The sequence below is a fragment of the Impatiens glandulifera genome, chromosome 6, assembly GCF_907164915.1.
Source record: "Impatiens glandulifera chromosome 6, dImpGla2.1, whole genome shotgun sequence".
In the NCBI taxonomy this organism is placed as follows: Eukaryota; Viridiplantae; Streptophyta; class Magnoliopsida; order Ericales; family Balsaminaceae; genus Impatiens; species Impatiens glandulifera.
In genome coordinates this window covers 54,822,980-54,895,068 of record NC_061867.1, presented here as the reverse complement: position 1 = coordinate 54,895,068, position 72,089 = coordinate 54,822,980, and the positions used below count along the sequence as shown (strand labels likewise).

Genomic DNA, 72,089 nt, shown 5'->3' with positions numbered 1-72,089 from the left:
TTGATTACAGTTGTATGGAAATGATTCAAACATGTATACAAACATGTAAAACATGTATAGCAACTATCTGAACCAAAAAATCCAGATTTAAACCAAGAACACAACATTTCAAAAAATCCAATTTTCAAACTAATTTTTGCAAAATTATGTTCTAGGTTGATTTGATCGGTTTTCTTTCAACAAAAATCTTACACATGATATATATAATGATTCTCTACAAAGAAATCACACAATCAAGCATAAGAACACGACCAAAGTGATCAAACAATAAAATTTGAAGAAATTCAAAATTTTGAATTACAAATCGAAAATCAAGGATTCTGGAATAATACCAGCAGCTGGAAAACTTTTCTGGACAGTATTGGAAGTGATCCAGAAGCCTGGATCGAAGCTTGGCTCACCGAAAAAAGTTTTGCAGAAAACTGTTTTTGGCCGAAAATTGCAGGTCTTCGATTGAGGCAATTTGATGTGTAATTTGCAGTTATTGTTTGATGGATTGGTATTAGGATGGTAGGGGAGTATTTATAGGGTGGATAGGTCGGCTGTAGAAGGCCAATTCGACTTTATTTTGATCGTCGACGTTCTTATCCCTAAAATCTTATCTGACAGCTGGAAACATTATCTACAGCGGGATAAGGCTGGAGGATAAGGGGGAAACGTAGGCGCTGATGATAGAAGCGTGTATGCGAAGAAATCAGCGAATTTGATCACCTGTGGCCGAAGCTAGAGCTTCTAGAAGGTTGGACGCCAGTGATGATCGCGAATCCGGCAACCCCTGCATCCCAACGAAGAAGATGAACAAAATGGCGTCGTTTTGAGTAATTGAATGCCGAGTTCTGTCTGGTTCCGTTAGTGGTCAGCCTGGTTGACTAACGGGGTTAGTCTGTCCCGTTAGTTGATCCGGTGCGGGCGCGCGCGTGGCTCCGCTACAACTTGATTTCTGGTGCGCTCTGGGCTGTCGGATGAGATCTGGGCACTCATCTGATGGTCCAGAATCTTGCTGCAAAGTTTAAACATAAAATCAGCCACACATAATTATGCAATTTTAATTTTATTTAAAAAGTTATTAAAAATCAGATTTAATTCCTTTTAAATCCATTTTTTCACCAAAAATTTCAAAAAAAAAATATTTCTAGATTCATAATAACAATTATGATCATGTTTTATCTTTTGGGGAATTTTGGGGTATTTTATTTAATTGGTTTAAGTCATGAATTAAACATAGATCAGTAATAAATCCTAATTAAATATTTTTAATCCCTTTCTTGGTCTAATTTGGGTAAAATATATACAAATATTTTATCTTCAAATTATTTTTGGAATTTTGGAAAGATTCCTTAATTAAGGTTTAATTATCACAATAATTAATCCTTAATCATGTTTTAATTCATTCTTTCAAGTTATTTTGAATATAAAATCCAAAATATTATTTTAATATTATTAAACCTAATAATATTATTTTGCAAATAAGGTAAGTCAAAATTTTATGCTTATACTTCTCTCCACTGAATAAAAAATTTGTATTTGTTTATGAAATATATCAATGTAAAAAATTTATATTTGTTTATGAAATTTATCAATGTAAGTGAGTTCGATATAATTCTAAAATTTTCAAATGTAAATGTGGGTCAATCTCATAATATTTGTTCATATTCTCAAATTATTTTTTTAAAATATTTTATATGAAATTTAAAAAAAGAAATTAGTATATAATGTTTATATCTATCTTAGTAATTCTTATTTTCAAACTTTTTTTATAATATATATATATATATATAAATTAATTAATTAGCTTTAATAATAAAGAGTCATTTTAAAGAAAATTTATGTACTGTGTTGACAAATTCAAATTATTCTAATGAAGCAGTCATTTAAAGATTTCATTTGTATATTATATATTTGAGGTCTATATTAACTCATTAACAAATTGTGAATATATTTGTAAAATTTAAAGTTATTTAGGGCCTAAAAGCCTAAAATGGGACAGTCCTAAAAGAAAGAAACCCTGGCGGCGGCCGTCTAAAGGAAACCCTAAATTTATAGTTTCTTATAAATTCATTCTTCTTCTTTCATTGTTCATACCTACATGTTCTCTATGGCGGCGCCCTAAATAAATCATAACCCTAATTTTATACTTCCATCACTTCGAATTTATGAGAGTATTTTATTTCAAATGGGAGAAATGAGTATTAGAATAATGGGTGGATTTATATGCAATATAAATATAAGTGATAAAGTTGATGTATATGATGTTTTATATAGGAATGTTAATGACGTTACAACATTTGCATCCCGTAGATTCAGGTATATTATTTATCTTTATTATTTGTTTAAGATGATCTCTAAATATAGTTTTTAAAATAATTTTGGTTGTAAATTAGCCAATTTCAAATTTAATATAAATTTATTTTTGAAACAGTTTGAAGATCAAGCTGAATTTGAAGAGAAACAAATGCTAATGAATGGAAGAAATTGACAATGACTAGAAACTTAGAAAGTAGTATCTGTTATAAGCTTAGAAACTAGTCTTTATATAGAATTTTTGTATGTAATTGTTTTGAAATGATTGAGAATGTGTAATATGTAATTTTATTGAAGAAATAAAATTAGTTGGTGATGTTTATATTAATGTGTTCATGTTTAATGTATTGTGCGACTTAATTAATTTGGTTGAATGTTTTTTTGAATTGATTCAAATTTAATTATGATTGAGAATGTGTAATATGTAACATATGAAAAAAATAAAATTAGTTGATGTTTACATTAAATGCTTTCATAGATGTTTAGTGGTAAATAACCGGAGGTCGAGGATATGATATTTGTGTCCCCGTTCCAATTTTACCCTGACAATCAAATATATAAAATCATTAATATATTTTACCCTGAAACACAATCAAATATATAAAATCATATTAATATGTTTATTTATTCATTATATTTTATAAAAAATTTAAGTTTATTCTTTTATAATATATAAAAAATTTAATATATCTCCTAAATCAGGCCGAGGCCGCACCACGCGCATAATTGTTATTCCTTTGGTTGAATGTTTTTTTTAATTGGTTCAAATTTAATTGAGTTTTAAAAATTATTCATAATTGTTAGATAATGATGGAATTCTATTATAAAAAGTCAAAAGGTATGGGTATAAGGTCATTTTTATTTTTTATTTTTTATTTTTTAAGTTAATGAAGGATTATTAATTATGAATTTAGAGTTTCATTCTTTATTATACTTTATATTTTTATTTAAAAGATAATTATATATATATATATATATATATATATTTTTAAGTTAATAACATGAATATAAGTTATACAAAGATTATTTAATAAAATATATATATATATACAAAATTAATTAATGTATAATAATTATGGAGGTGGTTTCATTTTTATTTTTATTCATATTTTTTTAAATAAATGATTATATATAATTAATATATAATTAATTATTAATTATTTTATAATTTATATAATTATATATTAATTATATATAATAACGTACTTAAAATTAATTCATGATATATTTAAATAAAAATAATTATTTTTAATTTATATAATTATATATTAAATATATATATAAACCTATTTAAAAATTAATTCATGATATATTTTAATAAAAATAAATTAATTTATTTGATAATTTTCAACCCTCCTATTTTTTTTTTTTTTAGTATAAATATTCATTTACTTCTTTTCATATTTATTCAATTCATTCATATTTTAACTCTTTTTCTTCATTTTTTTTTACACTTACATTTATTTTTACTTTAATTTTTTTAATAAGTAATTATATATATATATATATATATATATATATATATATATATATATATATATATATATATATATATATATATATATATATATATATATATCAATAATTTTATTTGTATTAAATTATTTTATAATATATAAAAGGGAGTGATAGAAGAGGGAATGATGTGTCACTCCATCACTGGTTAAAAAAATGATAAAATGTGAGGAGAGAGAAAAGAGAGAAATTTTGTTATTTTTTTGGGTAATCAAATTGCGCCACATCATTCTCTCCCTATCCCCTCCCTCAAATTTTTTCTCCCAATTATTTCTCACAAGGAGAAATGAAATAGAAAAAGGGAAGAGATATAATTATTTTTTGGGATAAAGAACAAATTTAAGACTATAGTAGAGCGATTTTATCAAATTTAGGACTCACCTCTTTTTTATTTATTTAAAGAACTCAACTTACAATTTTATCTTATATTTAAGTTTAACCGCTAACTCCGTTACTTTATATAAGAAACCTGTTAAAATATTTAAATATCATTTTGATTTTTTATTTATTTAATATAATAACTTTACATCACTATAATATAATCACTTACTTCCGGTCATTCACTCCAAGTCCGACCCCACTTCCACCCTCTTCACTCTCCTTTTCAATTAATCAATCTCATCTTATAAATAAAAGGACCTTGATAAAAAAATATATATATATAAATAAGGTGGAGATACAATCAAATATGAGGTGTTAGGATAGGATAGTGATGAGTTGGAGAGAGAATCGGAGATGGCGAATGCTAATGCTAAAATACTTGAATACATGTAAATATATTATATAAAATAAATAAAATTTATATTAACGGAGTTAATGGAGAGTATGAAATATAATAAAATGATGGAATTATAGTTCTTCAAATGACAATAAATTAGAAGAGGCTTAAATTTGACAATTCTTTTTAATAAAAGTTTTAAATTTGTCATTTATCTCATTATTTTTTTTTTTCAGGAGTACATAGAAATTGGATTGCCCAAGAGGTGGATCTTTCCTAGCTCATTAGTTTTAAAATGTCGATAATGATGATTAAAAGATGAGATGCTTTGTTGATTGAAATGAGAAAGGTCAAAATATTGATGAGATGTTTTTTTATAATTTGAGTTGAATTTTAATTTTAATTATTAATCATATTAATTATATATTTATGCTTAAAATTATAAAAACAACTGAACAGGGTTAAGTGTTTATAATTCATAATAATCGAATCTCGTAAAGTACAAATTTATAATGTTTAGAGAAAATATCTTTAATATTTGATAGTTATGTGTAAAATGCTCGAAATAAATTTAATTGAAAAACAAAAGATATGTTGATCGATCGAAATAAGATGGTAAGAGATTAATAAGAAAGAATAAATATGTAAATATCAATTAGTAACTTAAAAGACAAAAGTGAGTAAAAAATGCATGGAAATCTGATTAAATAAGTGTATTTGATAAAATTTCAATACGTCACTTAATTTGATGTATTTAATGAGATTACCATTATTTTTTCTTGTAAATCTTTATTACCTTAGTTGGTGAAGAACTATGTAAATATTTACACATTTTATGTTGTTTTAATATTACTCACGATTCTCATATATCTTTTAGGTGTTTTGATTTAGAATTTCGAAGATTTATTTAAGGAGATTAAAATCTTAAATATTTGTGACAATTTTTCATGTTATATTGTAAAAGTTTTATGTTGTTTATTTTTCTTAATTACAATTTTCTTGAAGATATGAATGTATTAAAAAAACATATATATTAAAAATTTATTAATATAATTATAGACGTTTTCTTAGACTTATTTATGATTTACTATGACTTCTCCTAACAAAGAGACTTTTGTGAAGACATTACAAGAAGAATACAACATTATTCTAACATTATGTATCTAATAGAATGTTGATAATGATTTATATATTTTTTTTCTCACCGAAAAAATCAAAGATTTTCATTACTACTATTACAAAAGTCTAACTATTACGTGTCGAGTCCGAAAAATTAAATTATGGTTATAAATATATTTTTTTACACACTCTTTCCATCTTTATACATCTATTAGTGAAAAAACTATACAAATATTTATACATTTTATTACTTCACCACGAATTACCCTCACCTCAAAATGAGTGCTCTCCTATTCCGACTTCCCCACACCTCAAAATGAGTGCTCTCCTATTCCGACTTCCCCAGAGCCTTTGGTAGTATAGCCGAGTACAAATCAACTTACTAATGAGATTGATTATATAGAGTATGATTGATCTTAATATAGAACCCAAAATAGAATTTAGTCAATCTAATAAAATGTTTTCATTTTAACTTTTATATTAATTTAATTTCAGATTTTTTTTAAATTCTTTTATTTGTTTATTGTATATATAATTTGCAATATCTATTATACTTTTATTTGATTTAAAAAATTAATTATTTCGTATAATTTAATTGGTACGAGAATATATGTCATCGTTTCAAAAGAATTTAGATGGTGTATAATTTGGATAATAAATTTAATAAATATTTTTTTTATCTCATTCCTTAATATGTTTATTTTACTTTTTTAATTAATGTTTAATAAATTTACTTCATTTCTTTTTATAATTCACTTAATTTAGAAAAGAAAAAATCATTGTTAAATTAACCTTTTATTTATTTATATATATATATATATATATATATATATATATATATATATTATTATATATATATATATATTATTATTGGACAGTAGTCAATACATCTATTTTTTATTTGTTCATTAGTAACTTTAAATTTATTTTATTTACTTTTACTAAAAACTTCTTTAATTTGTTAATGCTTAGTTTAAATTATTTAATTGACTAAATAAAATATGATAGTTACTAATATGAAAATATTTGGTTGTGAATAACTGATACGAAAATAAGTAGAGAAACAATATATTTTTGTTTGGATAATTTAGATAATTCTAGTTCAAACCGAAATAGTTAATTCAAATTAGTATTTTGGAATGAGATTCAAATTGGTTCATTTATTACTAGAAAAAAAAATCCATCATATTAGCACACTATTAAATCTATTGTTCTGATATAATTTAAAAATAACCAATCCATTAATCTACATGTAACCATTTGCTTATTGACAAAGATTTAGGGTCTTTCATATACTATTTTCCTTAAAAGGGTGTACAAATGATATGACTATCTTCATAAACAATTATAGAACACACAAAACCTAAATATGATACTTATTTTGCTCTAATAAATAGGATTAAGCCGAAAAACATACTCGGTTTAAGATCATTTTTCCATAAGCTGTCTCTTAAGATTCTGTAGATCACTTAGCTGTGTTTTCAACAATGCATGTTCTTGTTGGATCTTGTCTAGAAGTTTTTCAGTTATGCCTATATCTTCATTAACATGGTCGATTCGTTTGTCTAGCCATGTTGTCATTTGCTGTTCTCTTGTTTCGGAATCAGTCGACAATAGTTTGTTGATAGAGTAATCAGATTGGTGATGATGATGATGAATTACTTGGACTTGTTGAGGTCGAGATAGTAGCACGACTATGCTTAGCTGCAAGACAAAAGAAATCACAACCCATCATTCAAATTTCTATTTACATCATTTTTGTAAAGAAAATTGGAAACAAAATTCGTCTCCAAACAGTCAACAATTCATAAATACAAAATTTTGATCGATTTGAGAAACAAACAATAACTAAGATCTAAGGCTTCATTCCTCAAAAGATCAAGCCTTACAATCAATAAGCAAATGAACTTCTATTCTCTGGTCATTTGAACTATAACTAAGGTTACGAATGTTTACGAAAGGAACGACACTCTCAAAATAAAAAGTGGAACAAAATAAGTGACAAAGATAGATTCTAAGCAAGGCTAAAGGGATGTAAGTTATTTATTTGGGTCAAATGTCATAAACAAAAGTGTTTTTAAATAGATTGGCGCTCCATTTTCAACCTGAAGTTATGGTAATGGCTAATCAAAGTCATTTCTCCACATGCACTTAAAGACATATACTGAACATTCTTCCTATGTTCCTATAAATGTGTCCATTTTTCTAATACGTAAGAAAACAGCATAAGACAACATCGTGGACGACAAAAACCAATTTCCCTTATAATGTGGTGGACGATCTGGAAAGAAAGAAACAAAAGAGTTTTCGAAGAGAAAAGTTATGGGTAGGATCACCTCAAAGGATTCATGTTACATGCGTTCACTTCATTCCGAAAAATAAGGACTTGTACGGGATGAGAATTTTTCGATCTTACTGCCATTTAAAATTCTTGCGTTGTTTTCTTATTTATTGTTTTGTATTTTCTCTTCCCCTTTATAACGTTTGAACGCATCTTGTGCTTTTTTTAATAAAAGTTAATTTTTTTCAAAAAAGCATATGCATTCAAAGGCATATACTGAACTTTTTTCCTATGTTCCTATAAATGTGACTATTTTCTTAAACAGAAAAATGCATCTTTAACAAAATAAAGCTTAAGTAAGAGCATACCTGCATGAGAACTAGAATCATAGCGAAGGTAATCATCACCATTATGGGAACCTTGTTTCTAAAGTTCAAAAAGAGGAGGGATTTCAAGATGGGTTCTCTAACCGTGGGCCCTATTGAATGGTCATCACTCTCTCGTAGAGGTGACGTATCGCCGATGTCAGGTGTTGTTGTCTGTTGTTTGCATGTTCCTTCTGTACTTTCGGAAGGTTCCAATGAGTTTCCCACCTTCCCTTGATGGCTTTGGCCATCATCATTAAGTGTTGTATCAGCTGATGAATCTCCAGCTGAAATGTGGAAACAGGTTCTTCAGCTTCATGAAAAATATTTGTATTCAAATTGTTCTAGGGTAGTTATTTCCAAATAACCTTGTTTAATATAGGTTATGTATGTAAAAGACGTTGGCCCATTTAGAAACATTTTCTGAAGTCGGGTCAGAGTTTGGACGAGAAAATGTCTATAAATTTCCTTGGGAACACTTTTTTATGTATCTTATCCTGATGTTGATTTAGATGAGATAATGTTTTGGATATATTCATAAATTTGTTGATATTTTCTCGTACAAACCCAAATTCAGCTCCACAAATGTTTCTAATAGAAGTATAAATATATAATACAATTTTTATTTTTTAAATAGTGTATTTTGGTTGATGATGGAAAGATGTGACGGTAAATTTATTTTATTTTTGGTAATGAGTAGATTGTTAATTGAATAATAGCTTATTTGAAATTAATCTCAAATAACCCACATAAAACAAGACCTTAGAAGTACCTTCTTTATTCTCAAGGTGTTTCTTCATCAGCAATTCATGTGCCTGAAAGAGAGTTTTGTGAATTATTTCAATTAGGACCAATTTCTGGCATGGCAATTTTGACTAAAAGTGGGAATTTGGATGCATTCTTACACTTTTTATCCAAAGAGCGTAAACATCTCGACATTCATCCAATGTAGATTGTACAATCTTCACTGCGAAAAGGTCAGGCACCAACATTATAATCCATACATTAAAAATGAATTTCTAGCAGGTTATGAAATAAAAACAATTTAGGCATTATGAATGATTTGCTCCTTCTAGTAGAAGAGTCATATTTTACTCCCTGGGTAAAATATTGAACTTGACACCGTCAACACAGTGCCACGTGGCTGCTTACTTGTACTAGTTATTTTGGTAAAAAATTTAAAGGAAAAGAAAAAGTCCAGGTAAGTTTTTAAATGCATCTTTTTAATACTTTTAAGCCATTGTGAAAAAAAAGGGTCCAAAATCAGCAGCCACTTGGTAATGACTTAGACAATTTTGCAAGTTTAAGGAGCATTATGAAATAGAAAGTTCATTGAGCAAATTAGTCATGTATCTCAACATTTTATGCTCCTACAGCCATGTGGAAAATCAAGGAAGCAATTTTTCTATATTCTTATTTTACTGACAAGAACCTTAGTTAATTAGTTATAGTAAAATTGAAGTACAAAATTGACAAACACCTTTCCACACAGTCCTCTTGGAAAAAGATACTCTCATATAGACGGTCAAAAAGCAACTGTCGATTGATTTTGAATCTTGTTTAACATCCCAACGCCCCTGAAATGAACAAGGCAAATGACACAAGTTAAGTAAAATATGAATCTCGTGATACTCCATGAACATTAAGGAAAAAGTTAAACAAGTTAAAAGCATGATGTAGCTATAGAAAAGATAATCCTTTGTGGTTTTCCATCCAAATGAGAGGTCAACATGTTTGTTGCTTCAGACTATTTGTTTCAGACTATTTATGACTCACATGCTCACTGATTTCATTTCCAACTGCCTTTTTTCAGTTTTTGTCATGAAAAACACTTTTGTAATGAATCTGGAATCAAGGTTCACATGTTCAGTACAGTTTATGAATTTACAACATAAAAGTTTGGGATGTTTAGATGTAAAGAAAATCATGGGAAAATTTACATTTGTTATGTTTGCCAAAAATTATATCTAAAAAATAACCATGATCCAAAAAAGAATCTAATCATGATAGGAAAAAAATCTCTATAACAAATGAAGAAAAAATACATTATGAATTGGATGATCTAGAAAATAATCTGTATACCAAATGAAACAATAAAAATCACATTATAATTTGGATCATGATCCAAAAAGTAATTTGATAATCAAGATATAGAGAAAAAAAATCTTATACCAAACGGAAAAAAACCAATTTCAGTTTTAACTTGTGTTATTTTCCAATGAGATCGTGATTGTAACAAAATACAAGTTTCCAAATAGTCAACAGATGTCTAGAGAAAAATAATATGTGAGATTAGTAGGGACGAATGCAATAAGTCTAAGTATAAAAATCTGCACTAATGTAACTCATACCTCAACTGTAAAGTAATCTGCATAGGGTACATCTTTAACCACTTGGGAGGTCTCAATAACCAAATGACTGCAATAAATAAGTACAAATTTTTTGAATTAATTATTCCAATCTAAGAAAAGGGCAAATTTAGAATCTTAAACTCCAACATACAAGAACAAGATGGTAATGTTATTACCTCCACAGAATTCTAGTAGTGCATCTAAAATATGGTTTTTAAGCATTCATGAAGTGTAAATTAAATAAATATGCATATCTGAAATGTTATTAGCTATGCTAGTGCTCAATTCCTCTCATTTCATGTTTTGTGAGATTTGTATTTTTTAAGGATAAGAAGTATATTTCTTAGTCTAAAGAAAAGCATGGTAGTATCAGTAACTTGTCTTTGAAGACTCTAAATGTCTGAAACTCCTGGCAGAAGCTAGATTTTGCACCTGTAAGGAACAAGAAGTCAAGATTAAGAAACAATATTTAAATATATACAGATAACAGAACATCCTTTGTAATATTATTTTTTTGAAGAGAATATTACCAAAGTATATTTTAATTGGATGTAGGAACGACTTATCACGAGCATGATAAAACTCATCTCGTTGATACCATGAGCTGCATTTAAAATCTGTGAAGGTTGAACATGGTTATAGAAAAGTATAGCATTAGAAAATTAATCATTCGTGCTAAAAATAAGGTATAAAATATGAGTACCTTTATCTCCACATTTTCTATGAAATGACTCCAGGAAACCAACAGCTTCATCCGAACAAAAGAGATTGAAGAACTCTTTCACACTTATCTACATACAGTTGCTATATATTGTTAAATTCAACGTAGAGTTCTAGCAGAATTCAGTTACAAATATTTTACTACGCACAACATATAAAGGAACCAATTTTATCAGTCACAAGAAAAGACAACATATGGGGTGAAAAAAGCCTTATTTGATCTGGGGTTATTACTTTTTTTCATGCAGGTTATGAAAAACCAGGTTATTTGAATAAAAAGACAATAAGGGTACTGATGATGGGATATTGGGTTTATTGGGTTATTTTGAAATAATTCCAAATAACCCATCAAACAAGGCCCAAATGTCATACACAAGCAAGTACTTGTTCTTGAGATATATAGAAAATATATGCTGCGTGAGGTATAAGAGTCCTGTTAAACATCCAGGAAGGGAAACAATGTTGAACGAAGAATACCTGAAACTTTTCTTCGGCAACCTTCGTAAAGTCTTCGGAAACTGCATACCGGATATAAGTGATGAACATTGAAACCATCAAATAATATGAAGCACCGTCATGAATACAATGCATACGCAAACATCAAATATATCCATGACATAACAAGTAAAAACCTTTGTAGACTAATACAGTTACTAGGGAATCTGGATCACAAGTCAAACCAACAGACATGATCTCATTTGAAGACTTGGGCATAAGAATTATGTAGAAAGGAAGAAACCGATGGTTAAGCTCAAAGCCAAATTCTATAAAAGAAAAACCAACTCCCAAGTATAACCTCTTTTGAGCTATCAAGTCCTCTCTTAAAATACTAAAAGACTAGCTCTGAGCTGAGCCAGACCATGGGGAGGTTAAGTGACAGAACTGCACAAAACCTATATTCTAAGAGCTTTATTGGGAGATGATAAAAAGTGGTCAATCATGTGGAATAGCTTATGCAACAAGAAAGCATCAAAGACACCCAATGAAAAGCACATACTGTGATTTTAATGGTAGTGAATGCTTTCCCAAGTCTTTGGGCTAAGGCAAGCTCCCAAAAAAAGTATTTGTAGACTCATCCTAACCTTTAAATGGGCAAGCACACATCAACATACAACCATCTAGATTATAGAGCTTTAGGATGCACAAATTGACATTAATTATCAAAACATAAGACAACCTCACAAACATATAAAATAAAAAAGAGACTTAGGCCTTGCTTGATGTGGGTTAATTGGAATTACTTCCAAATAACCCACTATCTAATCTATCATCACACCATTCCCATCATCAACCAAAATACCCTCCTTTTAAAAAAAAAAAAAAATTCATTATAATACCCTTCTTTTTACTCAAAGAACACAAAATAACCTCGTTTTTTATAATCTACATCAAACAGGATTATTTGAAAATAACCAAGATCAAACAAGACCTTAGATTATAATTAACTAAAGCAACTAAGGCACACCAATCAATTACCATATCTACAGCCACATCCCCTCATGATGTTGCTATGGCACATTTAGGAGTGAGGATTGATCCTTAATTTTAAATTAAAACTATTACCTATGTTATCATCTATACTATTGATTCTCAAATTGAAGTAAATATGTCCTATATGTTAACGTCAAGTACTTGTCCTTTAACTATAGGTAATTCTAAGTTATAACTATCACATATATCAATATTATCTATGTATATTATGGTACCTCTTGTCCTTTAGGAGTAACTAAGTCTCATTTACACTAAGTAGCCCAACCTAAGAATGTGCATGCATATCTTAATTTACCAGACCAAAAGAAGGACAGTGAAGATAGCACATTTCAGCCATTGAGATCTGAATAAATACATGGTGCACCTAATGTAATAACTCTAACAAAGGCCAGGAAAGACAGCACTAGCTTTTTCCTAGATACTAAATCAGATGGATGGATCAAAATGCAGTGAAAATTTAGATAAACCTTTAGGTGCCTCAGAATTTGCATTTGTCCATCCAAGAGTCATCACGGAAGATGGTGAGGATCCACTATTTTCAATTGCTTCTGATGTATCTCCTCCAGTGTTCTCCACTTCTGGAGACATTGGTATACACTCAGGCTCACCATCTTGAGGAGGACTAGAATCATCTAAGGAAGATACATCCTTATGCCTGAGTCAAACAAAATTAAGTAAGATCAAGATCCAGTAGTTCTATAAATGATAAAGTTGGTACAAGTAAAGTTGTTGTGAAGACAACTTCTAATAATACAAATAATATATATAAATCAAGTCTTAAATGTGTGAACACATGACCAGAACTTTGTTCATTAAACAACACATCCATCAAGGTTGAATTGTTTATTTATTTATTTAATTTTATTTTCTTTTGTATTGCTTAAAATATACCTTTTAGAACCTTCCATCTCATCCTCTAGGCATTCAGATTTCTCAAAATTTTCAATCACATCAGCTCCATTCTTTTGATTGCATAAATTTGATTGCTTGTCCTGATTAAAAGAATAAGGAAAGACAAAGAAATGTTTAGCAGCAGGACAAAATTATCAAGTAAAATTTCTATATAGTTTTCTATAGTTATGAGGACTTCTACCTTAAAGCTAATATTTGATATTAGCATATCAAGTTACACTTAAAGATACGTTGCAGTAATGACTTCAATATTGACCTTCTTACAATTACAAGTGGTAAGAAGTGAACACATTTTGGGATTCATCAACATGAAACTAAAAGAGAGAAAAAACAGGTGTTTTGTGTATGAATATACATAATTTCAGGAAAGAGATCTGATCAATATTCAATTCCATTTGCTTAGCTTTCTATAATTCTTTTGTAAATTATAGATTCACTACCAGAGAGAAACTTCTCATCATGCTGATAGTGATATTGGAATACATATCTAAATACTCCTATACAAGGCCTGTCTCTCCCAACAATGAATAATAAACTAATAACCAAGGCAATTAACTTTTGTCAGGTGAGCACTCTGTTAATAGTATATTTTCTAGTTTAATTATAGGGTAGAAGGGGATGGGATAAACAAGAAGGAGATGAGACCTGAGAGAATGGGGGGGATAAGAAACCAGAATAATCCTTGATAATTGGACAATATCTCCTAAAGATCATCTAGGTACATAGTAGTAGTTATTGCAATTCTAGTCAAACTCGTTCTATTCCAACAATGAGGAAAATTAGAATTGACATTGAATAAAATAGAATTGCCTGAACATTTAACCACTGATATTTAAACTTCTAATAAAACACTTAAAAATAACATAGAACATGGGACTATCTGAAAACTGACTATCATGCTCTAGTAAATTATAAGTGGCTGAATTACCAGGATATCTGTTGTCATATTTTCCGGCTTTCCATGTTGTGACCAACCCTCAGTAATTAACTTGAAAGCATCATCACGGGATAGGAAAGATGTGAAGAATAACTGCCCAATAAATATTCCATTTCATTGTGTAGATGTAAACTGATTAACATGGCCTCAACTTCTTTACATTGATTTGAAGACAAAATTTAATGCAATCATAACACATCATTGAATTAGTGCAAGATACCTTCTTTTCTCCAACCATAATTTCAATAGCAGTAGGAAATAATCCAGCTGCCTTAGCTCTTTGCACGGATGTGATTTTATTGAATGGAATTACTCTCTGTATGAAACCCAGATAAGATTCTGTTTAGATTCTAATTCTATTGAACAAATTTCTACAGTACATTGTATAACACATACCACACTTTATCCATAATGTTAATCTTCTAAGGATAATTCATGTTAGTACATTGTTAACCAATAGCTTTACTTTTATAGGTGAACTTAGAATTCTTTTAATGTGATTAAAAGCGGTCAATGCAAAATTTCCAGCAACGTGATGAACATTTTCTAATCAGAATCTAGCTACAATGATGGATAAACACCAGAGCCCAAGTCCAGTCTAATTTTGATGATAAATCTTGCAAACAAAATTTCATCTTTTATTTTTTTTATAAAATATTAACGTTATTTTAATAAAGTTGTCGCAAATTGAAACATATCACCAATTACTTTATAAAACAAAATGGCATCTTATGTTGCATCTTAACATGTTCTCCATAATAGTTTCAATAATTACTATAGGCTTGTTTGATTTGGAGTTATTTTGAAATAATCTTTGAAAAAATAAATTCTTGTTTAATTAAAATGTGGTTACTTGGATTATTTGGGTAAAATTACCAAAATATTCTTATTATTTAATATTTTAAAAAGGTATCAAGAATAAAGTGAGAATATTTTGGTATTTTAATTGATGATTCGACTGATAGGTTGAAGACGTGATTGTTGATGGGATAGTGGTTAAACCACATCAAACAAGCCCTGCCACTCTTCTACATGCTAGTAAGAGTAATTTTTGTCTTTTTAAAATTTGGGTAAACAATTGATCTGGACAAAGCCAAGACAGCAACTAATGGGGAATATATATCATACAAATATATAAAAGGCAAATGTTATCCTTAAATATGGATACTAAGTTTTAATGAATATTAACCAATTTATAAAAAACAAAATGACCAACAAACCTTTGTCTCATATCCAAATATATTGGAATAAAAGCACACATTGTGGTTAAATAGGTATAGATGACCCTGCAACAAGTAAATACAAATAGAAGTCAGAACTCAAATTCATTTGCAAAGGCATAACATAATACATGTTTCCAGAAGTTGTGATATATTGAGCAATGTAAAAGTACAATTACATTGCATTCTTCTTATTTCCCCTTATCAAATACAAGAGTTCTAGAGTTCTAAAGTGAAGAGGAGACTATGAAAGTAGATCGAAACAACTCAGGAATTGAAGCCAAGGAATACACAGGTAAATGTGAAGTTTCTGAAATATTGAAACAAAATTCTTTTTATCAGATGAGTGCTGGCTCAACTAAAACAAAGCTAACTCAAGGGAAGGGGATGTAAACACAACTCACAAACAAACATCATCATATGCAACAGTTCAATCACCAATAGTAAAGCCTAGAGCCAAACAGGTGAGGATGCGACGTTAATATAATCGCTGGGATTCGTGGAATGCAGATTGGGATTTGAGGAATGCAAATTGGGTTTATAAAGCAGAGTAAGAGTAGCCAAAGAGAAATCTCACAATAGAATCAGAATTCTAAAACTGCAGGTCCTGTATGTTCTTGTTGTTTGTCATCTTTTAATCAAAGTCAGGGACTGTCTAGCTTTGATTTTGACAATTTCTCCCACTTTTGGGCTTTTTAATAAATTGATCCCAAAAAATAAATACAAGAGTTATATATATACTAGTTGCAGCAAATATAACCAAGTAAGACATTACCTGAAGAAAAAAATTCTCTTGCAATGCACAATTAAAATCCTGAATAAGAACCTGCAAGTAATAAAATCAAAGAAAGTAGTTGAAAATCAAAACAATTCTTGCTTAATTCTCACAATACAAGGTGCAGTTCCATATATATGAATCTGAAACCAGACATTACAAAGCAGGATGTTATAAATGAAAAGATTCAGTAAAAACAAATATGTACTGATTTTCCAAGGATTACTTCAGTAGCGTATAAATATATTTTCAGACAGATAACTCCGGTGACTCAGAAAGCCAGTGATCACTTACTTCCTCATCTGGAAGACGGAACAGATGTCGATATTCCTCACTTCTCGCCTGCGGATAAGGCTGAAACGGCAAGAGAAAACAGTGTTCTCAATTTTCCAGATGCAAGTAAAGATTGAACAAATACTTAATGCAATTTGTTCATAACATAACATAACATAACAGTAGCACACAACAAGTTAAGAAGGTCGGTGCTTAAACTGAGAGAAACAAATGCAAGACGAATTTCTCACATGAATTGTGTGTCTGAAGTTGATTTCATTATTTCACCTGAATTTCAGAGTCATGCAAGAGGTCATTTGAAGTGGTGGATTCATTCGTTGAAGAAGAAGAAGAAGTGTTATTCTGATCGGCTACAGTTGAAACTGATGGAGAAGATGATCTGGTTGCTTCTTTTGAGAGGAATTTCGAAGGCGATGACTCGATTTTCGCCGATATTACAGCCATGGAGGAAGAAGATGGAGTGAAATCTTTTCGATTTGAATTGGAGAGAGAAACTTGATTCAGAAGAGAGACGGTTGTTAGATGAACAAGTGCTCACTATGCAGATCGGTAGATGATGTAAAAGGCGATATGACTATTGGTTGACTGTTTTTTACCCTTCTTTCTTACTTTTTTTTTTTTTTTTTTCAAATCATTTATTATTTAAAAAAAGTGTTCAAGCAAAAAAATAAAAAAGGGAAGGAATGATGTGTCATTATTAAAGAATGGGGAGGGAAAGAAAAAGAAAATTAGTTAATTTTGTAGCGAATGAGAATATTTAATTTGTGCTTGCCATGTAATTTTCTCTCAAATTTCCTCTTTCATGTAAAAAAAAATATAGATTTAAATTTTTAGACAAGTTATTTTTCTTTCTATTTATTAGGAAAATGACAATGAAAAATTTGGAAGAGGTAAGAGATTGACCAGGTTAATTGATTGAAATGATATCATTATTTTCTCTTATTTTTGTTTTAAATTCTCTTCCCCATCACGGTTTATTTTTAGACTCGGTTTATTGATGAATTTTTACTGTTTTTTTATATCATATCCATTAAAAAATATTAATATAATAAAAATAAATAAACATATTTTTCCATCATAATTAAAATTTTATATATATTTTTTAAAAAAAAAAACTTAACTTTTATAAAATATAAAAAATAAATAAATATATTTATGATTTTATATATTTAATTGTGTTTATAATGTTCGGGATAGAATGAGATCGAAGCGGAATTAAAAATATCATCCCGACTCATCCCTAGTCGACTACCGATCAAATCGGAGAAAAAACTTCTTTAACGAGACAATTAGAATCGAAAACCGCGAGTGAATTATATTTGACATCCCTAATGTTTCTTATTACTTACTTGAATGCTTACTTATTATTTTTTTTAAATCAAACTAAATGAATTATCTTGGGTTTAAAAATATGGAAATAATTTTTTTTTTACTATTATGTATGAGTAAAAAAAAGTGTTGTAAATAGTTGATTGTTAGTAAAACATATTTCACTTCTTCATCTTCTAAGATTCCACTTATTTGTTTTCTGTTGGCACTATTTTATATTTATACAATTAGAAATTGTTACCTGTCACAACTTGCATGAATAGGAGTGTAAAAGTAAAGCATCATGCTATCTCCTCGTTGACTTGAGATAGGACGGAGTCTTTCTGGGCTAATATCTTTTTATTCCGACTTTCATCGGTTAGCTTTTAAAGTTTTTTAACAATATCAAGTTACATGTCCCTAATTCAATTTAAAATGAAATCTAAATATTTGATTCATAAGATAAAATTTATGACACTTAAATTACTCTAATGAATTATTAATGTAATAATATTTGTAACTTTTAATATTGTTTTTGTTACTTTTAATATTTGTGGTTGAATTGAAACATTAGTCACATGTTTGTTTGGTTTGATTATTTGTTTTTATTACTTATGTTTTTTATAAGTTTAGTGGTTATAGGTGAAAGGGTTCAAATCTTGTAAAAAATATATTTTAATTTATTTTTACAAACACTATTAAAAGAGTGACAAATGTGTACATCACCTAACTAATCCTATTGAGTGGAATTCATTTCTCTTAGTTTTCTCCACTTAGTTAGTGGAGTTCAATTGGTAGGACTTTTCAAAAATGACAACAATATGATGTGTTCTCCTTTTTATTCATTTTTGGTGTTTGGCTTTTTTTTTTCATTTTTCTATTTTGTTATTAATTAACAAAGAAAATAATCAAATAAATTGAAATTTATTCTTATCTTAAATAAATATATATATTATGTCAAAAGAGATATATTTAAAGAATAAATAGCACTTCTATTATTATTTTCATTCTACAAATTTACAGAGAAAATGAAAATATTCAAGTAATTTTGGTTTGTTCATTTTGATTTTTTATTTTTTTAGTATTGGAAGGTATTTCATTCTTTTTTCACCAATCAAATTTAAGTTGATGTTGTGTTATTTTCTGTTTATACCTATCAATTTATCAATTGTCTTTGTAATATTTTCTCACTTCAGATTTAAAAGTCTCCTCTTATATTCATTCTTTTTTAATTTGTACTAATTTCTTATTTTAACAATAAATATATAGTAAATGATTAATTATTACTAGTTTTTAATTATTTTAACAATATACATAAATGATTAATTATCATTTGATAAAATCTTTTTCAATATTTTTATCAACCCACTTTTAATTTATCAACCCACTTTTAATGACAAATTTCATTGTGGCTAAAAATATTTGATAAAAATTCTATCACACTACATAATTGATTTATTCAACTAGCTATATTCTCACTCAAATGAGTTATTATGAATTTATGAGTCACTTAAATTAAATCTTCTCTATAATTTTTAAATTTTATCATATTGTCTTAATTTTTTAGATGATATTTTGTATTATTTATATGGACCTTATTCTAATAAAAAAATATTATATTATTTATAAATATTAGAATTTTTTATTTGAATTAATGAGAAATAATTACTCAAAAATAAAATGTTAAGATATTTTGATATTTTTTTAATATTTTTATAATATAAGTGAATGATGAATTTTAACAAGTCACCTTTTTACTTGCCTCAAATAACATTATTAAAGTTACTCCAATGGAAATGTAAACTGATACCCATAATGGGATTATCAGTTCCAATTGTATGCCAAACATGGATATCCAATATCCCAATTTCTCTCCAAACCACGCAAATATGTGTTGCTACAGTACACATAGCCATATTTTTTTTTACATTTTAGCCTTTCAACTTTTATTTGATCAATTTTATATATTAAACTTATTTATATAATTAATTTATATAAGTTATTTATATTTTGATTTATTTATATTTTGATTTATTTAAATTTTAATTTGTTTATATATTTTATTTATTTATATGTTTTATTTGTTTATATTTCTATTTTTATCCTATATTTTATATTAAGCTTATTTATACAATTATTAATTTAATTCACTTATATAATATTTTTTATATAACATAAATTTATAATAATATTTAAAAAATTATAATAATATTAAAAAATAGGTATATTTTTGTGTTCGTGTATTGTAATTTTTGAATTTTTAATAAAAAAATTTAATTAATTTATAATTAAGTTTAAAATATTTGGATGAAATTATAATATTGTGGTGTAATTTATAAGTTTGTAAAATATATGGGTGATATTAAAAAGTTATAAAAGTTGATGTAAGAAAGAATATTATAAAATTATTTGAGAATGAGTTTTTCAAGAAGAATTACTGTTTGTCACGTTTTTATTTTAATCTTTACCAAATCAATTTTCCAATCAACTGCTTCTCATCATCAATCACATCACTCACTTCATTAATCAAAATATTAAAATACTTTAAATTATTATTTTATATTTTATTTATGAGTAATGATAGAGGAGCTAAAGATTCATAGCAAATGTGCCAGCAAACTAAGTGGAGTGCTCATTAGACTTGTTGACTAAGTATATGTTTATTTTTTTCGTTAATAATTTTCTCTCTTTTCTCATCATTTACATTTTCTCTCTCTATTTTAAATAAAACACATTCAATAAAAAAAATTCAATTATTATTATTAAAAAACACTTAATAATTTATTTCTTTAATTTTTATTATTATAAATATTATTTTTTTTAAAATATGTCATTATAAGTAGTATTTTAATTATTTTCTTTTATTTATTAAAAAAATTGAAATTTATTTTCAATCATAAATTATTGAAAATAATTATATTATTTTTATTCTAAATTATATATTATTTAGATATAAAGTTTTCGTTTTCAATATGATGACGATAGAATACTTTGAAAACTAAACTACTATATTGCTTGATGATTAATAATGTTATGATACAATTTGAACCATGTTTTTTGGTAAGTTTATTTTCTTAATACTTTTTTATTTTTTTAATTTAATTAAATTGTGCAATTTATTAATATAAAATAGTAAATTAGTCAAATATTTGTTTTTAATTAAATATAACAAAATTAATTATTATTGAAGATAAATAATTAAAATACGTGTTTATAGTGACATATTTAAAAAAAAAAGAATATTTATAATAATAAAAATTAAAAAGATAAATTATTAAGTGTTTTTAATAATAAAAATTGAATTTTTTTTTATTGACTAATTTGAATGTGTCTTATTTAAAATAGAGAGAAAAAAATGTAAGTATTGAAAAAAAGAGAGAAAATTATTAATACTGAACCAGCTGATTAGCCAGTCTAATCAGCGCTACGAGCGCTCCATGTAGTTCTAATTCACTACCCCATAATCTTTCGCTCACTTTTTATTTATATATATCAATATTTGTCTTTTTATCAAAAAAAAATAGTCATTACTTCCTCAAAATCATCGCCATCATTCAATTTCTCTCTCTTGATTTAAAAAAAAAAACCATAACCGAACAAGGAACAGTTTCCCAAAGTAACCTTGTTTGCCGTTCACTTTCCCAAAGTAACTAGTTTGTTCATTTATTCCCAAACTAACCTAGTTTACTATTCAAACTCAGTTTTATTAATTTATTTATTCTTTTTACATTTAAAATTTATTATATAAAACTAAATTATTTATATTTTGATATATAATTTAAATTATTATTTTTATAAATTAAATTATTTATATTTTGATATATATTTTAAATTATTATTTTTATAAATTTAATTATTTATATTTTGATATATATTTTAAATTTGATTATTTTTATAAATTTAATTATTTATATTTTAATATATATATATATATATTTACATTTTAACTATTATTTATATATATAATAAATATTTCCTTTAACATTCTAATAAATAATTGATAAATACTAAGAAATTTAAAATATTTTAACTATAATAATATATTCATAAAAAAGTTTTTAAATTTATCAATTATTTATTAAATATAATAACATTTTTAATTAATATTTTAACCCTATAAATATGATAATCTTTTTATTATATTTAAAAAATAATTGATAAAATTAAAAAAGCGAATATTTAATTATTATATTATTATGGTTAAAATATTTTAAATTTATTAGTATCCATCAATTATTTATTAAAATTATTTAATATTTATTACACTATATAAATAATAATTGAAATGTAAATATATATATATATATTAAAATACAAATAATCAAATTTATAAAAAATAATTATATTTAAATTATATATCAAAATATAAATAATCTAATTTATAAAAATAATAATTTAAAATATATATCAAAATATAAATAATTTAGTTTATATAAATAATAATTTAAAATATATATCAAAATATAAAATTTATATAATAAATTTTAAATATAAAATAAATAAATAAATAAAATTGAGTTTGAATAGTAAACTAGGTTAGTTTGGGAATGAATGAACAAACTAGGTTACTTTGGGAAAGTGAACGACAAACAAGGTAACCTTGTTTGGCGTTCACTTTCCCAAATTAACCTAGTTTGTTCATTCTTTCTTAAACTAACCTAGTTTACTATTCAAACTCATTTTTTTATATTTAAAATTCATTATATATAAATTAAATTATTTATAATTTGATATATATTTTAAATTACTATTTATATAAAGTAAATTATTTATATTTTCATATATATTTTTATAAATTTGATTATTTATATTTTGATATATAATTTAAATTTAATTATTTTTTATAAATTTAATTATTTATATTTTATTATATATATATATATTTACATTTTAATTATTATTTATATATAGTGTAATAATAATTAAATAATTCTAATAAATAATTGATAAATACTAATAAATTTAAAATATTTTAATCTTAATAATATAATAATTAAATATTTATAAAAATATTTTTAAATTTATTAATTATTTATTAAATATAATAACAAAATTACCATATTTCTATAGTTAAAATATGGTAATATTGTTATTATATTTAATTAAAAATGTTATTATATTTAATAAATAATTGATAATTAAAAATGTTTTTATGAATATTTAATTATTATATTATTATGGTTAAAATATTTTAAATTTATTAGTATTTATCAATTATTTATTAGAATACTAATGAAAATATTTATTACACTATATAAATAATAAATAAAATGTAAATATATATATATATATTAAAATATAAATAATCAAATTTAAATTATATATCAAAATATAAATAATCAAATTTGTAAAAATAATAATTTAAAATATATATTAAAATATAAATTATTTAATTTATATAAATAATCATTTAAATTATATATCAAAATATAAATAATCAAATTATAAAAATAATAATCTAAAATATATATCATAAATAATTTAGTTTATATATAATGAATTTTAAATATAAAAAAATAAAAAATAAATAAAAAAACTGAGTTTAAATAGTAAACTAAGTTAATTTGGGAATGAATGAACAAGATACCTTTGAGAAACCAGGTCCAAAATGAGTTAGAAAATGAGTTTTTCTGTTGTAAACATCTTTTAATAAAAACTAAAATAATCTTTATTTTATTTTAAAAATTAATATTTTTAACAAATAACTCACTTTTTTTAATAATCAGATTTTTTGAACCAGGCCTGGTAAAACTTGGGACATGTCCCCAGACATAAATAAAAAAAGCTGCAACCAATCCATGACCCTTGTTTACAATCCATTGCCCTTACCTAAATTTCAAATTTTTAGTTCCAATCAAACTATAATTATTCAAAACAATAACATATAAAATAAACCATACAAACCCACCAAGATGGCTCAATTAACAAAGATTTACTAAAAAAAACACTATAATTTAAAGGAGGGTCATAACTATGGAGTTTTGCTAGTCAGAAACTCAGATACTAAAAAACATTAAAACGCGACTGTGGGGATCGTATTAGGCACCCGGAAATAAACACAGGATACGAAAGTATAAGCAAAACTATTGTATAATTATACAAACCAACAGGCATGAAAAAAAGGTTGAATTGCCTTCAAATTATTCATGGTTTAGCTTAAATTATCATCTGATCTCATACAAACAGTAATGGTGGTGATAGCTGATAACCTATTTCCTATACACATCGAGGTAAACCCTATTTCCTTCCACTCAACAGGATAAACAAAATTTCAAAAAAAACAGTTTTTATCTACACATAAAAAAACACACAAATAGCTTAATGGAAAAAACAACATAACTTAATCTCAAATCACAAGTGAAAGAATATTACCTTCCAGCCCATCTTACTTATACCTAGTTTGATTCCAGGAATACGTCGAATAAGCCATCTATCTTAGTTTGGACGGCCTGCACTTAAAAAAACATAAATAAGCTGAAGTAATTAAACGAATCAAACAAGGAGAGTGTGTTACCAAACGCACCAGAACAATTTAACGAAAAAGCTGAATCAAATTAAGCTTGAATGGCATAAGAATGTTTGCAAGCCATCTCAAGTTGGTCGGTTATCGAACCCGAGAAACTAGCCATTGCTTGAAATACACCAGGCAATCCAGTCTGTATATTATTAAGTGTCATTGCTCTAGTAACCTCAACCGCCTTTGAATGCCTCAACATCTCGTCCTGTTCATAGGTGTGAACAAATAGATAAATTCGATTTGTTTCACCCAAACTAAATTTATTCAAACCATTTATTGACTTGTATTATTTTGCTCACTCTTACCTGTACACGTCTCTGGCAAACAGCGAGCTCCGCTTTCTTCTCAGAAAGTGGGTCCCGTGCGTCCAACCCGTGTCCATTGTCGGGGCCAGTATCCGGAAGCCCAATACCAACCATCGAGTAAGACTGATAATACTTTCTCTCAATGTTTCTAAGAGACGAGAATTTCTTCTCGAGCTCTTTCGAAGTGGATTCCGTCCTTCTTTTGATCTTGTGTTCTTCGGCCTGTTTTAACGAAATCGAGTGAACGACGTTCACAAACCCTTTAATCGCTTCGGATGCGACGGTGTCTGGGACGCGCTCGAGTGCAAGTTTCCACTCGTCGCAGAATTTGAATGCTTCGTCGGATATTGTTTCGACAGTTACGTTTGAGGGTTCAGTGTGAACGGGGAGAAGGGTGAGTCTGAACCAACCATGGAGGGAACGGATGAAATCGCGTTGGAATTTTATTAGGCGGGTGAAACTCGAGTGCCATGATGAGATGGAGGATTCGAGATCGCGGGTGGTTTGACGGTGGAGATCAGATGTTGATTCGCCTTTGGTTGATCTGTTTATTAGGCCTCTTACTTGCTGTACAATCTGGTTTTGGGCTTCGTGGGACTGGTTCATTGATCTCCACATGTACATGAACCTGAAAAATGCATACAATTTGGTATTATTAGAAACAACCGATCTGATTGAATTGAGGTAATGACTGTAGGTCTTTATCACTTCCTACAAGGAAGAAACACTGGTTTTCAGAAAAGAAAAACATAGACCTTATTAATACAAACTTTGATATCTTAGAAAAAAAATGCCATTAAATTTCAACACACAAATTTAAGCCCTCATTATCAATCTCCATTCAACTTAGAGTTTGTTTGATCACGATTTCTTTCCGAAAGAAAGCGTTTTGGGGGGAGTTTCTTGTTTTTTCAAAATATCCATAGGCCTTGTTCCTGGTCCCATCATTGTTCATTTTATCAACCAAATTATCAACTAAAACAAAACAAAAAAAACCTTCATTTTTTAATGATTTTTGTTATAAAATACAAAATTAACAAAAAAAAAAATTTGAAAAATGTCAACTTTTCAATATGAAGAACACAAGTTGTGTTCAAATGCTACAGAAAGATGGGGAGGGGGAACAAAGAAAGAAACAAAATACAAATGGATACTTAAAATTGTCAATAAGATCGGAAAATACTACCTAAAATCAACAATTCAAAGGGCATAGTGGATAATACACATTACACACAAACAACCCAATTATCTCGTAACCTTTATCAAACAGGAAAAATCTGATTTTATTTTCATAAAAATAATCCTCAAACAACTCTTAGCATTTCAAATGTTATATTAAAGTAAGGGTATTTTGATATTTTAGGAGATAATTTGATTGAAAAAACGATTATGATGAGATGGTGGTTTATTTGAATTAAATCATAATAATCCACGTCAAACAAGGCCTTAGTTTGCCAAATAAACGAAATCATAAATAATTATAAGATATCATCGAGCTGTACAGACAATGACCAAGTAAAAGATCATATTGACATGTTAGACTTTGGTTAACTAACAGTCCAACACAGTCATAGTTTGCTCAAAAATAAATAAATAAAGATAACACAGTCAAATAATCTACTATATATGAATTGTTGCTGAAGTCAATAACAACTTCCAAAGATTTCAAAGAATATTATTTTCTCACATCATTTACTGATCACAAAAAAAAAGGCCTGAAAGCAACTGCAGAAGCAGAACTTGATGTTGACGTACAGCTTAACAAAGAATATTTGAATAGATTTTTCTTATTGTTGACCCATAATTCAACCCAATCAGAGCAGTTATATTGGATCACACAGTTGTGGATCTAGATGAAAAACTGCGATTTTTCTTTTAATGTGTCGAAATTTTGTTTTTAAAGATGATCTCATTTGAATCCATTTCCACATGAGATACTTGCCAAAAAAAATGTTTCCAAATAATTTTTTCACGGTTTCTCTATACATGGACCATTTAAAAAAAAAATAGTGGATGACTTTATTTTATGACCGAACACTACATGTAGTAAGGTTATGTTTGGATGTGTGTAAATGGAATTAGAATTGAATCACACAATTCTTATGTTTGGAGAAATCATTTTCATTTCCTTATTTTAAGTCATCAAACAAACATAGTATTTAGAATTTGACCCCAATTCCATTTCTAATTCTAATACCACCCGACATAGCCCAAGTGTTTTAACGAGTTGTGAGGAACATAAAGGATGGAGATTCTAAATTTAAACCTAATAGAACAATCTACAATGCACATATTTCTGAGTTAGGTAAAGGTTAAAATAATTTGAAAAAACAAATCAACAACACTATATTATAACTTCAAGTGCTAGTATTAGATTAGAAATGAACGAAAGAAAATTTATATTACTTACCCATGACAGAGTTCAACAAGCTGTGGTACAAGTTCACTGTCTCTTAGACCAATGGAAGCAGTAGAGGTAGTGGTGACTGCCTGAGAGGTGACAGCAATTAGTGATTGTAACCTCTTTATTGAAACTTTTGTCTTATCCAACTTCGCATACTCTTCTCCTTTGTACTCTTGATTTTGTAAGGTGGAAAGCTTCTTTTCGTGCTCAATTTTCGCACTCTCCCTAGCCTGCAGAATGGCCAATTCAACACATTACTAATACTATCAGTAGTCTGTGTAATGAACTAAGGCCTTGTTTGATGTGAGTTACTTGAGATTAATTTCAAATAACTCACTAACCAATCAACAATCTACTCATTTATAAATCATTCAAATCATCAACAAAAATGCCCTATATTTTCAAAAATAATAATAACAACAATCATTATAGATTTATATATTTTATAAACCTATATCAAACAAGATTATTTGAAAATAAATAACCACTTGGTTGTTCAAATAACCCAAGATCAAACAAGGAAAAAACGTTAAGACCTTCACATCAATCTCAGACTAAAGCCCATTACAACATTAGAAAGTCCCACAACCATGGTAATTTGTTCTTCCTTTTTTATCAGCTCAAGCCATTTTACTATCCAGTACAAGAAGTAAATTGCAGATAATATGTATATCTAAAAGAAAGATACCAAAACAAGGCCAGTATGTTTGGATGTGTATAATTAGAATTGAAAAAGTTGCAATTCAATTCCTATGTTTGATATGCATTCAATTCCATTGGAAATATAATTTCAATTTTCAGTTCCTTATTTGAAGTCATCAAACAAACAAAGGATTTAAAATTGGACCCTCAATTCAGATTCTAACTCTCAGTCTCACCTCAACCAAACATAGCCTAAAAGTAAACAGAAGATAATTCAAGGCAAACTATATATGTTCTGCTGATTGCCAACAGCATTGTTTAACTAAATAAGTGATAAAATTTCCAGCTTTGAACATGACAACAGGACAGAATCTCTCAATCCTATTCTTTTCAGAGTAAACACATCATTTTACTCTTGCAATAAAATAGAACACATCCCAAAAAAACATCATTACATGACAGAACACATGTGGCTACAGTTGATTACTCATACAGCACCAACCACAAATAGATACCCAAAGTAGCTTTGCACCAATAAGGATGAGAAGGGCAGGTAAGCATCCATCAATGTATTTCATGCCAATAAAATAACGGGAATAGTACAGGTGGTCCACGTTATTGAAGGGCATGTTGGTCATTTTTCAATCCACATGTTAAAACCCAGACAAAGAATCAATCAGAAAAGTGTGATGATAAATTGATAATACACAGCTTAAATCTATTTAGTATGATCCTTCACATCATTAGCATGAAAAAGTCAAAGATGGGTGGGAATTCATTCATACACAAATTTCAGATACAGCAATTCTGCCCAAATCAATATGATAATCCAAATAGCTTTTCACAGATAATACCTTAATTTCCTGATAGAGCTTCTTCTCCCAAGCCAAGAGACGTTCCAAAGTAGAACAGAGACTCTTGTTACCTCCCGGTTCATTAATTGAATCTGCATTGAACTTGTATTTGACCGCTAATGGAGGCTTAGATGTCCAGCTAGAGCTCAGATTACTGAGCATTCCACTTGAATGATAGACGGTCTCTACAAAATTAAGAAACCATTTGAATGAAATCTAATGGTTTACTAAAAAATGTTAAGATTCTATAATCAATCACAAATTTTGATTCTCACTCTTCAATTGTCTGAAACTGTTATCCAATTGAGCTCGGCTGGTTTCAAGCATTTCTGATACCTGATCACCAGCAGCCGCAGCTTTTTCAAAATAATCCTTGAGAGCAGCAACAATCTCCCCCAGATCCCGATGGCGAACCACGATACTCATGTCGGCTATTTGCCTACCATCGTGTTGAGCGTTATTCCAGCTTGATGAGGATCTAGTATCGTCAGATTTCTCCGATTTGCTCATCGTAGCGTACTTCGACACTGTAGCAGGCGGAGGCATTGCCATAGACTCATTCCTCACCGATGACCCGAAATTGGATTGAGTTCCTATCTCGGATCTGGATTCTACGTCTTCTTCGTCATCTTCTACCTCAGAAGAACTCGTTGTACTGTACCGATCATGTTCATGATCACCCCATTCACTACACTGAACTTCTTCTCTCTCCACTTCTTCTTCTTCTTCCTCATCGATGAGGTGGTGATTATATTGCTGCTTTTCCACATGTTTAAATTGCTGCATTTCTCCATGGTTAGGATGCCGCTTTTCTCGGTTGTAGTGATAATTGGAGTGAATAGAAGAAGCCTTATCCTTATCCTCATCGTTATTATCACGGTTGTAGTGATAGTTGGAGTAGATGGAAGATGCCTTATCCTCATCGTTATTGTCGCGTTTAAAGTATTCAGAATCAGGAGGTGATGGAGGATAAAAGTTCTCCCAATTCCAAACCGAAGATGCTTGAGAAGGAGTACTTGAATAGGTTGAATTAGCCTTCCATGTATAACTCGGATCGAAATTTCTAGAAGTTGGATTCGGAATTTCACTCCGCGGAGATGAAGAAGGACTCGAATCGGAAAGTATATGCGGTAGCTTCATCGGCGGTTTCCGATGTTGTCGTCGAGATTTATCGGCTGAAAGTATGTGAGGGAGTTTAGAACTGACGATTGTAGGAGTATGAGACGGAGAAGGAGAATGCACGGTGCGAAGTGGCGGCGGCGGCGGTGGAATAGTGGAGGATCGAGAAACAGAGGAAGGTGTACGCAAGAGAACTGCTGGCGTTTGATCGGTGACGGAAAGAGGTTCGCCGGCGGCGAAGGCGGTGAGAGCAGAACCGGTTATACGAAGTGAACGACAGTAGTCGGAATGAGCGGCGGCGAGGTGATGACGAGCGTAGACTGCATCTTTCATTAGGCGTCGCCGTTCCTTACATCGCCGTACTGTATCTTCGTTATCGAGTTTGGACGCCGTGCATCCCATTTTCGTCGGCGACGGCGACGGCGGTGGCGCGTTTGGAGATAAGGAAGAGGGAAAATGAGATGAGTGAGAAGGAATTTGAGGACTATAGTCGGTGTGTAAACTGTTGAAGTCTCATTGATGTTGATTAATTTCTTTACTCTCTCTCACACAGTCATACAATCTCTCTCTCACACAGTCACACTTATTAGAGCGTAGAAATGACGCGCGGTAATAATGTAATTAATTGAATCATTTTTGGTTTGTTATTTTCTAACACGTGGGAAGTTAAAATTTAAAGTTATTAGATTAATGATTTTTTATTTTCTTTAATAACTTATATATATATATAAATAATTTTGATTAGAAAATTTAATAATGACAATGTGCAAATCAATTTTTAATATTATAAAAATAATTCAGTAAATTTGTACACTAACTTTTGTTATGATTTATTGATTGGTTTAATTCATTTTATTTATGGTTAAATTTTAATTTTATCATATTTATACTAGGAGTGATAAGAAAAAAAAAAAAAATTATTTTTTCAGTCAATTCTTTTTTTAATTCTCTTTTTCTATTATTTTTTTATTTTTATATTTTAAAAAATAAATAACAACAATGTATATTATACTTTAATGATTAAAAATTCAATATAAATATATTTTTTTAATATTAAAAATAGCTGTTGGTTGATTTTGAATTTAGATAGTTTAATAGTCATTTATTAAAAATTTATACTTTTTAATAATTTATATTAAAGTGTAAAATTGATTTGGAATATATATATATTATTAAAAAAATATAATATATATATATATATAATTAAAGTGTATTTTATCATATTATTTTATTTAAATTAATATTCAAATAAAATATTAAAATAATAATTAAAAAAAAAAACAAATGTTAATACTTTTTAATATAAAATATTTTTAAAGTAAGGAATGCAGATTTTGAGATATTGAATGTAATTTTTTAAACTATAAAAAATTACAATATTAAATCATATCATTTAAAATAATATTTAAAATAGCTATAACAATAATACTATTATTTTATTTTTTAATATTTAAAACATTAAATTATATCATTTAAATCATCTAAATAAACCCTTTTCTATTTAATTTAAACAATTCTTTTTTAAAAGGAAAATTATTTTTTCAAATAATCTCGAATTAGTAATTTAGGGCAATTATTCTATTATTATTATTATTATTATTATTATTATTATTATTATTATCAGTCAGATTGATCAATCACTCCTTTTTCAAACTAGACCTATATAAATTGTGAATATTTAATTGACATGTAGCCCACATGTCTATGGGATTTATTGATTATTGAAACCAAATATAGATTTGTTATAATCTTGGAAATTAATATCATAATCAAAAGTTAAATAGACAGATCCCATTAAAAAAATAATCATTGATCGTGTTATGTAGTTATTATATTAAATAAATAAGGATTACTATATATAGATCAACCCTAAAGATATAAACTGATTTTAAATACATTTTTAAGTACAAATCTAATTAAATATGTAGAATCTTGATATACATATTTTCTCATGTAAATAAACTAATAAAGAGTATGTTACAAGTTCTAACTATATTTTGAGTAAAGTTTTGAGATTTCCAAACTATTTAAAAATAATAATTGTGATTATAGTGATTTTTTTCATCTATTATAAAGATTATTTCTGGTTTATTTGATTTTGAAATTATATTTTTAATCATTTTCAAAATATAAAATATAACTTTTGTTAAGCATAACAAATTTAGCTTATAATAATTAAATTTTATACAAATACACAAATAAACCAATTCTCAGTTCATTTAACAAGAAAAATACACTAATATAAAATAATAACTTTTTATTTTAAAATAATTAAATTCTTATAATCAAACATAATTAGGAAGTATTAATCAAACACACGTAGAATTGTTGTTTTGGCAATTAATCTTCACCGTTGATTAATGAACTAGGTAGGGACAAATTGCACATGTAATAGTAAAACACATTATTCATTGGTCCCATTTTAAAACATTGTATATACATATTTTTTTTACTTATAGTTATTAGATAATCTCACCAGAATGACCCGGTTGAAATAGTCGATATAAGAGACAAAAATTACGAATTCGATTTGAAGCGCTTTGAATGAAAGATTAAAAGCCGAAAAAATTGTAAGCAAATTCGGTAAGAGATTTTCTTGTTACGATGCATGTTCTCTTGTGATTGTTGGGTATAGAAATTCATACATAAATAAAGGGATGATCTGATATTTCACATATTTAAAGCCGAAGAAAGGGTAAAAAAAATTCGGGATTTTTTTGTTACGATGAGTGTTCGTGCTATTGCGGGATATTGTAGAATTATTTGGTAACCTAGAGTTTAGTATTTATTTTGTTTTGTTTACTTAAATTGTTTGTTTGATTGAGAAACAAAGTTTTCTATAGATTTATAATATATTATATTTGTTTATGAATTTGAATTTAGATAATATAAGTAAAGTGAAAAAGTGTCATTGGTTTTCAAATAGGTCTTTATCAACTGTTTATTCTTTAACCTTTTTAGTTTATTTATAGGAGTTACCTTTTTTTTTAGAATTGATTTTTGAAAAGGAGATTTTGATTTAAAAAAATAATAATAATAATTTAAGAAATTTAAATAAATAGTATTGATGGATGAACTACAAGTTTTATAACAAATTAAAATTGGAGTAGAAATGATTATACTAATTATGAATCTTACCAAACACAAGTGAAGTTTACTTTTGAAGGAAAGCATCTAAAAAAGCCATGAATAGGTGTACTATTATTAACAACTTTGGCATATTTGAAAACATTTTATTTCTTAATTTAAATTTAAATTTGATTCTATGTTTAACTTTAATAGTGATCTAACTAAATCCCCTTATGAATATGAAATTTGAGAAAAACAAATTGATCTAAGATGTTTGAATTATACTAATTGTTTTTCTTATAAATAAATAGATAGATATTAAAGAGGATAAAATGTAATTTCTAACAATATTAATATTATTTATACCAATTCTAAATAAGTTAATTAAAGTTTATCATACATATTTACTAGGAAACTTTTATTTTAATTTAATACGTTTAACCTTTAACATCGTGGGTAAACAAAATTGTATACACAAACTAATTAAAAATGAGAATTCAACAATAAAGTTTGAATCCAATATGGACTAAAATAAATTTAGTGGAAAATTGTGAAAGTGGGAATTCTTTTCTTTTCCTTTATCTTCTTTTTCTTTTCTTTGATATTCTTTTCTAATTTCACTTTCTCCCAATCCCATAAGGTCCCAACAATATCTTTTTCCCTTTACTTTTTCTTCATTTGTTTAACCATCTAATGGAAAAATGACCCCTTTAGGGCTTCTTCTATTATTTTAATTATTTTTTTTCTAAGATTTAGGGTTTCTATTGTTAATAGTAATATAGACCCAAAGATTCTCAACTATGTAAGGATAAATAAACCTTTTATGTTAATTAGTCCCAACAATTAGTTTGATTACATCTTAAACCCTTAATTTTAAAATATTTGATTAATTAGGATAATTGATGTGAGCTTAAACACTCAAATCCTTTGAAATTAATTAAGAATGTCACACTTATATATTTCTTACATACAATTTGGTTTCTTTTTAGATTAGGAATAGATTACAAATTTAAAAACTTTAAACAAAGTTTCAACTTTCAACAACATTACGTATATTTGTCATTTTTTTTTTTAGAAAAGGTTGCACACTCTGGTTTCCATGTACAAGCAAAATACAAAATATTCAAATAAGGTTGAACTAATTGTAAAATCAAACAACTATAGTCAAGTGACGAGAGATGCAAACAAGATAACAAAAAAAATATATAGAAACAAATCGATTTTATAAATTAGTTAATGAAATACGATAAGAACAATAACAAACAAATTCAACAACAAAAAATGTATTTCTCATCTAGCCCATATGTTAAGAACAATAAAAGTATTGTAAAGAATATTATAAGTTAAATAGGGAAAAAAACCTCTAAAATAATTTCATTGACACAAAGAATCATTTGAATTGAATTTTTTTAAGACCCTTAGAAGTTGATCAATGACTAGAAGAGACTAGCCTTTATTGATTCTTACCTTTTGTACACCTGAGGTTACCCAAAAAAAAAATATTATCTTTATAAGAGGGAACAAGGAAACAAACAATTATTTGGTAAAGAGGATTAAATAATAGGAAAATGATTTACAATTTAAATTGATTAGATCATTTAGCTGTTTTTGGTAGGAAGTCATCAAATAATTCAACTTTTAAGAATAATTAAGTTAGTGTTATTATTGATTCAAACTAAGCCATAAAAACTAAAGCAAGACAAATACTATCAAGATTGAGTTTAGTTTAAATAATTTGAATTAATTAACAAATCAAATAGGGTGCCTCTTATCCCCCTTACCTAATCAACCTGACTACCTATACTAGCAAAATTTAAATGTGAAAAAGGGTGTTCTTCATTACCCCAAAGTCTATTATATTGGTTAAAATCTCTTGAAAAGCTGACAAGGAAACCAAAAAGTCTAATATTATTGAAAACTATAAAAAAAATATTTTTATTACTTTTTTACTATTATTTATAAGGAGTTAATTATTTTTTTATAAATTAATTTACATGTAATGTTTTATTTAAAACCTTACTAAATTTTTATTGTGTACTACGTCACTGTCTTCCACCTTAACTTATGATATTTTAATTTTAATAAAAATTGAATTTGTTATTTTTATTCTATTTAGACAAGATTTTTATCATTTAATCATCTTAATAAATTATAAAAAAAAATGAGACAACAAATTAAGTATGTAGCCCGCAAACACATTTAACCTTTTAACCTGACGTAGAATTTGTCGTTTGACGAGTTCGAACCTAGGATCTTAGGGCGAGTATCCACCTCTTATTTTCGCTAGATTAAAAGAGTAGATTCTTATTAAGTTATAAACATTTGATAATTAAGTTTGTGAAAAGATTATATTTTTAATAATTTAATAAAAAAAATTATTTTTTTAAAATTAACTTTAAATAATATAATATAAAAATTATGACTGTACCCTTTTTGAAAAGCTTTTGTTTTGTCAAAATAGAAAAAGGTGATATGAGAGGGGGTTCTTTCCTTGTTGGACCACCTTTAGTGGATCCATTTGTCAACACTCAGCTTTAGTCTAGAGACTCTATATCTATGAAATAAATTATTATTTTTAAGATAAAGGGCTATTTTAGACCATTTATTCATATTTAAATCATTATCTTATGTGAAAATATTTTTGTATATCTAATTTCAATCAAACACATTAAATTAGGTATAAAAAATACTGAGTTTTTGGATAGGAGACTAATTTAAATTAAGTTATAAAACAATATTGAGTTTTTAGATGGGAGATTAATTTAATTAAGTTATTTAATAATTAATAAGGTTATAAAATATTGAGTTATTTATAAATTATGAGCGAAAATTTGACATATTTCAATTTATAAATATATTTTGATTTTTGTAATTAAAAAATTAAATAAAAATCAAAACAATAATTTGAGATTAAAATATTATATTTATTTTATCCAAATTAATTTTAAAAGGGGTGAAATAATTTAATTATGATTTTAAAAATAAATTATGCATAGTTTATGGCTTAAAATAATTAAGTAAATACCCCCAAAATACCCAAAAATAAAATAAATGAACATAATTTTTATTATGTTGTCAAAAATATTTTTTTGTATTAATTTTGGTGAAGAAAATAGTGTTAAAATTCGATTTCAAATAACTCTTTTATTAAAAATAAAACCTGATAATCCAGTGTGGCCGAAATTAAGGGAATAGACTAAGGCAGAATTTGTATACATCAGATCAGCGCTAGATTTTCATCTAACGCCCAAGAAGAAGCCATGTATTCGGTTGTAACCAAGGAAGTGCGCGCCCGGGTCCACACAGGATCAACTAACGGGACGCTAACCCCGTTAGCCTAGACGCCCTAACACTAGACGTTTGGTGATGGATGGAACGTCAACGACATGTCCATTTAAACAAAACGACGTCGTTTTGTTCGTCTTTTCCTATGATATAAGGCGAACGTTGGAGGATCGCGCTCGATGCCGACGATCCTTCTAAAAGTCGTATATTCGCCATCTTTCATCCTTATCCCTCCAAATTTCACCCATGTGCACGTCTCCCATCGCCTTAATTACCCCATAGGTTAAGAATTCAAACTCTACCCTAGAACTAGGTTTGCGAGGACAAAACATAAATTAAATGATAAGGTTTCAAATGCAAAATTGAAGATGAATTCGACTTCAATAACCGACCTAGCTTGAGTATAAATACTCCATAAGTGTTCTTCTTCCAATCCATCGAACAAACACCAACAATAGCAACCTACGTGAAGATTTCCATTGAAACTCCGACGAATGTACTTTGAAGAAGTCATTCCGGCGTTACAAGCTTCAATCCAGAGTTCTGAAAAGCTTCATAAAGATCATTGGAGTGTTCTTCAATCGCTAATAAGCTTACAGACTTGCTGTAATTCAAGTTAGGATTCAAAATTTAATTTTCCAAGTTCGATCGGGTTGATCTTATTTAGGGTTCAATTTCTTGCTTTCTATAGTCGAAATCAATCCTATATGATTTCTAAGCTTTCTGTTGAAAAAGATTTCATCAATTCAACCCAATAAAAAAACCCAAATTCGATTTTAAAATCTAGAAATTTTGAATTTCGTGTTCTTGAACTTCTAAACTTGAATTTTGATTCAAATAGTTGCCTAACATGTATCTAAACATGTTAGGATGATTTTCAAATAATATTACATACATCCTGATCATATTTGATCAATCTGAAATTTTTGAGATAAAAATCTTAAATTTCAGTTTTAAAGTTTGTTATAGAGCTCACTTGATTTTCTTATTTTGGCCGTGTTCAATTGTAAACATCATTTCGAAGCTTTTGAAACAAGAATTAGGCCATGATATAACATAATTTAAAAGATCCCAAAATTTTCCCTAAAATTATTTTGAAAAATCAATTGTATTAGGGTTTGATTGATCGATTCTAGAATTAGGGGTTATGATCCTTATATCCATATGAGTTGTTAGCAACTTACAAATCATGTTTTCATGATCTGTATCAAAAGATACAAACCTGCAATTTTCACCAAATGAAGAACACTCGGTGTTCTTGGACCAAGTCCTATAGGACTGAGGACCGATACTTAGGACCGAAAAATTGACCTAGGACCGAGACTTATGACCGATGTTCTAGAGTTAGGACAAAGCCCTAGAACAGGTGTTCTTGAGTAATGACCGAGAGGTCTGACTTGGGACCGAGACTCCTAGGACCCACAACCAAGAAGTTTAGATTTGGGATCGAGACTCCCAAACCTATGACCGAACAATCCTAGTTTAGGACCGAGCCTCCCGAACTCAAGGGCCGAACCCTCCAGTCCTCTAATCGAGTATCTCGAGCCCCGATATAGAGCACCCTTAGTCTAGACTGAGCCCATCTGGTCCCAGACCGGTAAAAACGGACCCAAGCCCTAAGACTCTGGTCCTAATGCCTATTTGGTTCCACTTTTCAAAATCCAAAATAATTTTATAATTTTGGAACCCCAATCCATTTTCAAATAATCCCGAGAAGTCAAAAAATGATTTCAAAATATTTTCGAGATATTTCCCAAACAAATATTTTGACTAAGGCCCCATTTGGAATTTATTTTTAAATTATAATATTTTTCTAATATTTTTCGGGTCTTGTATTCAATCTTAAATAACTGCAATCGCATGTACGCACTTCTAAATAATTTTGTACAATTATTTACGCAATATAAACTTATCAATATTGTTTAGGACTTCGAACTACTAATTAAATAAAATAAATGTTATAAATAAAACTTTTGATAGTCAAACTTTTATTTTAAAAATAAATCGTTTCCAACGGGCGCGGAGGACATAGTGCGAAAGTTTTTTCTAAGCGTAACCAAATACCGAACCCTTTATAGAAACTCTGTTATAAAGTAGTTTATATACGTATATTTTACTAATTTTTTTAATATTATTTGGCAACTTTGTTTTCAAATAAATTATATTTTCTTAAATTAATTATGTTTAATTAATTTAAATCGAATTTCAAGTCAAGTTATCATCTGATTATAGTAAATTCCAAGTTGAATAAAATTAATTATTTTTACATAGTTAATTTCGAAACAGTTATGTAGTATTAAAATTTTAAAAAATAATATTTTATTTTTAAAAGATTCCTAACACGCAAACAAAAGTTAAAACGAATCGAGCTTTGAGCCATTTCGGATTCCGTATTACGAACACGTGCTAAGCTATGACACGAAAGTGATTTTCTTGGTTACAAAAATATATTAATTATAAAAAATACTTGAAACAAATTATTATCTATCCTTTCTTGCTTGATCATGTTCTATAAAAGAAAAGTAATTGCAACTTTATTACATAAAATCAATAGAGAACACTTTATTTATTTTGGTAATACAGTGAAACTTTCTGAAAGGCTGGAATGAAAATTGACATTTACTAAAACATTAAAAATAAAAGTTGATAAAAAAATTTCTCCAACTTCAACATTTCATTCTATTTGTTTGTAAGAAAGTTAATAAAGATTATATCCAGCATAAGTACAACACTATGAATTTACATATACTAGTTTTATTTATTAATAAAAATAATTTAAACAAAACAAAAACAAACATAATTTAACATAGTAAAACAAAAAACCTAAAATAACAAATATATATATATATATATATATAATGTAAGCTATTAATCAATATAAGGAAGTTCAAATAATAAAAAAATTAATTTATTAAAAATAAATAATAATAATAATAATATAAACTTTCAAAATTTAATAAATTAATTAACTAATTTTTAAATAAATCCATCCAATTATTTATTTATTTTTTCAAGTGATACAAAAATATTATTACATTTAAAAATAAATAGCCATATATGTTTCACTATCTTAATTAAATAAAGTAATTTGTTTTAATTATTATGTTAATATATATAGATATTATTTAGTTATATATATAAGCTTTTTTTATTAATGAAAATAATTTAAATAAAACAAAATAAATATAATGTTAAAATATTAAAATAGAAATAGAAAACTTAAAATAACAAAAAATAAATAAAGTAAATATTATTAATTAATATATCAAATTATAATAAAAAAATATTATTTTTTAAATCTTATAAACTAAATAAAACTTATAATTTTATTTTTTTGAAAAAATTGAAAAAAATCTTATTTTTGTTATAAAATTATAACAAAATTTAATAAATTAGTTAACAGCTTTTTAAATTAATAATATAAAAAATATTATCATATTATCATATTTTGTTAATTAAACTATTTTTTCAAAAATTATTATATTAAGATATATAATTATTTTGATATATATATATATATATATATATATATATATTGTATTTATAATTTTAATAACTAATGCTTGAGAAATTCACTCAATAAAACAAATTATTTAAGATAAACTATTAAAGAAAGTTATCACTTGATAGTTCTTACCTGAAATAATATATTATAAATGGAGATAATAATATTCATATTTAAGTTTTATTTACAATTTTAATTAATTAAAATTAATATTTATTTTATTAGTTTATTTTTTTTAAATGATAAATATACATTTTGTTACAATTTAATTAAATATAAATGAATTAAAATTTTATCGGTAAAATGACAATCAAATTTGATTTGATTTAACGTTGGAAGTGTACCTCATTGTCACCCAATGTAAAATTGGTGTCTATAGTGCAATTGTTTCTAAATATGTCTTCCACTAAAGGAGATCTGTAAAGAAATTGATAAATAAAATGTTAGATACATTGCAAATATTTAACATACAAGAAGATAAAAATGTTGTTATAAATAATGATGCTAAATGTTTATTTATAACATGTATTGGATTTGCAAGCAGAGTGATAATAGGTGAAGTTGATGTGGTCAGTTCACTTTCTCCTAAATGTCACACCTAAGAAGGGTGAAGATATTGCTAAATATACTATCACGACTACATTTATTTAATTAAAAAAAAAACTGGTTAATTATAAAATATGTAAGGTCAAAGTTTTTGTGCAATGTTGTGTTGTCTCAAATTGTGCTGGTGATTTAAGAAAATATAATTAAATAATAAAATTTTTTATTAACTAATATATTTTCACACAAAAATAAGAAAATATAAATATATTATATGTTTTAAAATTGTAAATATAATTTATAAATTAAACTCGAATAGAATCATAGACTTAATGGATGTAGGAAAATAAATACTCTTACTAACCGAATTAAAACATTTTTAAAAGTAAAATAAGATATAGAAAAAAATACAATAACAACTATAGTAAATTTTAAAACTTAAAAATCAAATGCTTCTATTACTATAAAAACATATACCAAAAAAGAATAAAACTTCAAGTTTTTATTTTTTTTTTAAAATAAAGGGACTAAATGGAAAATTAATAAATATTTAGATGGTTAGTGTAAGGGTCATACATATTAGTAATTGGGATGAAATACATATTAGTAATTGGGATGAACTGACTCACTTCACTTAATCATGTGCACTGTAAAAGTGAAATGACAAGGTCAGTAACAAAGTTTCGAATTAGAGAAAAGAAAAAACAAATTATTATTTTTTATTTAATTAGTTTTTCCTTATTCGGACCTCTTCGTCCTATCTTATTTTTTCAGAAAGATATATTTTCAAAATATATTTTGTTTATTTATCTATCCGGCGACTTATAACTTATTTTTTGGCGACTTCCTTTTTTGGCACGACAAATTCTTTTCTCGTTCGAAATGATAAATAGGCACGGAACATTAGAAACCTCATTTTTAGTTTAGACTAGAATCTTATTTTTTTAATGAAAAATTAATAAATGTTAGGTTGGTTAGTATAAAGGTCTCACATATTAGTCATTGTTATGAAATGATTAACTTAATTGATTAAGTTAATCACACATGATGTGCACCATATTTAAACAAGTGTTGTTTAGATAATTAGTAATTTAGTATGCATAAAGTTTAGATTGCAATTAGCTGGAGATAAAATTTGATACTAAATATATGTTATATTTTAATTAATAATTTAATATATAATCAATAACAATAGAGAATTATTAGTTTATTTCAACTTAAATAAAATATCTAAAACCCTTGTAGTGTGAAAGGTCCTACCATATTTTCTATGTCATATAAACTAGAAAATGAAACATCCATCATATTTCTTGTATAGTCAAATAAAATACAGGGACATCCAACTACACAATTTAATGCTTTAGGAAATTGTGGGTCTATTTAATTATCATATTATATACTATCTTTTATTTTTTTTAGTTTAATATTAATTAAAAAATATTTCCATTTGTTATATTTTGTTATCTGTTTTGATGTAATCTTTTACTAGTAAAAGTTTATTAAAAATCAAAGTACATTCATCATATCCTCATCCACAAAATTGGTTTTGTGATCAAATTAAAACTTTTAATACCTATCATAATTATATATATATTTTTGTTTTTATTAGTTTATTCTTAGTTAATGATTTCAGGCTTGAATTTTCATTAAATTAGTCTTTTAAGTTGATTTTTTTTTATAATAAAGATAACTATAAATAATTTAAATGAAGTAATCATCCCACAATAAAATTAAAAAAAGTAAAAAAATGAAACCATATAAAATTTTTAATTTAAATAAATATATATATATAAATTTTTTTAAATAAGAATAAAGTTTTGAGATCAAATTCATCTTATAAAATAAAACTGAAAGAATATAAAATTTAAAATAAATGTTCACATCTTCTACAAATCAAAATTTATCTTTTGTTTTTTAAAATAAAGGTGATAAAAATTGTAACAAATGTTTTATTTTTTAAAATAAAGGTGATAAAAATTGTAATAAAATGGGTTTAAAATGAAAAAAATATTAAAAAAATTTAATATTATAAAATATATCTTAATTATATATATATATAATAATAATAAATTTAATGACATTTTTTCATTTAAATTCAATTCTACTCGAATTTTAGATGTTTCATAACAAATAATTATAATAAAAAATAAAATAAATTTATAATTATTTTTTAAAACTCAATTCCAAAAAGAAAAACCCAAAAATCAAAATTTAAAAGTTTAAGGCGTCAAATGAAAATTAAGAAATAGTATAGGGACATAATTATGAAATTTATTTAAAAATTGAAATGATAGCCGTACTGGATAAAATAAAATCAGAGTAGCTGACAAAATTTCCGTAAGGGCGTTGCCCTGAAGATGGAAAACGCAGACTCTCTCTTTCTCTAACATCGTTAAGAAGATTGAAAGGTAGTTGGCGAAGGTAAGAAGCGAATTTACTCTAATCATCTTCTTATACATATACTCTACTAACTTCTTCTTCTTCTACGTGATACTGTTGCTTGTGTTCTTGAACTTGTACTAAATTATCGTCTTCTGTAAGGCGATTTCATCTTGTAACTGGCGAAAAAAGCCCTAGTTTCTTATTTTCTGCTGATATACTGAATATCTTTTCAGGTTTTGGTTCTATTTGAATCATTTGATTCTAAGATTCTAATGATGACGAAGATCGTGCTCATTGTATTTGCTTTGAGTTGGATACTCACTTCTACGTATTCTCTTCCTTTCGTTGTCTTCCACGGTATGTTTACTTCACTTTTGGCGTGAGATTTTTGTAGTTAGATTTTGATCGTCTTATTGTATTAGTTTGTCTTAAGAAGAAGTTGCATTCGATGTCTTCCGCGGTACTTTTCCTTCACTTTTGGCGTTAGATTTTTGTAGTTGTTATAGATTTTGATCGTCTTATTGTAGTAGTTTGTTTGTTTGATTATTTCTCCCATTTTGATCTCAATATCTCATCTATATGTTGAAATTTCTTATGAAGAAGTTGCATTCGTTATCTTCCGTACTTTTCCTTCACTTTTGGCGTGAGATTTTTTGTAGTTGTTATAGATTTTGATAGTCTTTCTTGTTTTAGTTTCTTTGTTTGTTTGATTATATCTGGAAGTTCAAATGATTCATTTCCATTTTGATCTCAACATCTCATCTATATGTTGAAAAGTCTTGTGAAGAAGTTGCATTCGTTGTCTTCCACGGTACTTTTCCTTCACTTTTGGCGTGAGATTTTTTGTAGTTGTTATAGATTTTGATAGTCTTTCTTGTATTAGTTTCTTTGTTTGTTTGATTATATCTGGAAGTTTAAATGAATCATTTCCATTTTGATCTTAATATCTCATCTATATGTTGAAAAGTCTTAATAAGAAGTTGCATTCGTTGTCTTCCACAGTACTTTTCCTTCACTTTTGGCGTGAGATTTTTGTAGTTGTTATAGATTTTGATCGTTTTATTGTATTAGTTTGTTTGTTTGATTATTTCTGGAAGCTTAAATGATTAATCTCGTCTATATGTTCAAAAGTCTTAAGAAGTTGCATAACAACCATAGGTACAGTACATAGATCTTCTGCAAACTATGTTTTTCTATTTATTTATTATAGCTAGAAATGAGAACATAGTTTACTAGGCTATCTTTTACATTTGCTTCAGTGACAAGGAAGAGTCTCCGATTTAACAAAGTACATAGATCTTTCCTTTTTGTTGTTCTTCCTGGAATATCAAAGCCAATTTAAATGGATCAAAAGGAGTAGACTGGTTTGTTTAGCCTAGCTACTGAAAACTGCTTGCATATATTCCATAGTTTGTTTGTTACATTGATTCTGTTTATTTCAACAAATTAGGATTCAACTTCTGATGTAACGACACAAGTTTTATCAGTATACGGCTATACGCCATAGTTAAAGGAAGTATACATACGGCTTTTGAGATCTTTTTGTTTTTACTGCAGGCATTGCAGATAAATGCAGTAACAAAGGATTGAAACGATTTACCAATCTTCTAAGCGAGATGTCCGGCTCTGAAGGGCATTGCATGTAAGTTCCCAATATATTAGTTGTAACTTTATATGAATTTATGAGCATCGTGCAATTGTTTTGTTGTGTTTTTGATAAGCAATGGCTTGAGGAATCTTTAATGGAAATGTCGACACCTGATATCATGTTCATAAGAGGCTAGTCATGCATGGATATTAGATTTCTCTTATTCTCCTTTGTACTAGATAGCATCTTTTGCAAAGAAGGGAAGATAAATTGAATTTAAATGTGAAAATCCAATTTAGTAGAAAAGGGAGTTTGAAGCACATAATCAATTTATCAGATGAAGTTCATTTGATAGAAGCGATAAAAATACGGATGGCTTAAATGGGGCTGAGGATGTAACTTGGTATGCCCTTCACGGATGTCTGTCTATTATAAATGTTTGTAACAAAACAACAAATCTGTGTGAACAAGTAGAAAAGCTCAAAAGACTTGAATGAAAAAGTATGACCAAATACATGTTATGTCCTTTCATGGGTTACTTTTGCTGTCCCTTGATTTTACAAATCCTTACAACTGACTAGTTTGTTTCTGTATAGAGAGATTGGGAATGGAGCATGGGATTCTTGGCTTATGCCTTTTGAGAAACAGGTCAATATGCAATAATTATCTGAGATATATTTATATAGCTAGTTCTGGTCTAATACCAAAAAATTAACATGTCCCTCATGTTACTTCTGTAGGCCACACTTGCTTGTGAGAAGGTGGTATATCTGCCTTGTATCTCCTACATAGAAACGGATATCATGTTTAATTTTTCCCTTAGCTTAAGCATTGTGCACCTTACAGGTAAAGAATATTAGTGCACTCAGCGAAGGCTACAACATTGTTGGTCTTTCCCAGGTGAAAATAAGACTCTTCAAATTATTGATCTTGTGAAATCCAGTTACTTGCAATCTAGTAAATGAATGTAATGATTTGTTTGGTAGTTCTTCATTTTTTGTGTCCCTTAGTTATAAAATCAGAAAATTTTGTAGTGTTCTTCATCTACATGGTAGACAAATGAACCATCATTGATGAGCTCTCAGTGAATTTGGCATCTGTTTCTCTTGTTTAATTACACTGATAGTGGTATTTGTTGCTTGTTCGGAAGTTGATAAATTGATCATAGTAGAAACTAGGTGGTTCTGTGGTGAGGTTACTCCAAGGAAGAAACCGTGGTGTACAAAAATAAAACTTTACAAGTGACGTTTGGAAAAAGATATTAAAGAGAACTTCGACTTGATAGCTAATGTACCTTGAAGTTTGTTGATCATCTAAAGGATAACTCTGTTATACCTTGTAGTAGAATTAGGTATAAATCTTGAACATAAAAGAGCAGAAGAATTATATTGAGATGAGTAGTGAAGACTTAAGGAAGAAGATAAAACCCTAACTGCTAGGGTGAATACAATGGGGATGAGAGAGAGAAACTCTAACAAGATTTTTCATCTAAATCATTTCTTAACTATTCTTAACAACTAATTGTTCTATTTATACTACTACATTATAACTGCCATTTTATTCCCGCCACTATATTTAACCCTAATATCATTTTCCCTTGTATCATTACCCTCTCCTTCACTTCGTTCGTCCGCGAACGACAATAGTTGAAGGTTCCGTTGAAACTCTAAAACATCTGGCGGCTCTTCGAACCATATGAATAGCCGAAATTGTTTCTTTAGGCTATCGGGTGGCTCTTCAAACCATACAAATTGTCCAACAAGATTTATCGATTGTATCCCATAAGAACAATTACAAAACTCTGCATCAGGTGGTTCTTCAAACCATAATAAGTACTTGCATCCGATCCATGTTTTGTGCCCTAAAAATTTCTGAAAGCAAGACCCAACTTTTTCTGGTTTCTCGAACCACAAAAACTGGACGCAATTTGAACTTGGCGCTAAGTATGCTTGAGAAATTGGATCAAAAGCCAACATCCTATCTTCAAGGCCCAAAACATCTTCAAACATTTCTTTAATTTCAGCTTCTCCCAAGTCACCCTGATAATGATCATCCTTTTCAACGTGGGTTGCCTTTGTCTTCTCTCGGTCATTGTACACTAGGGAGACTTGCAAATGAATAAACGAAGAACATGAATTATCATAAATTTCTTCATCAAGATTGAGATTATTGTGTTTTGTATCATCAGTACTTGGACTCTCCATTTCTTTTTCACAACAAAAGTTGTCAAGAGGAGGTGCGTCTTCCACTTTAGAACAATCGTCATCAAAAGGAGTTTCATCTTTGTTAGGAGCCGGCTGTATCAATGGGGAAGGCGTCGATTGTCCCAGATCTTCTACAGGTTGATAGTAGTAATCTTCCACTAACTCATCGGATTCGAAAATCAATTTTTTCCGACCATTTTTCCACCTTTGCCTTGTTATTTCTTCATCAGCCTTTTGTTTCTGCCTTTCTATTTCGTCAGCGATCCTCCATGATTTTAGCAAGTCGGTTATTTGTCGACATTGTTCCGCGATTAACTCCCACGGTTCTGGCTGCACTTTCTTTTGTATATGTCGGGGATCGTCCTTTGCACATGACCCAAACTCACGTCGTAATAGTTGTTTCAGCTCTCTCCACGTCAATCCTTTGCTTAGAGTTTTCATGACCACATGTTCCCTAAGCCATCGTAGTGCCTTTTCCCTCATTTGAGTTGTCGCAAGATGCACCTTGTCTTCTTCAAACGTATCGTTAACCCGAAAAAATCTTTCTGCCTCGTAAATCCAGTCTTCGACCTTTTCGACATCTTCTCCAAAGAATTTGGGAAAATTCATTTTCAAATTTGACCAAATTTTCCTTTTAAGAACGAGAATTTAATTCAGCTTAAATATAATTAAGTAGCAGTGAAAAGTGAAATCTATATAGCCGGTTGCTACTGTTCTTCTTGCAAGTCCAACTTTCTCTCTCCTCAAGGATACTTATCAGATACTTATCAATTAACCAGGAATCCTACTTTCTCTCTCTTCAGAGATTCTTATCATCAAATTAACCAGGGGATTGAAAGGTGACTTGAAGAGAGATTCTTATCATCAAATTAACCAAATTAACCAGGGGATTGAAAGGTGACTCGTAATGCTTTATCTTACCTGATGCAATACCTAGATGTAGGGATTCCTTCTTCCGCTACGATGAACAAAATCAAAATCAGCCCGTCTTCGGCGAACAAAATCACAATCAGTCGCGAAATTAGAAACCGCTGGAACAATTCTTAAATCATTGGACGGTGTTAAATCCAGTTCCAAATCCTTTTGCAAACTCCTTTTTCTCCAACAATGTCGGCAACTCCGCACGTCCAACTAGCTTTCCTTCCTTATAAGGAACTTCGATCTTTCTTCAATAATAATCCAAGTCTCTAGTTTCGATTCGCAACTCTGTGCTTTTACTCTTGCCGATTTCCTTGTGAACTGTTTCTTAGCAACAGATAAAGAAATTAACTCAAATCCAAATCTGCTTCAGTTATAACCTCATAGTACACACAATTTTGCCAAGAACGAGCTCTGATACCAGTGTTATACCTTGTAGTAGAATTAGGTATAAATCTTGAACATAAAAGAGCAGAAGAATTATATTGAGATGAGTAGTGAAGACTTAAGGAAGAAGATAAAACCCTAACTGCTAGGGTGAATACAATGGGGATGAGAGAGAGAAACTCTAACAAGATTTTTCATCTAAATCATTTCTTAACTATTCTTAACAACTAATTGTTCTATTTATACTACTACATTATAACTGCCATTTTATTCCCGCCACTATATTTAACCCTAATATCATTTTCCCTTGTATCAAACTCTTGGATGATTTTTTAATCATCTTCAAAAAATTATGTTCATTAAGCATATATTCTTCACTAAGATGTTATACACTAAAGTTATGTTCATTAAGCATCTGAACAAGTAGATTAGTTCAGATACTTCTCGTTTCGAAATGTGATCCGATTTTTGGATCCACATATGTATCAGAAAGCTTACAGAAATGTTGTTTTCAAATGGAGTCTATATGAACTGATGAATATGCTAAATGAGTTATTTGATTAACTGGTCAGACATTTTACTTTAATAATTTAATCTTAGTTCCTTTGAAACGGATCTATTACTGCTGCGTGTCTTCTTCTTTAGATACTTATCTCTGCCTAAAGTACGCATTCTTCAAGTCATTCACAAATTGTTGTGTTAACTTCTCATATTCAGACCTCAAGTTTACTTGCTCATATCTGAGGATTCATCTGATTGTCTTCCAGGGTAATATCATCGGCCGAGCTGTAATTGAGCTTTGTGAAGAGTCCCCTCAAGTAAGATTTGTTGAAATCTTAACATTTCGTGTAGTATCAAATGTTCTTTGTTGTAATCCCTAGAGAGCTTCATAAACATTAAAATGCAGCTTGCCGAGGTTGCAATTCCCTTGCTGTAGTTTGTATGGGTAATGATATAAATCATGACCTATTAATTTAGTGTACTATGTTAACTTTTGTTTATTAAGCCTATATAGAAACTTGTGTTTTGTCACAATCATGATCCCATTAAAAAATTGCCAAAGTTAAAATTGATTTTTTTATAAGATTTTTTTTGGATCATGACCATCCAGATTATAGTGTGATTTTGTTGCTTCATTTCTATATCATAATCTAAAATTCTCTTTTATTTTGCTTCATTTGGTATAGTGATTTTATTTCTTTTCTTGATCATGGTCAAATTTTGCTTAGAGACAAACTATTTTCTAGATTATTGTGATTTTAGAAAACATAACAAATGTAGATCTTTTCCGATCACGATTAGTTGTGTAACAAAACAACCCATTGAATGTAAAGGCTCAAAGAACTTTCATTGATAACTGGAAAACTTATAAGATCTCATGTGACTATACCCTTGCTAGATCATTAAGTATGTTACTACTATTGTCTGATATGTAAAAAATATAATAAGATCTATGTGATTGATGGGCACCAGAAGGGCACATCATACATTCTCGGTTGGGAAAATATTTTCAGCTAATGACTGCAATTTCCCGATCTGAGCTATCTATCTTCCTTTGGTATCCTTATTTATGATGAATTAATCTGTTTGTATTTAATATTTTCCTTGCCCATAACAGGTGAACAATTTTATATCCCTTGGGGGCCCTCATGCTGGGATAGCTTCTATTCCACTCTGTGGAGTAAGTTTACCTAATTCCCTGCCTCTTGATTTTATTTTATTTTTCATTGTCATGGAGAAGAAAGAGAATCTCAAAAAGAATAGTATGTAATCAGAGAGTGCAACTCCATTTTATTATCCGAGTCTTAATTTGACCCAACACAGAAGGCTTGAACAATCCTTTTTTTCTTTATGTTTTTCTTTTTCTTTCTGGTAGAGGCAAGCACAAAATTTCACTGTCAAGACCTCTACTTTAATCAATGTGTTTTCATGGGAATTGAACATGACACTTTAGCCTTAGTTAAAACTCTTACCACTTTTTATTATTATTATTATTATTATTTTTATTATTTATTTTTAGGAGTCTACCACGACCCCATATAGTCATGACCCTCACTTTAGGGCGTTCTAAGTGAGAATTGAACTCGTGACTTTTAGTCTATTAGACACCGACTCTTACCACATGAGCTATCCTAGTGGGTTTTAAGACTCTTACCACTTTAGTTAACCTTCCCATGTTTAATCAACTGACCCGAAACCATGGTATCACAAAAAAAAAATATTGCCAGTGATTGCTACTATTTTGTTTCAAAATAAGCCAATATACTTTGCCTATGGGGAATAATTTAATTCTGTTTTTTTGCTAATATCCATAGGTTTAAATTGATTTTTCTATTTTGCAGTCTGGAGTTTTCTGTGTTTGGGTGGACTATTTGGTTAAATTAGAGGTCTATAGTGACTATGTACAGGTATTTTTTTTGGCTTGTAATTTTCTATATACTTTGCTTATCTTGCACATTACTGAAACAATATATCAATTTCCTTCTTTCTTATTATGTTGCTTTCAGTTAATTAACTCCATATAATGTGATTTTGCAGGAGCATTTGGCACCTTCCGGTTATATAAAAATCCCAACTGTAAGTGAAGTGCTATAATTCAAGTTAAAACATTTCATATCATACAAGTTCAAAATATGCATAGATTTTAATCAAATGTTTTTGATGGAAAGCATCAGGACGAGTTTAAGTAATCTGGTTCGTTAGGAGCTTGTTTGATGTAGTTTTTTTTATATAAAAATAATTCGACTTTTAAAAATTATTTTAGTTGATGATTTAAAATGTTATGAAAATAAATTAACAATTTTTAGTTGACGAAATGGGGTTATTTTTATTAAATCCAAATAACCCCACATTAAATTAAACAAAGCCTTGATTTAGGGGTGGGCAAAGATTTGGGCTGAATACGGATTTTCAACCTAAGTGTTGTAAAACTATGGGTTAACTCTAATTGTTTTAATTTGGATTGAACCCTATCAGTTTAATCCAATCCATTTTAAAATTAAGGATTGCCCTGATTAAACCCAAGTTTGCTCACCCCATAAGTTGTATTCTAAGAAGTTGTCATCGAATGCGATCAAGAACTTTTTTTATGTAGTTTTTTCTTTTATAATCCGATTTAAAAAAAAAACGTTGTTTGACAAGAAAATATATTATTTGGGTTAACATATCTTTTGTATTTAATATTTAAAATATTATAAAAATAAAATAGGATATTTGAGTGGATGATTTGAATGAGTTGATTGATGATGAGATAAGATAATTGTTATGTGCTTGTAATTTTTAATTTTTTATTTCCAGGACATTGATAGCTACATGAAAGGATGTAAGTTTCTTCCTAAACTGAATAATGAATATAAAGATCATAAGAATGCAAGTTATAAAGCACGGTTTGCCAGTTTACAGAATCTCGTGCTTATTATGGTAAGCTGACCTCACTAGTATTAGTATTGCACTAGCAAACATGTTTTCTTTTGGTTGTATCTTTTTTTATCTCTTACTCTTTATCATTGCCTTCTTTTGCATAAACAGTTTGAGGAAGACAAAGTTTTGGTGCCAAAAGAAACATCATTGTTTGGATTTTTTCCAGATGGATCGTGGACTGATGTTTTGCCCGCTCAAGAGGTAAGTTTTTTTCTCACTTTTTTTCCCGGAATTTGCATATCATTTTATGCACGTTAATGAATAGTAAATACACATTTATGATTTGGAAAAATCACCTGATAATAATGAGAAAACCTAACATCAAATCATCGATTGGTAAGGGTTAAAGTGAAATGTTTTTGTGAACTATATATGAAGTTGTTTGAGCACTCATTGAGACTATTAGGAAATCTTTGTCATTAGCACGATCTGATAGAATAAATTGCAAGTGATATTTTTTGTTTGGTATAATTGGATAATTTTTTTATTTCCCATAAGTCATGACATGAGCTTCAATAAGATATTCCGAATTGAAAAACAAAACAAGATCTCAAAAGGAACAAACAACATAAAGACATATAGTCAAGATCATTGTTCCAATTCAAGGTTCTCGAGATCTAACTTTGTTCATTTCATTTTGCTACCCGAGTTTATCTTTCATTTTTCTCAGTCAAGCTTAGATCTGACTTTTCTCGATACCTGAGTACTTTCTACACCTGCTTTAATTGTAGATTTTTTTCCCATCATGAAAGAAACTTGAGAACAAAAACATTGCATTTTTTTTGCTGAAGATAATTTGAGTACTTAACCCATTTCCATAATTCATAGAATAAGGTTTGGTTTGGACTAAAAATGGTTTATAAATTTGATTGAAACCGCTTCTTTTTTGTCAAGTATCTCATCCAGATATGTTGATTTAACATAACTTAATTGAGATAAATTTATGTATTTGATAATGATGCAGACAGCACTATATAAAGAGGATTGGATAGGTCTAAGAACATTGGACGAAGCTGGGAAAGTAAAATTCTTAAATATATCGGGAGGACACCTCGAGATAACCACAAGCGACATGCAGAAACTCATAGTTCCTTACTTGGAAGAGACCAACACTTCTTCTGCTGCTGATTATTATTATGACAAATGGTCTATCAGAAAACTGGTTGGAGGAATAAAGGAGGAAACCCTCTACTTGCATAGTATAGCTTCTGCTTAAAAAGGTAACAAAAACTATATTCTTCCCCCCCCCCCCCATTGATTTTCTTCTGCAAATCTTTGGAAGGAGGAATGATTATATAAAATATTTATTATTCCACATATTGAATGACTATTTGTTTAAGTTAAGGTTAATAAAATTTTAATTGTTGATTTCACTAGGGGGTATACAAATCCATTTTGGTTAACTATAATCCAAATTTATAGTTGGTATGGGTTTAGGGTTCTAAATTGATTCCCAATTTGGAAACACTTATGTAGCTAGCTTATACTTTGTATTTTTGAATTTGTCTCTTTTACTATGTTTAGTTTTTAAACATAATATTTTTCTAGATACATTTTTAGATGTAGAATTTTGTATCCTGATATATCTAAATGGGACAATTATCTAAATGTTTTTTTTTTCTTCTGATGTTAAAAAGTTGGGTTCTCCTTTTTAATAGGAGTGCGACTAATCCACACATGTTAATCATATAGTCCGCAAACAATCTTAACCAATTAACCATATCTAAATTATGGACATAATGTATTTTTTATTCATATCTAAGTGAGAAATAATCAATTAAATTTTGACTAAGTTTAATTTTAAACATAATTTGAAGTATTTAATATAAATAGAATGATTTGATAAAATGTGAAATTAATGTATTTATATTTTAGAACTTTTTTTAAAATTGGAAAATGTATATTAGAAGTAATAAGAATCATTTAAATAAAACGAAAAATCATAAAAAAAAAAGAAGAAAAAAAGAATATAAATACATTACTTAATAGATTATCGAGTATAGATCCTTAAGAATAATGAATAAATCTCTTTGATAATACAAAAATAAGTGAGTTGTCAATTCTACCTCCTTATGACACATACAACATTAACATATGATAATGCAATTTTTCCTCGTAATGTTACAAGAATTTCACGAGACGTCCATGTATCATAATCCATTTGTTTTCATGAAGGAGACAAACAATATGACGTTCATGTCATATCATATTATCACCTTATATATTTGTGTTTCGTTATCAACACAAATGAATTTTGGGTAATGAACATTTGAATAAGAGTGATGCACACTTAGTCTTCTCCAATAATTGGGTGTTCTTATTGAGCTCAATAAATTTTTCAAGATGATTACCAATTCATCTAAGAAGATCATGATTCCACATATTTTGTTGTCATTTTAGACAATCGAATTTATGTATCATCTCTATCTATGTGGAGTCTTATGATGGGTTCAGGCACAACATGTAGATTCTCATTATTAACCGATCGACCATTATCGAGTTGTTGAATTCTTTCCTCGACTAACTATCTAATACACTTATTGATCGATTGACATGATAAATGTTGTTTTAAATTCGTTCCATAGAGTAACATATTTTTCTCGATAATTAAAACCATACCAAAAGATGCCTCCCCTTTTTTTTGATCTATAATTAGGTCCGGACTCGAGACACCCTTATTAAGTCCGGGCTCGAGACACCCTTGTTTCCAAACCGACGCCTAAAGAGCCCGACACAATAACTTTTGGATCAAGTCACCTCAACCATGTTTTTTTTCGTTTTTTATTTTTTTGATAACTACAACTAGGTTGTGCTTCCAATGCTACCCAAACAACATTCCTTCCGAGTCCCAACACCTGCCATACGAGGTTCTAGTTGCACCACTCCAGGCCTTAAATGGTGAAAACAATGTCTAGTCGAGAACTGACCCCTTCACCTGGGAGGTTCCCTGAGGTTCCCTTAGGGGTGAGAAAATCGACTAAAGACTAATTATCAGTGTGACCCTTCGACTCTCCCATCCCTCTCAAGATGTTCTGCTTTGTTTTACTCTAAAACTCACATGAGGTTGTCCGTCCACTAATCGGACTGAATTGAAAAGAGACGAGAATCTAAATAGAATGAATTGTAGGGAAGGTAAAATAATTAAAATTAATTTGTAGAGGTTATTTTTTCTATAATTTTTTCTTCTCTCTTTTTGAATGAACTTTTATTACTACCTTGACTATTAGTTTTAAATAAAATATTAATTTTTTTTCTTTTTAAGAAACTAGGCTTTCAAAAATATATAGAGAGAACAAAAAGATAATAGAAAGGCTTACTTACTATTTAAATAAATAAATACTTGTAAACTATTTAGTCTTCTCTCTTCTTGAATCATCAATTGCAAACTATGTCAGAGTAGAAACCAATAGTCCTCCTTTCGCAGTCCTTTACGCCAATCAGTTCCACATCAAACACTTCAAACTGTTTTGCACTGAAAAAAGTTGAAGGCCCTACCTGAAAAAAAAAATTAATCATTGTATAATCAATCTATTAATGAATTTTGAATCTTATATATTTATTCTTTCCATTTAAAACTTATAATTACTTTCAAATAATAATAATAATAATAATATAGCCACTTACAGGAGGTCCGAGTTCAGGAGGTATAATAATCCTCCGTTTTCCTCCTGGTTTCATGTCTCGTATTCCTTCTTCAAATCCTATATAAAATTATTTAAATAAATTCTAACTCATATAAATTATTTATTTATTAATAAAAATACCCGGAACAAGTCCATTTGTGCCAAATCGGATTTTCGCAGGAGTGCCCTGCAAATACGTGCTATCGATTCTTCGTCCTGATTCGTTATACCCAATGTAATGAAACGTCACCTGTAAATTAAATTAAACGTGATAGAAAAACTAAATTTAAACAACCTAAAAAAAGAAATTAAGTTTTTAAATCAAGAACCAAAATTAAAATGAAAAAACCTGTTGACCAGCCTTTGGGCAATCACCTTTACCAATTTCAATATCCCTGTAAATCAAACCAGATTCACTCTTCACAAAATCATCTGATGTTACCACTTTCACCTCAAAACCTATTTGAATCCAAATTACCCAAGTTCAGACAATCAAGATGAACAAGATGATGAAAGAAAACAAAATACCTTACCTTCTCTAACAAAACTTGGGAAGTTATCAGGTGCATTGTTTTCTCTTTGTATTCTCTTGTTCTGTTCAAGTAATCGTCTTTCGTCATAAGGGTTTTTAACTTTAGATTTTCCATATGAAGGCAATGTATGAACAAAGGTTGAAGTTGTTGTCACAATTAAGAACAGAAGCCTTCGCCCAAACTTATTATCATCTGATTCTTCTTTGCTGTCTCTTATCCTGCACCTTGACAAACAATGTCTTCTCAGGCTACCACCAAATGCAGGATCATTTGAATGTAAGTTATTGTTTCTATCTGCATATTTGTAAAACAAACCTGAAATCATGAATCTCTCAGAATGACAGTCTATGATGGATTCAAATGAATCTTATCTATAACAGTTAATGATAACAATGTCGATATCTAGAAATCCTAAACAATCATCTATATCTGTTTTATGAAGATGCATAGAGTCTAACAGATCCAGAGATAGACTCTAGCACGAGAAACTGAATCAGGATGATTTGAAATTTGTGTCTACATGTTTGCAAAACAGATATGATCAAACGAAACTGGAAATCATACAATGATGGAGAAACCTAGCTACTTCTTCAAACATATAAGGCTTGTTGAATCTCTTAGAATCACAGTCTAAGAAGGATTCGAATGAACCTTAATCCATAACAGTTAACGATAACAAAGTCGATTCCAAGAAATACTAAACAATCATCTATATCTCCTTTATGAAGATAGATACTGAGTCAGGGTGATTTGAAATTTATGTCTGAATATTTTCAAAACGGAAATCATAAAATGATGGAGAAACCTAGCTAATTCTTCAAACGTATAAGGCTAAAATCTCTCAGAATACCTTTATCTATAACAGTTAACAATAACAAAGTCGATTCATCTAGACTATATCTCCTCCTTTACAATGACTAGCACGAGATAGGATTATTCGAAATTTATATCTGCATATTTGCAAAAACAGACAATCAAACGAAACATGAAATCAAACAATGATGGAGAAACCTAGCTAATTCTTCAAACGTGTAAAGCTGAATCACTCATAATCGCAGTCTAAGAGAGATTAGAACGAACCTTATCCAAGACAGTTGGACAGATTTCATAGAATTCAACGAGAATTGCGACTTGCGAGTATAATCAATCGTTACAGTTACATGATTATCAAAATTTATGTCTGCATGTTAACAATAACAGATTCTATTCATCTATTATCTATATCTCCTCCTTTACAATGACTAGCACGAGATAGAATTATTCGAAATGTATATCTGCATATTCACATAACAGACAATCAAACGAAACACGAAATCAAACAATGATGGAGAAAACCTAGCTAATTCTTCAAACGCGTAAAGCTAGATCTCTCATAATCGCAGTCTAACAGAGATTAATTAAAACGAACCTTATCCATAACAGTTAAACAGATTTCATAGAATTCAACGAGAATTTCGACTTGCGAGTATAATCAATCGTTACAGTTACATGATTATCAACATTTCAGAAATGATAACAAAGCCGATTCCTAGAAATGCTAAACAATCATGTGTATATCATTTATGAAAGAAGCTTGAAAATGCATCAGTGAGACTTACGTGAGTAGAATTGAAGACGTAGAAATGGAGGTGGTGCTAGAATCGCCATTGAATCGCCCTGGATCTTAATCTGGAGACTTGAAGAGTGAATAATGAATATGGCCCGCTCTTTACTTATCTCAACGAACACTACTAATTATTATATTATATTCACCTTTTTTTATAATAAAGATACAAAACAAAAATTAAACTACATTTTTATTCTATATACCTTTAGAAAATAAACTATTAATTTTAAAGTATTTAATTACAAATAAATAATCGATATAGAATTTAGACAAACACTTTGTAAAAAAAAAAAGAAAATTCAATAATGAATGATAAATGGATCTTGAATTCTTGATACACATATCTCAAATAATTAAGGATCTTGATCTCAAATTTTTAATTAATTTTTGAGTTTTCTATTAATAATTGGTTGAATTTTGAATTTTAGTTTTTTTTTAATTAAATAAGTTTTGAAATTTGAATTGAATATATGAGACTCGAATTATACAATTTTAATTATTTGAGATTTTTTAAATAGACAAAAACGTTAATAACTTTATTCTAATTTATTTATTTATTTTTAAATTAATTATTTATTCAAAATTTGCACATTCTAATTTAGAAGTGATTTGAGTGACTAAAAAATATAATTTGAGAAAATTAGAAGAGAGATAAATTTGTTATTTGTTTTTTTAATAAATTTTGAAACAACATGATTGTTTATAATTTAGTATTTTGTTGAGATGTATAAGTTTTAAACTAAAATTAATTAAGAAAATAAAAATATTATGTTAAAATAATAGGATTTTCGTTTGTGAGAAAACCTCAAATAGCTAAAATTATGATAGTTCGAGCTCATATGACACAATTCAATATTCGAGCTCCATTTAATAGAAAGAAGATTCAAATTCGAGTATGAAATAATAGTTGAGTCTAATAAAAAGAAGATTCAAATTCGAGTATGAAATAATAATTGAGATTTAATAATTTTGTTACTCTCTATTTTCTTTAATGATTATGAACTTTTGCGTCAATTAATGTAGTCTAGTGGTAAGAGTAGAGACCAAAATATCATGAATTCAAATTAAAATTTTTCACCTTTAATTTGTGTAGTTGAAATTATTATTTTTGTTTAAAAATGTAAACGTTTTCATTAATGTCCATTCAAAAATAAACAATGCATTAATTAATAAAAGTTTCAAGAAGAACCTTAAAACTCAATATTATGGTTCAAGAAAATTCAGTGTATATGAATCTTTAAGCTTTAATATATTTTCATTTAATTGTTTCAACTAAAACACATTTAAATTTAAAGTTTAGTAAAGTTATTGATTCACGGCAGTTCCATTTCATTGCACAAATTTTTTAAAATTTGAATGTTATGACTCCATAAAATTTGTCTATCTAGATGAGTCCTTTTTTAAAATTTTATAGTTAATCTTAAAATTGTTCATTAATCGATATTTGTTTTCGATAAAAGTTACGTGATTCAAAACTTTAACTTTAATTTAAGATATTCAATTTAAAATAGTCTTGAGTTAGAATCAAATTTGTTTATCTCTTAGAAACTGCTTTTTTACCTTACACTACTTTATTGAGTTGCTATATGTTATATCATAAAATAAAAAAAATAAAAAAAATTGGTTTCATAAAGAATTATCAAGATAATTAGTCTTAAAAGAAAATTATCTAATAATATTTATTTTCTTTTCACAGAAACAATAAATAATGTTTGGCAGGTGACATCAATCTTTTTCAGTTTTAGAGAGTTAAATTTGTTGATTTTGTTTTTGTTTTTTTTGGTTGTATAGTGTTTGAATGTTATATATTAATAGTAATATATGCATGTTTAAAAATAAAATAAAAATTTCATTATTTGATAAATAAAATGACAATGATGGTAAAAAAAATGAGAAGGTTAGAATTTAGGTCACAAATTTTGATACGGCATAATTTTGTGTATTATATATTAATTTGAACATTTTTTTTTTAATTTAGTAATCTCTTGAGATTCACGACTTCCAAGCCATCAAATGCAATTTAAATGTGTTAAAAATTGTGTAAAGTGTGAAAAATAAATAGAAACAATCGAAAAGAGATAATAACCATTTCTTTTCTACCAATGTGATAGATTAATTAAGAAAATAAAAATACTTATGCTAAAGTAATAAAATCGATATTCATGTGTTGGGGAGAAAGACTTAAATAGATAAAATTATGATAGTTGAAGCCCATAAATCACAATTTAAAGTTCGAAAGTTCGAGTTTTGATCCTCAATTATCAATCCGTCTGTCATAATTTTTTTTTTTTTTTTTACTTTCTGAGAAATGAAATGACTGAACTAATCTAATTAGTTAAAAAAATAATAAATTTTCTCTTCCGTCTTTATCCCGAAATCAATCAAATTCTTATTAGTAAGACGCACTTTATCCCAAAGTCAGTCAAATTATTATTAGTAAGATTGACGGCTACAACCCAAAACTCTAGCGAGAAAGAGGAATAAGCGAGAGATTATAAACTATGATTAGAAAAAAAATAGCCTTAGCGATGTGAGATGACTTCCTGAATTCAACCCAAAACCTTAAAATGTCATGTAATTGACAAATATCTTAATGTAAATCATGATCATGGATCATGAGTTAAAACTTAATAAAAGTAAAGAAGGAAATGCAAAACACAAAACAAGTAAATTAACTACAAAACACAACTTTTATAACAATATTTATCCCTAAAAAAGGGTCATGAAATTGTTACAATCTTTCTAGAAAACCCCCATTAAAACTACAAAACTTGAACACCTACATCCTATTTCATATCTAAACTACCCACCATTTAATACTTTAACAACAACAACAAAAAACTTAATATTACAACAACAAAAAACCTAATATTACTATGTTATTCAGCAGTAAAACATATATTTCTTTACATTATCCATAACATTAGGCAAAGGCCTAACAACTGCATCCCCTTCCCTTGTGTTCATTCTTACACTAGTGGATTCAGCATCAACTCCATCACCTTCCACATAACCTTCCATATAGTAGCGTGCCCTTGACGCAGCAAGATGAGCATAGTAAACAGGAGGCACTGCACATCAAAGAAACCAAACCATAAGAAGAATGATTGATTGATCATAAAAAATAAATTTAGTTGTTGAGTAAGCTAGAAGGACAAACAAACCTATAGAGACCGATCTAGTGCATCTCGCATAGCTGGAAAGAAACACCCGATTGATTAGTATTACGTAATTACAACAATATAGGTTAGGATTAACTATTAAGACACCACTTACGTGTAACACAAGTTGTTAGTGAGTCCTTGCAATGCATCTGCACTGAAGTCATTCTCATCAAACAACACATGATAATGAGTTGGCCGACTTGTTCCCTGTTTCAGTTTGTTACCAAATATCTTAGTGCTTGCTTCATATTCAACCAATAAAAATATATAATCAATTTTTTTTAGTAGTTACCTGGATACCCGAATGACTGCATAGGTAGAAGTCGAATTCTCTTACATGACAAATCTTTGTATCAACAACCGTACCTATATATGAAAATCCAATCAATCAAATTTAGTATTTACATCAACCAACCCATTATTATCAATTACAAACCACAACCAATAATATATTACCTGGCAAAATATTTCCACTCCTGTCGGTTGAATGTCTGTCGCCATGAATCATTGGGAAGAGGCGAGTGTGATGCCTCTTCTGCACAACCACAAATGTGATCCTCGGTAGGTAATTTTCTTCCAGAGAAGAACATGCCTACACCAAACATGTATTTCCGATCAACTCACAATACCAACACAATACAAAACAAAACAACAATCTCATATAAAAACTACCTTCCGAATCGCATCGATCTCATACAGCAAAACATGGCTGAATTGCCCATCACTAACACCATCTCTACATTTAAACAACATATATATTATTAGTAACTTAATTTAAGCACAACGCAAGAGCTAGCAGATACAATTTTTACCTGTAGAATATTATTCTATCTGGTTTACGACCAGTGGACTGATTAAACGAAATCAACAGCTCCCTGCAAAGTCCCAAAAAATCAAACAAGATATTTTTTACATCCAAAAAAAAGGAATGGAATATTTTTTTACCTGATCATCCCACTTTTAACTTTGCCCCTTTTAGGATCATCAACCTCTTTATAGAGGTCACTGATGATTTCCTCTCTATGCTTTTGAGCAGAGACCAATCCTTTGTAAGTGGTTACCTCAGGCCAGTCCATCGAAGCCACCACCTGAAAATATAAACTTACATTTTAACAACCCAATAATAGTAGCTAGATAGAAACAAAATCAAACTATTTTCAACACATCTTACCGCAGCAATTGAACAGCTTGAATCCTCTCCTGGAGCAGGATGAGTGACATCAGCACCAAAGATGATGGTGGGCTTATCACAGACAAAATCCAATGTTCTCGCGAACGCACTCGCAAGCACAGTATTGCGTCCTCCAGCCTGAGATTAAACAAACATTCAATTAGCTAGTTAGATAAATGAATGACTAACATAATATTATCAACTCAATTGAGAGCTTTTCTTTCTTTTTCAAACAACATTATAATAGTTAAAACCAACCTTCACGTTAATCTTCAGAGTGACATTTTCAAGATACGGCAATGTCCTCTTAAGAACTTGTTTAGGCTGGAAGCATTGAGAGACAATGCCCAATTCTGTCTCACAAATCTTCTTAATCATCCCTGTAAGAAGCACAATATTAGTTAGGAGGTTTGCACAACAACATATACACTTAAACTAAAATCATTCTTCAAAATGTTACCATATGAACCAGAAATTTCTGGCAATATGACGAGCAGCAACTGAAGATGTCTTCCGTTTGCCTTCATCTTTGTGAGCTGCTCATTACATTGCGAGTGAATGCTGGTTAGTGCCTTTCCAATGTGGTTAGAATTGGCTGAATGGATGGGAATCAGCGGTTGTTTATTGAAAATCTGCAAGAGAGAATTCATGCACGTTAAGGATAGGTTCTCATAAGATATATAAGATGCACAAGCTCGAGGTGAGATGGAAAGAATACATACCAGCCCTTTATTTATACACATTTGCACCAAGTCCCAACAGAACTGGCCGACCTGCTTTTGGTTTAGTTTTGAGAAGTTGACACAGGTCCAGAAATCTATCTTTGCCCCGTCAAACATTCTCTGCCACAATAACAACATATTAAACATAAAGAAGACAAATGATTACGCTACAATATAAAATGGGAGGGCACACATCCAAGTCAAACAATACCTTGTTCAACATATTCCATTGCCCCACATATGGAGCCTCTTGTGACCCAGCATATTTAAGCTGCAACAACCAGCGCAAATATTTACTTAAAGATTAGTAATGGAAACGTAAACCAAATAATTACAATTTACAAGACAAAAGAATTTACCAGGGGAGGTGGAAGAAGTCTTGCTTCAACCACTGTAGGTTCAGGATGTATATGTAATCCAAATTCGTTCACGAATTTGTCATTGTTGTAATCATTTTGCCTGACCATCTGGAGAAGAAAATTATCAATAAAAGAACTAAAAAAACATTGAAAGATTAGGTTCAATGGATACACAAAAGTACCTGTCTAATGTTTTGTTCCCTATGCGTGGGTCTTTGACAGGTAGCCATCAAAAGAGTAGTTACCTGCCTCTCATTCAGCTTCTTTGTATACCTCTGCCCCTCCACGATTTTGCAGAGCTATAGTGTCACCAAAATAAAGGAAATGAGTTTTTGAAAAATGACAAACAAAGGTAATTAAGGCAAATACAGACTATAGAATAAAATAAAGATCAGTTCAAGTATTAAGTACCTCCAAAGGTAGATATATAGGTTTTGAATCACTTCCAGACTGCATTGCAGGCAAGGAAGGATACCTAATTGTGATATGGTACCTTTCTAAGTAGTATTGAACCACAGACTTCTGTTGAACACCGTCATCACACGTGAACCTATACAAGAGCAAGATCGAAAAGTGAGAAAATAGATTTAAACAAGATATGATCGTATGCAAAAATAGCTTACATCAGTTCACCAATTGGCTGTTGAGATAGTCGAACTATCTTTTTGCGCATGGTTTTCTTCAGGTGAGTCATTTGCACATTCACACCTTTCAAGACCTTGATAATCTGAAAAAAGAATATTAACACATTTAAGTGAGAATTAGATCCTAGTTAAGTTTAATTTCAAACATTCATTTCTTCTCAAATGTAAGAGAAAGTTGAAACTTACATTCTCACAGTCTTTGTTAGATAATGGCCTGGATAGATCTCCAATGTGAAGATATTGTTGAATAAACTCTGTCACCAGGATGGGGTCAAAAAATGGCTTTGCTGATATATCTACAAAATAAAAATTATTAGATGCTGAGTTAGTACAAATGTAAAACATGTTTATAGGCTGCTACATACCAATATTTAGCGAGAGCCCCATTTGAGTTGGTCGTAGGCTTTGGTAGAACCCTTGCCAATACTCTAGGCCACCATCCATTTTCCCCTTTGCACCAAGTTTTGGTGAAAAGAATGACCTTTTAACAGCAGTATACCTGCAACAAAAGAAAAAACACATTGTGATTAAGGAAATGAAATTGAAGCATAAAATGAAAATGATGTTCTTACATAACCGAAGGAGTTGATCGGAGAACTATCTCAAGAGCTTGCAATGTCTCATGAGGAAGATTCCCTTGCTTCTTATGTAAGAAGGCTTGAAGTTGATGCATATCAATTTTAGCAGCAAACTTAATTGCCACTATGAACTGATGCTCCTTCCTGCGTCGAGAAAGATCCATTGTTAATTTCAAATCAAATAAGTAAAGTGAAAGATTAAGCAATGTTAAACACTAAAAAGTCACCTTGTATTTCCATCATTTTTAAACAGTTTCACATTAAAGTCCCTGGACACAAAGGGAAATGACCCTAAAGTGTAAATACTTTTCCTGCCATCATATGCAGGCAACCGATTTCCCAGAAACGAATCCATGTAAGAGTCGATCAAACTATTCATAATTTCTCTGCATACTTTCTTCATTGTCACCTCTGGAGAGATTGAGACCTGTACATTTTATTTGTAATGATTAAATAAACAAACACATGAACAACAAATGATAAGAGCCGATCAAATAATATATACTCACATCGTAATGAAATACATCGCATCCAGTTGATTGAACTGGAAAATGGTTGGTTCGGATCAAGATCTTCTTACCGGCTCTACCGAAACCTGGCCTATCTGGCAGTCTGGTTGTCGCCAGAGTCACAGCAGCAGGGGACGGCTGTTGCAGAGTCTGAGACTGATGGAAATCCGATTCAACAGCTGATGTAGAAGCTAAGTTAAGCTTCATTTCCACATCTGCAGCTAAGGAATCTGCAGACGAAAATACAGGTACGTTGGAGCAGTATGGACCATACCCAGATGGAGTTCGAGATGCTGGTGGAGGCGCTGCCCCAACATTGTAAGGAGTAACGTAACCTCTTACTCCTCCGAAGCGTCCACGTCCGGCTTGCGGTAAACGTTGATGGGTGCGGTCTGATTGACCTCTTACATCTCCGCGTCCTTGAATTCTTCCAGACATTTTCACAAAGAAAGTAAATAGGCAATTTGATTCAACTGTGAATGAGAAATTGAGGATTAGAAAGAAAACCAGAGTATGGGTTATGCTTGAATATACAGGTAATGAAATGAAGGAGAATGGTGGAATATATATATATAACCAAATTACAAAAAAAGATTAAAAAAAAAAAAAAAACATTTTATTTATTTATTATGTTTTTATCTATATTTAGAAGAAAATCTTTAGATTTCTTTTAGAAAAGTAAGATTTTATTAAAAAAGTATAATTCAAAATCATTAAATATATTTAGTGAAAATTAAATAAAAAGATAAAAAGAAAATGTTTTTTTTATTAATTAAATTTGTAAACTTAGATTATTTACCATTTTAAAATTAATTTTTCATAATTATCATCACAATCATTTTTAAAATTTATCAAAGTAAAAAATAAAATAGTTTCTGTTTGTATTTAATAAAAAGAATTGTAATTAAAATAAATTTTAAAATATTTGAAAAATAAATAAAAAGTAAAAAGTGGATAAAAAAATATTATTTTATTAAATTTGTAGATTACATAAAATCTTTAGATTACATTTTTTTTTTTGTTAAATAATAAGATGAATATAAAAAAATGAGTACTTTATACAAACTTATAAATTATTAAAAAATATATAATATATTATTTTTCATGAAGGAAAGACTAATTAATCCATAAATATGTTTATATTTAAAATAAAATAGATTTTGTTTATATTTAAAATAATTGTAATTAAAATATTTTTTAAAATATTTGAAAAATAAATAAGTAAAAAGTGAATAAAAATGATTTTTTATTAATTAAATTTGTAAATCATATTATATATCCTTTCAAATTATAAAATTTTGTTAACTTAGATTATTTACCATTTTAAAATTAATTTTTTATAATTATCATCACAATAATTTTTAAAATTTATTAAAGTAAAAAATAAAATAGTTTATGTTTGTATTTAATAAAAAAGAATTGTAATTAAAGTAATTTTTAAAATATTTAAAAAATAAATAAAAAAGTAAAAAGTGGATAAAAAATATTATTTTATTAAATTTGTAGATTACATAAAATCTTTAAATTACTTTTTTTTTGTTAAATAATAAGATGAATATAAAAAAATAGTACTTTATACAAACCTATAAATTATTAAAAAATATATAATATATTATTTTTCATGAAGGAAAGACTTAATATATTATTTTTCATGAAGGAAAGACTAATTAATCCATAAATATGTTTATATTTAAAATAATTGTAATTAAAATAATTTTTAAAATATTTGAAAAATAAATAAGTAAAAAGTGAATAAAAATGATTTTTTATTAATTAAATTTGTAAATCATATTACATAAATTCTTTTAAATTATAAAATTTTGTTATTTAGATTATTTACCATTTTAAAATTAATTTTTCATAATTATCATCACAATAATTTTTAAAATTTATTAAAGTTAAAATAAAATAGTTTATATTTTTTTTTGTTAAATAATAAGATGAATATAAAAAAAAATGAGTACTTTATAAAAACCTAAAAATTATTAAAAATTATATAATATATTATTTTTCATGAAGGAAAGACTAATTAATCCTAAGTATTTAAAAATAAAGATGATAAGATTTCTAAAATTTTGAAAATAATCCGAAATCTCTTTGTTCCTAGTCTCTCGGAGGGGACAAAATAGTAATTGTTTAAAATTATATATATTTATGCTTTTACCACATAGTATGAGAGAGAGGGAACATGTGAGTAGATATATCCAGATGAAACAACCCTTATATATTAATTTAAAGTCATTAGGAATGATATTTACCTGAACGACAAAAAGAGGTTTTATTGTGTTCATCCATAGGGACCTTCATGTTGATTCACTTGTAACTAAATCAAAGAAAACAATTAATGTACCATAAAGTATTTGAATATGGGTAGATTTATGATGAAAGAAAATCAATTTCATATTAAGGACATTTCACTATAATTTCTCTAAGATCTTAATCTTGTAATTTACCTTGTAATTCTAATGTAGAAACTTTGATTTGATTTGATTTGATTTCAAGATTCAACATTTTATCGAATATAGAAAATGTATTGTTCTTGCAAAATTAAATTAAATATATTCAAGAAAACTATATAATAAAGATATTAAAACTATTATGATATAATCGGACTAATAAAGATTACCTCACGACTAATAAAGATTACCCCACGGTTCAATTCTTAAGAGACTAGTGTCTTTGATGGATTCTCAATTGAAGTAAATGTTATGACCTCCTGTATTCAAAACAAAAAAAACTATTATGATATAATCAGATTAATAAAGACTACATCATAGGCTCACATAGGCTCACATGAGAAGAAAATTGTGTTGATCCATCTGATCAAACTCGATTTGAATATAACTAATAACTAAAGAGATCAACGCAAAGAGCTTATATGACAAATCATTTTTATTAAAGAGTGATTGGTTGAGATTCTGACCTTAAAAGTAAGAGAAGAGAAGATCAAAATTACCTTTAACATGAAAAGATTATTAGTTAATGAAAAAACGAGATAAGACCGCCTCCAAGGAGAGAGTCGAGTGACCGAATATTTGTTAAAGAAAAAACAAGATAAGACCGCCTCCCAGACGAAAGATGGAAAAAGTCTTGGGACAGAATGTTTGTTAAAGAACAAACGAGATAAGACCGCCTCCCAAACGAAAAGAGTGAGGAAGTCAAGGGACAGAACATAGAACATTTGTTCTAGAAGAAACGAGATAAGACTGTCTCCCAGACGAAAGAGGGAGAGAGTCGAGGGACATAATATATGTTAAAGAAGAAATGAGATAAGAGCGCCTCCGAGATGAAAGAGGGAGAAGGTCGAGAGACTGAATATATAGGCACGGCGTCGAATGAAATAGGGTTTACAAATCAAAGACTATAATGGATTACACATTTTTATATTTATTTCTTAGGCCCAATTGTTTTTCTTTATTTTATTTGTTGGGCAATTTATCGTCTCTACTTATTTTTAGATTAAAAAAATGACAAAAAAGACTTTGTCAATTTTCTCGGAGCCCAAAAAAATTAAACTTGGGCTTTTTTAAACCTAAAATTTCGATTCATTTTGGACTCATTTTGCGTCGCCAAGTTCTTTATCTTCTTCTTCCTTTGATCAACATGTTACTTGTTTTCAACAATTCTCATTAAGTGATTGCTTATATATAAGGCCTATCAATAGATTATTTGTATCCATTGTCATCGCCTTGGTTGTTAAACAAATGGATAAAAATTCCATGTATGATTGATAATGGACATGTAGTCAAAAATGCTGAGTTGTTTCACATTCATTCATATGATTTGTTATCTTCTATTAATGTTTACCTTATACAAAATAATCTAGACACTAGTGATAAAAGAAAATGATTACAAAATCTACAAAGTTATGTTTTAATGATTGAAATTGAAATATTGTTTTAACGATTAAAATTAGAATTGACATTGAAATTTTACTCTATAACAAATTACGATAAATTATAATTCAATTATTATATTTGAAAAGAATATGATAAAAAACAATTTAAATATAACATATTTATATTATTAAAATATTAGCTTGACACGACCTATTGTAATATTTTGATTTAAGATTTGATTTTATTAAGAAATAAAATACCAAATTCACGCCTTACAATAAACAAAAGATTAACTTCCTATTTTTTAAAAAAAAAATATATTGATTCAAAATATTAATTTATTACATGAAAAGAAAGTTATAGATTTGATATCTTAACTTTCAAAATATATATATATATATATATATATATATATATATATATATATATATATATATATATATATATATATATATATTTTGATTGAACACGTTAATTATGTTATAAATGATAAAAAATAAGATATTTTGTTTGAAAAATATATATATAAAAAAATATTGAAATTATAATTTTAAACTAAAAAGAGTAGATTTAAAATTATAAAATTATATTTGTTTGAATTTCATTATAATCATAATATTAATTTTAATTTTTAATCCTAACTTATCTACTAAAAACAAAAATTACACACTAATTCTAATTTTATAATTATCAAACCTACCAAAAATAAAATTATTATTAGATTTGGTAGTACTTTAAGCCATCAAATTATTTCCTGAAAGTTGATGATCTCTATTGTCATTAAAGTCATATTTGATGATAGGTTCATTTGGAATTATTTAAATAATTTAAATATAATTAATATTATTTCATTATTTTTCTTTAATTATATTAATTAATAATTAAATAAAATATTAAAATATTTTTTTATTTTTTTAAATATTCATATATATTAAAAATAATAAAATCACTTGATTACAACGATAACGACAAAAACATTACATGAAAAGAAATAAATAAAAATAAAAAACTTAAAAACAGAATCTAAAAAAATAAAAAATGTTAGTCAATACATCGAGCTCGTAAGTTATCGAGAAAAACGATTCACTTCTTGATTGACTCTACCGACTTTCCAAACTAAATCTAAAAATGCATCATAATAATAACATTATAAATAATACGCATTAGATTAATAAAAATTCAACGATTTCTCTCAAACTTATTAAAGTTTACCAAAAAATAATTTAGATGGTAACCCAAATTTAGACCTGTCATATTAAATGTATCAATCCAAATTTCTCAACAACTGCTCAAAGACTCAGACATCACCAAATGAATCCCAATGATAGTCTATAAAAGATTCCAGATTCTAGTCACCCATCGGTAATACAAAATTAAGTGAGTTGTTGATTCAACCTCCTCGTGACACATACGACTAACCATAATACAATATTTTTTCATGCACATATCATTCGTAAATCCAAAGAACGAGATCTTGGATACAAATTTTGACTCCAAAGTTTTTTCTAACAAAAATTATATGAACTTATTTTAGCGAAAAAGTTATAAAATTCTCTACATGAAAACTATTCATTTCTTGCCAACACATAACATCTTGTTTAGACGGAGACACTTGTTTGCGTCTTACTACAAGTAAAATTCTATTATGAAACGAACTCTCCATAATGTTTAATCTCGTTCTATATTAATCAATTATATCGCTCAATTATTTAATTAAAATACTAAAATATATTATATTTTTAATTATTATTTTTTATTTTATATATATATATATATATATATTAATACATTTTATGTATTTCATCAATTTCTCAAAATCATCACTAACAATTATTTTTCTTTCTCCCAGTTATTGAAATAACCTCCATCCCAAAAAAGTTAAAAAAAAAAACTAATTGTTTGTAACTAAGAGTACATTTTTAATTAAGTGTGGTTGAAATTATTCTTTTTTTTTTTTTTAAATTAAACTTTTCCACCTTTTTAATTAGTGTATTAATATTTACAATGCAATAATTTAATTATATTTTTAAGGATTTAGGACAAGAAGTATAATTATTATTTTACCTCAATTAATTTATTCTTTCAATTTTCACCTTTGATTTGGTGTTTTGAATTGTAACCATTTTTTGTTTTGTCCGGCAAGATTGTCAATCAAATATTACATACATCTCTCAAAATAATTTTATGTAGTGATGTATTTTCAATTCAAATGATTTAACTTATATTTTCTAGAGTTTTTATTGATTTATTAAAATAATTCGACTTCTTTTTATGGCAGTGTAAGTATTATGATAATCATATTCGATTTTTCCAAGTAGTTAAACATTTGGTAATACCTTGTAAGCTTTTCAAATAGTTGAAATTTTTACTTTTGTCTTGTAAGTTTTTAAGTTACATTCGAAAACAAACGGTAAAGAAACATAAAATAGAAATATAATACAACAAATATGCCAATTTTATCGAGCTCAAATGATCTTATTATTGTTTTTGCTCATTGTTAAAAATATCAATTATCCTTGGACGGTTGGGTCGGGGAATTACAACTCCAATAGCAGTCACAAGTTTGCTTATCGTTTTGATAAGGCGAACATTTCGCAAGTGCACCTGTATTCTTATACATTTGGTCGCAAAGTATTTTGCATGAATAATTACACTTGAAGCTTTTTGGGAGATATGTCCCAGAACCGTGACATTGTTTATTATTATTCTCCTTGTTTGATACATCAAACTCTATCATCTTTCTTTTGCCTTCTTTGTAGTATTCCTCCATATTTTTTCTTGCTCACGTCGCTACAACCATTTTGTAACTATATTATTTGCGAATCATTGATTGTTTTGCTACAATTTTTATTTTCTAGGTTATATTTTCCAAAAAGATATATTTATTTTTATATTTGTCAAGAATTATAATAATTAATATAATTATGATTGAGAAGGAATTTTTTTTATATCAAATGAAACAAAATTTACACTATATTTTGATCATGGAATTAAAAATGACCTGTAGAAGAAATTAATCAACATAAATCACACCCTAATTTGAACTATAATTCAAAAAATAATTCGATCAGTATTGAATTTTGTTCTTTTATAAAAAACATCATGTGATATAGATAGATACAAAAAATATTTAATTTTTACAAGTTTTATAAAAATATGTCTAATTAATTTATCTCGCGAAATATTTTATTATATTAATTAACTTATGAATAATAGATGAAAGTCACGTTTCTTCGTTATGCAGGTATGGATGAACTATTACAAGTAAAATGAAGAGAAACTCTATAAAATATAATAAATTTGATGACCTAAATTAAGTGATAGAATGCATAGAATGCTTAATGTGTGTGATATGAACTTCCCCATCCTTAAATCTTAAGGATGAACATGTCTTCTTAAATAAGAACTCTAAATTAAAATAAACAATTAATTAATTATAATGAGTTTTATTTCTCTATCTATCTATGGCTACAATATACTATATTAGAGTTGACATCATGTTTATAATTTATTTAATTGTTTTTATTTTATTTTATAAAGAAATAAATATACTATAAGAGGTGATATCATATTTTAAAATTTGTTTAATTATTTTTTGATTTTTTAATAGAAGATGAATATACTATAAGAGAGGTGATATCATGTTTCATAATTTGTTTAATTGTTTTTGATTATTTTATAGAGAAACAAATTAATGAGATATAATATATTTTAATGTGATTATAATTAATATATATAATTTAAATTTAAATAATTTGTTTCATTATGATATATATATATATATATATATATATATATATATATATATATATATATATATATATATATATATATATATATATATATATATATATATAATTTTCAATTTTCAATACAAATTTACCAAGTAGAG

At 28.0% G+C, this 72,089-nt stretch overlaps 5 protein-coding genes across 6 annotated transcripts; 1 reads left to right on the top strand and 4 right to left on the bottom strand.

The window, feature by feature from the left end:
- Window positions 1-6,864: 6,864 nt before the first annotated feature.
- LOC124941116 (protein VASCULAR ASSOCIATED DEATH 1, chloroplastic-like) lies at window positions 6,865-17,532 on the bottom strand. The gene is made up of 18 exons (XM_047481383.1): window positions 17,267-17,532; window positions 17,000-17,059; window positions 16,706-16,756; window positions 15,931-15,996; window positions 14,931-15,026; window positions 14,702-14,803; window positions 13,753-13,853; window positions 13,329-13,516; window positions 11,848-11,888; window positions 11,354-11,441; window positions 11,181-11,267; window positions 11,028-11,082; window positions 10,651-10,717; window positions 9,780-9,876; window positions 9,205-9,266; window positions 9,072-9,114; window positions 8,303-8,586; window positions 6,865-7,357 (listed from the first exon to the last, which is right to left on the bottom strand). Exons 1-18 carry the CDS (start codon window positions 17,441-17,443, stop codon window positions 7,082-7,084), a joined length of 1,941 nt encoding a protein of 646 aa, XP_047337339.1. The 5' UTR covers window positions 17,444-17,532; the 3' UTR covers window positions 6,865-7,081.
- A 6,891-nt stretch (window positions 17,533-24,423) lies between these two features.
- LOC124941214 (nitrate regulatory gene2 protein) lies at window positions 24,424-30,680 on the bottom strand. The gene is made up of 6 exons (XM_047481500.1): window positions 29,305-30,680; window positions 29,030-29,214; window positions 27,540-27,763; window positions 25,130-25,757; window positions 24,831-25,029; window positions 24,424-24,756 (listed from the first exon to the last, which is right to left on the bottom strand). The coding sequence occupies exons 1-5, from the start codon at window positions 30,548-30,550 to the stop codon at window positions 24,862-24,864; spliced, it is 2,451 nt and encodes an 816-aa protein (XP_047337456.1). The 5' UTR covers window positions 30,551-30,680; the 3' UTR covers window positions 24,424-24,756; window positions 24,831-24,861.
- A 12,464-nt stretch (window positions 30,681-43,144) lies between these two features.
- On the top strand, window positions 43,145-52,822 carry LOC124942760 (palmitoyl-protein thioesterase 1-like). Its single transcript, XM_047483315.1, has 12 exons — window positions 43,145-43,289; window positions 44,490-44,574; window positions 45,117-45,168; window positions 45,261-45,281; window positions 45,367-45,420; window positions 48,797-48,847; window positions 49,648-49,710; window positions 50,372-50,437; window positions 50,568-50,606; window positions 51,327-51,449; window positions 51,558-51,650; window positions 52,414-52,822. Exons 1-12 carry the CDS (start codon window positions 43,205-43,207, stop codon window positions 52,663-52,665), a joined length of 984 nt encoding a protein of 327 aa, XP_047339271.1. The 5' UTR covers window positions 43,145-43,204; the 3' UTR covers window positions 52,666-52,822.
- A 1,928-nt stretch (window positions 52,823-54,750) lies between these two features.
- Window positions 54,751-57,321, bottom strand: LOC124942153 (peptidyl-prolyl cis-trans isomerase FKBP20-2, chloroplastic). 2 transcript variants are annotated; one of them, XM_047482583.1, is made up of 6 exons: window positions 57,204-57,321; window positions 55,606-55,920; window positions 55,422-55,531; window positions 55,214-55,322; window positions 55,074-55,150; window positions 54,751-54,944 (listed from the first exon to the last, which is right to left on the bottom strand). In XM_047482583.1, the coding sequence occupies exons 1-6, from the start codon at window positions 57,250-57,252 to the stop codon at window positions 54,825-54,827; spliced, it is 780 nt and encodes a 259-aa protein (XP_047338539.1). In that variant the 5' UTR covers window positions 57,253-57,321; the 3' UTR covers window positions 54,751-54,824. The 2 variants fall into 2 exon arrangements, with proteins under 2 accessions (XP_047338539.1, XP_047338540.1); XM_047482584.1 differs by having other exon boundaries at window positions 55,606-55,899.
- Window positions 57,322-60,094: 2,773 nt separating this feature from the next.
- Window positions 60,095-64,796, bottom strand: LOC124943928 (protein argonaute MEL1-like). The gene is made up of 22 exons (XM_047484384.1): window positions 64,359-64,796; window positions 64,077-64,276; window positions 63,844-63,993; window positions 63,637-63,770; window positions 63,458-63,567; window positions 63,251-63,354; window positions 63,039-63,177; window positions 62,810-62,926; window positions 62,628-62,735; window positions 62,480-62,539; window positions 62,269-62,388; window positions 62,007-62,178; window positions 61,805-61,926; window positions 61,547-61,684; window positions 61,321-61,463; window positions 61,188-61,250; window positions 61,048-61,111; window positions 60,832-60,967; window positions 60,668-60,741; window positions 60,488-60,582; window positions 60,376-60,407; window positions 60,095-60,282 (listed from the first exon to the last, which is right to left on the bottom strand). Exons 1-22 carry the CDS (start codon window positions 64,794-64,796, stop codon window positions 60,095-60,097), a joined length of 2,907 nt encoding a protein of 968 aa, XP_047340340.1.
- Between the last annotated feature and the right edge of the window lie 7,293 nt (window positions 64,797-72,089).

Coding starts and splice junctions, on each gene's coding strand:
- LOC124941116 (XM_047481383.1), bottom strand. CDS start 17,443: ATGGCTGTAATATCGGCGAAAATCGAGTCATCGCCTTCGAAATTCCTC. Junction 15,027..15,930: donor TATTTGGATATGAGACAAAG/GTTTGTTGGTCA, acceptor GGTTTCATACAG/AGAGTAATTCCATTCAATAA. Junction 9,115..9,204: donor ACGCTCTTTGGATAAAAAGT/GTAAGAATGCAT, acceptor ACTCTCTTTCAG/GCACATGAATTGCTGATGAA.
- LOC124941214 (XM_047481500.1), bottom strand. CDS start 30,550: ATGGGATGCACGGCGTCCAAACTCGATAACGAAGATACAGTACGGCGA. Junction 27,764..29,029: donor AGCTCTATCAGGAAATTAAG/GTATTATCTGTG, acceptor GCCATTCTGCAG/GCTAGGGAGAGTGCGAAAAT. Junction 25,758..27,539: donor CTTGTTGAACTCTGTCATGG/GTAAGTAATATA, acceptor TGCATTTTTCAG/GTTCATGTACATGTGGAGAT.
- LOC124942760 (XM_047483315.1), top strand. CDS start 43,205: ATGATGACGAAGATCGTGCTCATTGTATTTGCTTTGAGTTGGATACTC. Junction 49,711..50,371: donor CTTCTATTCCACTCTGTGGA/GTAAGTTTACCT, acceptor TCTATTTTGCAG/TCTGGAGTTTTCTGTGTTTG. Junction 50,438..50,567: donor TCTATAGTGACTATGTACAG/GTATTTTTTTTG, acceptor GTGATTTTGCAG/GAGCATTTGGCACCTTCCGG.
- LOC124942153 (XM_047482583.1), bottom strand. CDS start 57,252: ATGGCGATTCTAGCACCACCTCCATTTCTACGTCTTCAATTCTACTCA. Junction 55,151..55,213: donor CACAAATGGACTTGTTCCGG/GTATTTTTATTA, acceptor AATTTTATATAG/GATTTGAAGAAGGAATACGA. Junction 54,945..55,073: donor CTCCTGAACTCGGACCTCCT/GTAAGTGGCTAT, acceptor TTTTTTTTTCAG/GTAGGGCCTTCAACTTTTTT.
- LOC124943928 (XM_047484384.1), bottom strand. CDS start 64,796: ATGTCTGGAAGAATTCAAGGACGCGGAGATGTAAGAGGTCAATCAGAC. Junction 62,179..62,268: donor TGTGTATAAATAAAGGGCTG/GTATGTATTCTT, acceptor TCTCTCTTGCAG/ATTTTCAATAAACAACCGCT. Junction 60,583..60,667: donor GCAGTCATTCGGGTATCCAG/GTAACTACTAAA, acceptor AAACTGAAACAG/GGAACAAGTCGGCCAACTCA.